Raw genomic sequence first — 72,089 nt, 5'->3', positions numbered from 1 at the left:
GGGGTTGAATTCATCCATGTTTTACAGGTTACACGACCTTAATTCTGGTTAGCCTTTTTCCAATTATTTAACAACCAATTAGCTATTTTGTGCTGTTTGGTGAACTTCCATTAGGCAACTACATAAGTGTGCATATATATATATGTACAAATTTATGTTTAAATGTTTAATTATGTGGAGCGGAGTATGTTACACCTTGTCATCGCTGCTCATGAATACATGGATGGATACATGAGAACTTTCGAATATTGAACTCAATATCCCTCTGACCTGCTTAAAACTTGCAGCGTTTGTTGACTTTTTGTGCATTACTATTAGTATTATATATTATATTATTGTTTTTGGAAGATCAGTGGGATAGTGCTTCCGATGAGTGCTCTTTTCATCTTTGCTGCATTAATTTCCTTCATGTTTCACAAAGTGTAGAGATGAAATTTTTTTTCTATAATTGTTGTACATTGCATTTGTAGGTTGATATTTGCTATAAGTGGACGAGCCTAAAAGTGTTTCAATTTACATCCGTAAATTTAATATACAATGAATGTGATTAGACATGTTGAGTAAAATAATTTGGTAGGGCGGCGTTTCTCATTTTTCTTTTTTAAGTTTTTTTTACCCAATTGTCCCATGATACCTATAGCAAAATCTAAATTGACCCATTTATAGGTTAAAATTGCAACTTTTTGCAGTTTCGTTTATCTAGCTAAGGAAATAGCGAAGGAGAAGGAAGAATTGTGGGACTGCATGAAGTGGAAGTGATAAATTAGATGGCACCAAAGCTCTACTTGGCAAAGCAAGAACTGATAGCAACTGGTAGCTGGGCACAACACCTATCTATTTTTTATATAACCAAGCAGCTACTTATTACTATAATTATTTAAAGTAGTGAATGATTTATATACGAAATATCGTATGTTGCTTATTTTTTTGTGTGATTCAATTTAGGAGTTAGGCAGTTAGCTATAACATTGATGAGGCTTTGAGCTTGGACGAGAAACCAAAGCGTGCTGTTCTACTTGGGGCGAGGTATGTTAACTTCTGACTTTTCTATCTTGTAATTTGCTATCAGTGATAATAAGATGTTCTAATGTGTTTGTTATTAACGTGTTAATATAGTGTGATGTGCTAATTTATAAATTATAGACGTATCTGTTGAAGAACAAATAACGGAGTTGGAACGAGATAAAGGAATCATGCTGTGATGAAGAAGATCAAAAAATGTTGCGAGTTTATACTTCAAAAGTATTAAGAGATTTCAGTTGTTGTAACAAAACCTCACAAAAATTTTTATTTAGTTAAAGATATGGGTTTGTGTTAAACACTATAATTCTAGTATTTATTGTATTTCTTTTGGATATGACGTATATGTTATTTCATATGGTTTTTATATATATATCTTTGGTATGTTTTGTATATTCATAGAAAATTGAATAAATTATTTACATGAAACAAATGGAATATATTTTAAAATAAAAAATTATTGGAAAAATATAGACAAAATTGGTGGCTAAATTCATAGCGAAAACATTTTGAATTTGAATTTAGAATCGTAGCAAAAATCTAACAAATTTGTAGCTATGTTTCATAGCAGAATTGGTAGCAATAATCATAGCAACTTTTCAAGCCAAACCATAGCAAATGTCGTAGCTAATGTAGCAAAATTCCGTAGCAAACTCTGTAGCTAGAAAACATAGCAAAATTTTGTAGCTAAAAATCCGTAGCAAACATTTTTGTAGCAAAATTTGTAGCTAACATAGCTAAAATAGTGACGTCCTTTTTTGTACCTAAAATCGTAGCAAAAACACAATTCCGTAGCTACAAAACGTAGCAAAAAAACTAGCTACGAGACTTGTAACTACGGACCAAATCCATAGCAAATCTGTAGCAAAATGGGATTTGCTATGGATTTGCTACGGATTTGGTCCATAGCAAATACCTGATTCTGTAGTAGTGACATCCTTGTCTTTCATTGGTTCGCCAATGTCGGCTATAGCATTAGCGTATTCCTGTGCACGGGTGAGGTATGCAACTATGCAAGTGAGGATTCGTCCCCTTTCATCTCAATTTTTAGAAGTTTCGTTTCATTGTGTGTTCACAAGAAGATGTATTTGGTGCATATGCTCGATCTAGTGGAAGCCAAAGATCTCTTGATGTTGTGCCTTGAACATGCTGGAAAGCGGCTTCGTAGATAGTTGATATGATTATCATCCGTACATGTGCATCGTTGGAGACCCATTTGCGATAACTAGGGTTATCAACAGCTGAGTTGTCGGCTCTAAGGATTTTTGGTGTAGGACATTGGATGGTGTCATCTACATAGCCGAATAGATTGTTAGTTATTAGAAAGGGTTAGACCATTGCCTTCCAATACCCATAGTTTGTGGGTGATAGGGTGAAGGCAAATATATGCAAGTTATGGGCTATCTTTTCTGCAGAGGCAAAGCAGCTATTCTTTATGTTCTTAACAAAATATGTATGTGTGTGTATATATTAATTTGTAAATGATAGTTTACTCACAAAAGGAGACTATTTATAAGATCAACCTCTTAGCTTCTAACATGCGTACAAAATATTAAGATTTCAAGATGATAGTTACTATTAGCAAAATTAATTGATACATCATTGATTTGCAAGTTAAAAGGATGAACATATTTTATAACTAATCTACAAATATTTTGTTTTATTCATATTTTATGTTATATCAACGAGAAATTATAAGGTAAATACTTACACATTAATATAACTTACGTCTATGCATTAACTCAAATTTCATTTACAACACAAAATAAAAAATAAATTGTCAAGACAGTCAATATATTATGGTCATAAACTTTTTCTTTTTTCACGTGGCTATACTTAATATTTGTATGGTTATGTTTTTAGGTCTATAAATATCCAAACGGAAACGGTATTTATATAAACCTTTTTATACGTGAGCTTTTACAAGGTGTAGTATCTTTTGCAATGTGCGACTTAACGCGTCCGAGCGTGTGTGCGTTTTAATGTATCCGTGTTTGTTTTTTTATGGTTTAGCGATTCCGTCGCAACGTGCAGTTTGTCCTAGTTATATTTATTTATTGTGATTGCTGTTAGTACATGATTTAACAAGAGTTGCAAGGTTATATTCTAAAAGAAAACATAGAAAAAGATTAAAACGGCCTCAAACAAAGTGTAGAGAAGAAAATAATAACCTTCTGAAAGTTAAATAATATGTTATTTAGGAGTAAATCAGTAAATGTTACTTCTATTATTTACATCAATATACTAACATAGCGAATTCTCTTTTCTCCAGATTTAAACATGGGACATGCTATGTAATAAACATGTGTATCTATGAAGTGTGCTAGTGATGAATTAAACGTTAAATAATGTGTTAATCGAACTAATTTTAAAAGTATGATTTTTAGTTAAATATTATGGTAGAATATAGTGGATGGGATTTGAATGCCCTAACAACATGAACTTATTTATTTGAAAGGTAGACGGTTACATCTTTTCAACCTTGGTTTATTCGGGTATGGATGGTTGACATCTCGTCTTAAGGAGGCTCGCTCGGGCATTAAGTGTAGTTTTAAACGTTTTTAAAAAATCAACCTTGGTTTGTCTTTAACATGAAGCCGCCTTGATTGGATTGAAATAGGATAACGAGAAGAAGTGTCTTACAAACAGTTATTCAAAAAACCTTCCTCATACTTTCCTAGTATAGCTTCTAACCTGTAACTCTAGCACTGAGAAAGTGAGAATCTCCTCAGGTCATGTGCAAGTACAAGTCCAAGTAAACAATTATTGGCATGTTAGTTATAACTTATAAATGCTACATTCCATCTCGAAAGTTAGTTTGCGTTGATTTTTATAATCAATCAAAGGCTCAATACTTGATAATCTGTTAACTGATATTAGAACTAAATAAAAGTTTAGTGTATTTATGTAATTATTCATCTCAATTCTCATGTATTTACATTGTAATATCGTTTCTCATGTATCCAAATTTTACAATCTTTTAAGATTTATTTGGCGTCGCCTTTTCCCACCCTCCAAGTTTTTCCAAACTTCAAATTCACAACTTACATATCCCGTATTCATATATGTTATAGGATGGTGTCCCCTCTTGAACTCAGATACAGTAGAAACTCGATTATTTAATAAACTCTCTAAGATAATATTTTTTGCCGCTCCCGACTCGGGGATAGGAAGTTAAATTAATAATTCGCTAAAATTATAAGATAATACATTTTTGATAATTTCTTTAGACCCCATATAAAATATAAATTAATAATTTCTTATATATAGCATATTACATTAATGATTTGTGAAAGTTTCTTGAAAAATGACTCAACTGTCTTTTGTTTTTTTTTTAAATCAATTTCCCCTTGAATCTCGTCTCTCATAATGCTCTTCGAATCTCGTCTATCATTGTTGTTTTTTTCACACCTTTAAGATGGGAAACCATGTTATGTGTATGATTTGTTTGTGTTAACCTATTTTGATCTTGTATTTATAAAGGAAATATTTTTAATGTCCATAAGTTGATACATTGAACACAAGAAGCATAATAAGGTGGGAGATTGAAAATTTCTTTCAAATTGGGTCGTTCATTTGATATACATGCATTGCATACAATAATTAAATGGAAGCTTGAAAGGTGTTTGTAAACTAAGTATTCTACTATAAATTAATAAAATATTAATTAATATATAAATTAATAATTATTAATTTATCGATTAATTAATAACTCTTTTAATTAATAATTTTTGATGGTCCAAAATGTATTATTTTATAAAGTTTCTACTCTACATACCTCATTTGAGAAATAGAATAAAGATGACTCATGTTTTAATTTGTTTGTGTTCCACCTAACTTATTTTCTCAATTTTTTACAGCTTTGAAACAAGGATTATATATATATCTCTTGAACATTATTCTGGTAAGAGTGAGATATATATTGTCTCAACCAATTCATGTGTCATCATTTATATTAGAGTAAATTATGGTTTTGTTTCTGTGGTTTGTCTAAATCTATAGTTTTAGTCCAATAGTTTTAAATTTGCGATTTTCGTTCATGTGGTTTCATTTCACTTGAAATTAAACCTGAATTCACTAATCACGTTAAGTCTGGTCGTTAAATCAATTAGTGTGTCCTTCACGTGAGGGCCAATTTGGTCCTTTTTTTTCCAAATACACCAGCCCCTCACATGAGTGGGCTTGCGAATTAAGACTGGAGTTTATTTGGAGAGAAAAAAAACAAAACTGCCCCTCACACTGATGGGTTTATTGACCAAACTTAATTTGGGTTTAATTGCAAATGAAATGAAACCACGGAAACAAAAATCGCAAATTTGAAACTATTTGACTAAAACCGCAGATTTAAACAAATCACAGAAACTAAAACCGCAGTTTACTCTTTATATCATGTTCATACACATTTAACTTTCACAATGTGACATTTATGACAAATATATAGTAGATTGCAAAATGATGTTTATGGTCTATCAATATATTCAGTAGTTCTGGATTTGGTACCGTATTCAAACTTCAAAGTTACATCAAATTCGTTACAAATATCAAAACTAAGGCTTAGTGTAGTGGAGCAACGATTTAGGCGAAAAGGGGCGATTTTTGTGGTGCACACCGCCCCCTGGGCGAAATTTGGGGCGAAAATGGGCAGGGGCGAGGTGAATTTGTCGCCTGGCATCACATTGATTTTATTATTATTATATTAATATGTGTTATATATATATATATATATATATATATATATATATATATATATATATTATTGTAGTCCCTACACCCTAAAAACAAAAAACTCACCCTTTGCTGACTGGGCGCCACATGACGCAAAAACGCCCCAATTTGTAGCTCCTCCGCTACACATGGCCTAACCGGCCATTCTTAAAAAAGGAATGTATAGCAAAGTTAAAGTAACGAATCTTGCATCGAGCGATACAAAACTTTTGAACTTGTTTGCTTTTAAAAGGTAAAGATCACGTGGCTATGATATATTATTATTTGAATTCTTACACAAGTAATTAAATACCTAATGTGAAAACTGCCAAGCTGATAATTTGTACATTTTGCAGAACATTTTTATATTTTTCTGAAGTAATGATTACTGTTTGTAGGTAGGAAATTTTGGAATGCAAGGTGTCATGAGTGTAGCTTCTTTATTCTAATAATTGTCTTTTCGAACGGTGACTTTCACAATTAAGCTAGCACTGCGCGATCAAGTCGCGCCCCACCACCCCACTCAGGCCAGCTATGTTGACATGATCGGGATCCACGCTGGCATCAAAGTTTGGCTTGCCGTTCCCGGTAAAACCCAGTTTGCTCACCCCGCCCGAAGGCACAACAAGTTTTAATGCTCTGGAAAAATCCGGTCGGAATCAGGATTTGAACCCGGGACACCCGGGTCATCCATCATGTTCCTGGCCATCGGTTGTTTGGATGAGATGTGCTTTATTTTAATTTCAACAAAACTTATTACCAAATTTACTTCCTAAAACAATTTATCACCTATTTTAAAAATCATGAGACAATCAACATGTATTTGTTCTTTTTGTTTTTGATATTTTTGGTTTCCTCATGTCTGAAGTTATAGACTTATTTACTCGAGTTCAACGGGTCATGCATGTAAGTATATTATGACTCCAAGATCAGCAAATGTAGTTTTCAAAAAATTTGATTTTGCAATTCAAAAAGGGGTTAGCCCGCTTGCCTTTTGTTTCGATATAATCACTACTTTTCATTTATAGTAAGTTTTATTTCTTAGGAAAAAAATTCTCATCCTTTATTTTTATTTTTTTCTTACTCACAAAGGTTTATTTTATTATTTTTCTCTTATTTATACACTCACATAAATTTGAAGAAGGATAAATAGTAGCTTTTCATATATGAATACTGTAACAATCTTTTATAATTTACAGTTAGAGAAGTAAAATGATAAAAAGGAACATGTGTGTTTTTATATTTGAAAAATGAGGAAGAGTTTGATGGATGGCTTATAAATGCTCTTAGTTTTTCATCCGGTGGAGCCATGGAGGCCAGGAGGCAGGGTTTTAAACTTTTAATGAAAGAGAGAATCCGAAGAAAATTGGATGTTTTAGAAGTCCAAATTCAAACTAACGGTTTAGAAAATGGAAAATCAAGTTGTTGAGTTCTTCCACCAATTTGGGAATATAATCTAACCATGTAAATCGAACATACTATATACTAACTCAATAGTTTCATATAACCAACACGTATTCAGTAAAAGGGTCCGACAAAATCCTATCTATGACACACATATATCTACACATAGCTAGTGTCTATTAGGCCGATCGTTGCAAAGCTAGTCAATCAATGTTATGGTTGAGGTGTTGCACCCTTAACGCTGGCTACATCACGCCGTGGGGTTAAGGGCCGACATTAAGGGGTGTATTTTAACATAGTAACGGACATTAAACATGAAAAGGGTAGGGCCATCAAACTAATTAACAACCAATCAAACTTTTTATTTGCTTGCTTTTTATTATTTCCCCCACCATCCGTAACTAGCTAGTTAAAATTTGTTAACTTACAACACTCTAGTTAACGGATGAATTAGTTAGGCACCACTGCATATGTGGTTGTGTCGTGGCTGAAGAGGTAGGTCCCAGCAGAGCCCAGTTGGACCCGCAAGACTCACCTTAAACAGGGACGTCTGCGCAGAAACCAACTGGATCCGCAGGACCAACCATGCTCAGAGACGTGACGTCCTTACGCGCAGTACGCAAGCTGGTCCCGCAGGAAATGCCTCCCAATGGTGAAGGACTCCGCCTGTCCCCGCAGCCTCGGATACAAGCCATTAGGGAAGGCCACCCGCGCAGCAAGGCTACACGCACAAGGCACTTAGCTCTCAATCATTCAGTGTCACCTGAAGGAATGAGCGAAGCCGGGAACAATCCCGCACAAGGGCGGGAGGGGGAATACTCCCGCCAAAATAAGCCAGTCCGTACAATACGGGAAGATCTTCTGTACTGTACCTGACGAGGTATGGGGAAAAGATCTGACTAAAGATACGACAGCTTATGGACAACAGTATGGCGAGCAGCATGCTCCTACACTGTATGTCACTATTAGCCGCTGCCTACTCACCAACTCTTGTCATACCACGTGCGTAGCCGGCAGTTGGTGGAAAAGGAATAGTATACAGCAGGCCTGGTCGCTATCAGCCGCTACCTACCCACCAACTACCAGCAGGGCACGTGCGTAGGCTACTGTTGGTGGAACAGGAACACTGTTGCAGCCGGCCATACCTCCCTGGAAACCTACCTTCGGCTATAAATACCACAAATGGTATGACCATCTGATCCGATCATATCTCATCTTATATCATCATATATACCTGATATCTGCTCTAGCAATCTCTTAATATACATTTATATTTAAAGAGCAATCTAGTCTGATTCTCACGCCGGAGGGTGGTCACAAGGAGGAACCCCCCCCTTCTCAGTGACAAGCTCACGGTGTCTGTTTTGCAGGTTATCAGAAGAACCATCTTCTAAGGGTCTAACCCCTCGTGGGAAACATCTATCTAACCCCCAGGTTACCAGTAATCTGCCCGGGGTCCGGTTAGTGTTTCTTCATTGGCGCCATCCGTGCATAAAGCTAGAACTACATTTTTCTCCAGTTTTTTCAAACTTCTACAAAAATGGTTAGAGAAATTCCGGTAACCACAACCCCAGCTACTGGGGGGAATACCGGCAACACAGTTTTTACAAACACTACCCCGGTTACCCAAGCCGGGGCAAGTGAAGTAAATTTTACGAACACTACCCCAGTTACTCATGCTGGGGCAAGTGCAGTAAATGATCGCCTACTTGGATCCACCGATACCCAGTTTGAGAAACAAAGACTCCCCCGCCAAACTCTCGATGAAGTTAAGGCATGGGCGGAGGCACGACAAAAGGAATTCCAGGCTGAGTTGGACGAACGCTTGCGTTTCGTACAACAGGCCGACGAATTCGAATACTTAGAGGATGACTCGGAGGAATCCGACTCCGACGTGAACCCTCGCCATAGGGCAAAAGGGAAGCGTAAGGAAACGGAATCCCAACCGAAAAGGTATTTTGGACAAGCCTTCAAACCAAAAAGCACAGGTGGATGTCCACGAGACTTCTCCAAAACGTTCAGACCAAACGTTGCAAATGCGGGAACGTCCAAATTTGCAAGGGACATTGCGGAAGCAATCGCCCCAAAAAGTGCCAAACAAATGTCAAGCATAGGCACATATGATGGTATATCTGACCCCGATGATCATTTGAACAGATTCATCGCGGGGGCAACCGTCAGTAGTTGGACGGAACCCACGTGGTGTTACATGTTCCAAATGACACTGGTTGGGGCTGCTAGAGCGTGGTTCGATCGTCTACCGGTCAACCACATCTACGACTGGGCAGACTTCCAACAGAAGTTTAGCCAGCACTTCAGCCAGCAAAGAAAGTATACGGAGGAGCAATGGACAATCCTCAAATGCGTTCGAGAGACAGACGAATCTTTGCTGGACTTCATCACTCGCTTCAACTCAAAGAAGCTTAGTCTGGGTAACATTAGCGAAGATCTTGTTCGCGCTGCTTTCATACAGGGCGCGAACGACCCAGAGCTCATCCGCACCTTAACAGGTAAAGATGGCATGCCATCCACATGGGATGCCATCATGACAGCAGCTAAACGCTTTGCGGAAACGGAGAAGCAACTGGGTAGAGATCTCCCACAGAGCACAAACCTCTACACCCAGAAAACAAGAGAGGACAACGTTCTCACCGCCCGATTAAACAAAAAGCGGAAGCTAGGCATTTGGCAGTCAAGGGTAAACTTTGACACCTCATCCGGCTTGCAGCATCGGTTAGGCGGAAGGGATAACGTACAGTCCAACAAGAACTCCAGATGGACGCCGCTCACCAAAAGCGTCACTGAGATATTCGCCACCGAGGCGCTCCCATGGCCAAAGCCTCAAATAATCCGACATCGTCACAATGCTGATCGGAGCAAGTACTGTGACTTTCACAGGACAAAAGGCCACACCACCGAAGAATGCATAGACGTGAAGGACACCACCGAGGCGCTCCCATGGCCTGAACTTCAACCTCAAGGGCCTTGAAGGCCTTCTCCTTCTCCGCAGCCGCTGCGGAGAGTTTTTGGTTCTCCTCCCGGATAGCCCGCGCCTGAGCTACTTCTTTAGCGCGAGCTGCTTTTAACTTGTCGTTTTCACGACAAAGCAGCTCGACGCGCGGCTGCATCCGGGCGAGGAGAACCCGAAGCTCATTGCTTAGCCTACCCTCCTGGTAGCTACCCATGGCTTCCCCCAACGCACCACTGGGAGCAGCGTGACGAGCCCATTCCACGCACTCCACAGGGGTACGAAGGGTTGTTCCTCGGCGTATGTTCCATCGCGGAACATACACTTCATTGGAATCCGACACTGCAGAAAACAAAAAGCAGTTAGGAAAAGATGATAAAAAATATATAAGTGAAAAAGGGCCAAAGGAACCCTACGCACCTGTAGGGTCTATAACAGGCCGATAGCCGCCGAACCCATCACCTGAACCCAAAGGAAACCCATCCAAAAGGTCAGGCAGATGGGAAGGTAGCAAAGATTGGCGAGAACCCCCACGCGTACCTGATGGACCGGCCGTCGTTGCCGATGGCGGGGGCATAGTAGCAGCCGCCGTGGCCGCCGCCGCGGTCGCTGCCGCAGATTCCGCAGCAATGGTAACCGCCGGCTCGGTGAAGGATGCTGTAAAAATCGCACTCACCGCCGGCGGAGACGTCAACTCGGCTGGAACAGTCGGCTCAGAGTGAGCAACTGGACCAGCGGAAGCAGGCGCAGGCGCCTGGGTCGTCGCCTCTGGTAGGCTGACCAAGCCTACCGTCATCGGCGGGGAGATACTACTCGGCACTCTACCCTGGAATGCGTCAACATCCACGCCTGCGTAAAGAAGAAAAGTGTTAGAATATTAAGCTATGAAGATAAAAACTGAAGGAAGTTGTACTTACGGGTTTTCTTGAGCCTGAAAGTACGGACGGGCGGGGATGAACCCGATGGAGCCGGCCTCTTTGCGCCGGTCACCGTCGTCTTCTTGGGCTCTCCGGAGGTGACAGTCGCAACCTCCGGAGCCGTGGTCTTATCACCACCGGGATTCCCCGCCACCTCTTCGCTCTCAGTCTCCGAGTCAGACAGAGGCACCGGATCGGCAGTGGAGGCCACCTTCTCCTTTCCCTTCCCGCCGGCAGCCTTCTTCTTCCGCACCAAAGGAGGACCATCTGCGGATTCCTCATCAGAACAGACGATTAGAGGAATTCCAGCAGAGGTTTCAACATTGAGGGGTCGAGGGTTGAAGAGCGCCTTACCTGGCCGCCTGGCGCTAAGGATCTCATGGCCTAGCGGATAGACCTCCACGAACCGATCCGCAGTTTGTTCGAGGATGGGCAACTCGTTCTCGTCAAGAGCGCGAGTACCCATCCGTACGGGATCGTCAGCCTCCCGCGGGTTGAGGAGCGACTTCAGATCATTCCCCTCTGAAATAAACAGGGAAAAAGTTAGAAGAAATTTAAAATCAACAAAAGGAAAGAAAGCATACCGTAAGGAACAGAGTTCGAACCGTATTCGAGGACGATCGGAACCTTCTGCGCGTCCGCCGCCTTCCAGACCCGGCTCATCCCCAACATGACCATCCCGGACTCCGCAAACCGGTAAACCGGAGATTGGATCCGAGATATCCTCGAAAACCATTCCGCCTCCTGGTAGTTGGAGGCGTGAAGACTTGGGAGAGCTTGCCCATTCTTAAACTTCATGGCAAGGGGAATGGCGCGGGCGGAGATAAAGAAGAACTCCCGCTTCCACGCGCGAAGACTGCGCTCTGTCGCGCAAATCTTCAAACCCTTGATACGGGTTGTCAGGGTATACCACCCCTGGATGCACCTCCAAGTGTAGAAGGTCATCAGGCGGTCAACATGGGGCTCGATGCCCAAAATCCGGCACACCCACTCGAAGTGGCGAATCTTGGCGATCGCTATGGGGTGCAACTCGGTCAGATGACAAACTTTGTCAATGGGAACCTAAGATTCCCATAGACAAAGAATGCTGCATAAACCCCGATCTTGCCTCTGGGGGCATCGTACACGGTCTGATGGGGTTCAGGAAACTCAGGCTCGAGAGGATCGAGCATGAACTTCCTGACAACATACCGGTACAGATCGCCGGGCAGAGCACACTGGCACTCGCCAGCAGTACTCTTGTCATCGGCCGAAGACTCGAGATCACGTGAAGACATCTTGCAGAAAGAAGAAAACAATTTCGGGAAAATGCTTGCCTGAAAAGGTGAGTATTTGCCGGAAATCGCTAAGAAGAAGAAGAGAAGGGTGAAAGTGTGGATTATAAAGAGGCCTCTTCCCCTTTATATACTAATCGCAATTAATGCGATGAATTTAATGCGGAGGAGAGAGAAATCGAAGGTGCAATGAAACTATGACACGTGGCAAAAAGCAAGCTGGCAACAGCTGTTGACAGGACGCGTACCATTAATTTCGCGGCCACGCGCCCGAAAAATCGCGCCCACGCGCCTGAAAAAGCGTGTGGAATGACCATGTACTGTCACGTCACCATAACTTCCTGCACGTCCTGACACAGTCAGAAGAAACCGTCGCACGACGTTTCAGAGGTTTGGACTGTTCCTATCTTTCCACCAACCTTTCGAATTTCAAAATTCAAAATTTAAAAATATTAAAAAGTAAGCGGGAAAATACCCCTTACCTTGGCAAACAAGTAACCATAAGACGGATGCGGGTACAGTGTAAAGGCAAAACCCTTCACATACCTAGCACCCGCAGGGAATTGAAGCCAAGTAAAACCTTGGCGAACAAGTAACCGTAAGACGGATGCGGGTACAGTGTAAAGGCAAAACCCTTCACAAACATAGCACCCGCAGGGAATTGAAACCAAGTAAAACCTTGGCGAACAAGTAACCGTAAGACGGATGCGGGTACAGTGTAAAGGCAAAACCCTTCACAAACCTAGCACCCGCAGGGAATTGAAGCCAAGTAAACCTTGGCGAACAAGTAACCGTAAGACGGATGCGGGTACAGTGTAAAGGCAAAACCCTTCACATACCTAGCACCCGCAGGGAATTGAAGCCAAATATTCCTCGGCAACCAAGTAACTATAAGACGGGTGAGGGTACAGTGTAAAGGCAAAACCCTTCACATACCTAGCACCCGCAGGGAATTGACGCCAGGAATACCTTGGAAGTAAAGTAACCGTAAGACGAGCGCTGGTACAGTGTTAAGGCAAAACCCTTCACATACCTAGCGCTCCGCTGGGAATTGAAACCAAGAAGGATCTTCTGGGCAATGCTTGCGGAAACGGAAATAACATCCCCGCATAGCGGGAACGTCGAGAACTACGTTGTTTGAAGCTCCAGGATGGAATTGGTGGTTTTAACATAATTGATCACTATGTTCAAAACTACCAAAACCTCATGGAGAATCCACACAAGTGGGACTCAACGCTCCTGACTTGCGAGGAGGTTACAGACCTACCCGCATCATACCCAAAGACCAAGCAGGAAACTCGGGAATTTCTGCAAGTGACAAGGACTTCCGCGGGAAGAATCCCCATGGAAAACCTTAAAAAACCCTTTTCAAAACCCTTTGCTTAAGTCCAAAAGTTCACCTCACTTTATTAAACACGCATGAGAAGAACATTGGACTGGGGGGACTTGAAGAGGTAGGTCCCAGCAGAGCCCAGTTGGACCCGCAAGACTCACCTTAAACAGGGACGTCTGCGCAGAAACCAACTGGATCCGCAGGACCAACCATGCTCAGAGACGTGACGTCCTTACGCGCAGTACGCAAGCTGGTCCCGCAGGAAATGCCTCCCAATGGTGAAGGACTCCGCCTGTCCCCGCAGCCTCGGATACAAGCCATTAGGGAAGGCCACCCGCGCAGCAAGGCTACACGCACAAGGCACTTAGCTCTCAATCATTCAGTGTCACCTGAAGGAATGAGCGAAGCCGGGAACAATCCCGCACAAGGGCGAGAGGGGGAATACTCCCGCCAAAATAAGCCAGTCCGTACGACACGGGAAGATCTTCTGTACTGTACCTGACGAGGTATGGGAAAAAGATCTGACTAAAGATACGACAGCTTATGGACAACAGTATGGCGAGCAGCATGCTCCTACACTGTATGTCACTATTAGCCGCTGCCTACTCACCAACTCTTGTCATACCACGTGCGTAGCCGGCAGTTGGTGGAAAAGGAATAGTATACAGCAGGCCTGGTCGCTATCAGCCGCTACCTACCCACCAACTACCAGCAGGGCACGTGCGTAGGCTACTGTTGGTGGAACAGGAACACTGTTGCAGCCGGCCATACCTCCCTGGAAACCTACCTTCGGCTATAAATACCACAAATGGTATGACCATCTGATCCGATCATATCTCATCTTATATCATCATATATACCTGATATCTGCTCTAGCAATCTCTTAATATACATTTATATTTAAAGAGCAATCTAGTCTGATTCTCACGCCGGAGGGTGGTCACAAGGAGGAACCCCCCCCCTTCTCAGTGACAAGCTCACGGTGTCTGTTTTGCAGGTTATCAGAAGAACCATCTTCTAAGGGTCTAACCCCTCGTGGGAAACATCTATCTAACCCCCAGGTTACCAGTAATCTGCCCGGGGTCCGGTTAGTGTTTCTTCAGTGGCACTTTGGGACTTTAACTAACCCTTGTAATCACAACAGACAATCTTAGTGTTTTCCTTTGAATATAGCAATTGGTGCTTTCACGAACTGTTGGACTTGAAACCGGGAAAGCAACCGTTCTTGTTAAGGTTGTTGCATGTTCTCATTTGAACCAGCTGGTTGCTCGCCGGACATGATTTCCACATATTTTACCACTCCAGATCATATATTGATTAATATTTACTCGAGGCTTTATATTTTATTTAATTTAATCTTAATATTTTGTTACATTTTTAAATCCGCATCAATAAGATATTTTCATATTTTGTTTTATATTTAATATATATATTATATATAACGTCATTTAGTAATTAATTCAGTTTGAGTGATCCAACCAACGGACTGATAAGATGACTAGTTCACTCAAATTATTTAAATAATAATAATAACAACATCTTACAAAGTAAATTACACGATGCTCTCTATAGTAAAGCTAAAATTCACATTTACTCATAGCTTTCAAAAATTGTCCATTTTGTTTTACTCACTCAAGGCCTTTGAGTTTTTAGGAATTCTCACGGACGGCCTATTCACAACTACAAGCCTTTTCCATCTCTATTTGTCGCAGAGGACATAGTTCAATCCTATAAGACTTTGAAAGAGTTTATTAAACAGGTACAGTATGTTGCTTCAATTACATAAAACTCAAATCATCTACACTCACATTCATGTTGCTACTTACGGTTTTTCTTGGTAATGACCTGAAATCCATAATCCTGTCAAGTTTTTGGTCTTCTAGTGAAGACACAATAATTCACAATATTCTCATTGCTGACTGATTCAAAGACAGTCTTTTATTAAACTCGATGAAGCAATGTAAACCTGTATATATCAATGAACAAACTTAAATCAATATTTGGCAGTAACAAATATTTTATGCTTACAACTATCACAAAACCAAACAAAATGTATAGTTTCAAGTTTTAACCTTATTATAAACAAAGTTGGGCACGTACCTAGATTTTTTTTGTTAACCCTACCAAACTAACTTATAAACAAACCCCTCTACACCTTTCTTTTGTCTTTTAAAACCCCAAACCTTTTACACATTAAAAAAAACAAAAACCACCTTCCTAGAACCCACCCTTTGTCCTCAACCCCTTTCATACGTACATGCACCCAGCCACCTATATATACACACACACACATATATACATTCAACTCACTATCCATAATCCATTATCCATCTTCACACTTATTCAATCAATGGAACAACCTTTGAACCACATAAACTGGCCTACTGCTTCATCTTCTTCCGATTCATCCTCATCTGAGTCTTCAAACTCCGGTCAAAACTAAAACATTTAAACCAGATAAAGGGTCCATGGACGGCTGAAGAAGACAAGATATTAACACGGTTTGTCGAACGTTATGGGGCCCGCAACTGGTCTCATATTAGTAAGTATATTAATGGTCGATCAGGCAAGTCGTGTAGGCTACGGTGGTGTAACCAGCTTAGTCCTGATGTGCATCACCGGCCGTTTTCCACGGCGGAAGATGCCACCATTTTGGCTGCTCATGCTAGGTATGGGAACAGGTGGGCCACCATTGCTAGGTTGTTACCTGGTCGGACTGATAATGCGGTTAAGAATCATTGGAATTCGACGTTGAAGAAACGGCGGGTGTCGGTGGTGGATGATGGTGGCGATGTTAAGATGAGTTATAACGTTGGGAATGATGTGTCGGACGAGGATGATCCGATGACAACGTTGTCGTTGGCGCCGCCGGGGAGTACTAGGTTGTCGGGAAATGTGTCGGAGAGTTTGCCGGTGGGGTTTTGGGATGTGATGAGGGGTGTGATTGCGAGAGAGGTTAAAGAGTATGTTTTGACGTCGTTTCCGGAGCATTAACTTTTGTTGACTTTTTTTGTTTTTGGGTTTATGAATATGTTATATGGCCATAGCCCATATGGGAATTAAATGATGATATTTTACTCAAGTGTGATTTTGACATTTTGTTGATATCTTTTTATTTAGTTTTACTTTTACTGGTTTATTTTACTCAAAACTGCAAGTGGACTGAATGATTGAATGAAGATGGGAATTTGTTCAAAACAAAAGAAGAATGTTTAAATGCATTTTGATGTTTGATTTTGAAATGTATGAATGTATGATTCAGTGATTAAACTTTGGAATCCTTGTGTTTCGGAAAACCCTGGTTCAATTATTAAACACAGAATTTCGACGTTTCAGAAAATGATTGGCTAAACGTTCTCAGTTTATAATTCTTTATCATACTTCTATCTGAAAATATTAAATCAAAAGGTTATTATTTTCTTTGCCTTTTAATGTAAAATTTGATAATATTTACTAATATAAAATGTTAAAGGAGTGACTCAAGTGAGAACAACGGGTAAAAAAGCGTGATGATGTTGCAAATTTAACACAATTTTTCTAGAATATATCTATTAGAAACACTTCCGTCAGTGATGTTTCGGTGATGTTTGTGGGTTAAGTGAAGCTCATTTGAAAGCGAGTGTTATATCTTAAGTGATCTATCCAAACTATTTTAAGGTTAAGAAATAAGAATGCTATAGTTGATTATCATAGTTTATATCTAAGTTACTTTTTGAATTAACAAATAATAAGAACAAAACATTATTAATTAATACACTTAATATGTATTACCAATGAAATCAACAATGGAACAGTAATCAAGTTATGTATATATTTTATTAGCCTAAAAATTCCTTTTGGAATTATGAAAGGGACTCTCACGTCTTATATAGTTATATATATTGACTACCATTAACAGACAATTCTCCTTTCGTTCTTGCTTAAATCAACATTCAAACATATTTATCGTGTTTTATTTCATATATTACTAATACAATTTAAAAAAACAAACATTAAAAAAGAAAACTTAAGACTTGACATCTTCGTTTGTCCCTACGTTGTTGTCAAATATAACCCTCTTCATACGCTAGCTTTTTGTCATTATACGTATTTGATCATTTTATGTATTGCTACCCATGCGCTATAACATGTTCATTTTCACCGTATTGAATACAAATTTTAGTAACTTTTATAACTTATAATATCGTATCATCGAATTTTAGTAACTTTTATAAATTATAATATGTTATCATCATTTTTGTGTGGAAGTAAACTTAGAATATTAGTTTTAACAAACACGCATGTTTCGATTTGTCTTATAATGTGTTCTTGCTGTCTTTGACTAGTTTTATATATAAAGATAAGAAAAAGGTAAACTCCAAAACATATTTAAAAAATGGTAAATAAAAGTGTACATAACCATGGGTAATTGAGCATGGACTATGAGGCCCACACGGTGTGTTCCCACTTGCCATTTATCGTTTTGTGCCTTATATTCAACACACTAGTTTGAGAGTTGGGACCTTGTGTTCTTTGCTCATGTCAAAAATTAAAAACGTGTTAGTTCATACTTTTCACACTTTAAAAGGCATTGTTTATTAATAAACAAGCCATAAAAGTAAGATATGTCTGTTTCTATTTAGGTATGCAACATGCAAGAATAATGATTTAATTAAAAGTATGATGTGAGAGGAAACTCTAGAAGAAAGATTAATTGTATATTGTGAACCAATTGTTTTCTTCTTAATTTTCTCTTCTAGAACTAGATTAAAAAAATAAAAAGGGTGTTTGATTTGCTGAAATTCCATAAAAATTGTAATCATTTACATGCCGAATCTGTTTGGTTACTCTACCTTGTTCTCTCTCAAAATAATCCTTTAGGCTTTAATTTACTATTTGCAACTTCTTTGCTCGTTTTAATCTAGTTATTGTTTTAATCTTGAAATGTTGAACGCACTTGTTTTATAGATATTTACTTGTTCTAAAAAGTTGTACTTATTTTTACGATACTGTAGAAATTATTCGGACAATGAATCCTCTCTATTAAATGATTAAATGTGTTTTCTCGGAACAACGTATGTAAAAAAAATATGTAGAGAGACCAGGAAATCAAGTACAAGGAAAAACACCAATCAACTATCAAAATTAACTCTACCTCGCAACCAATTAAAGGAATCAATATTTCGGTCCACAAACGTGCTGCCTGGCGTAAAATTTTCCCACCTGAAAACCAAGTGTTTCAAGCCGACCAAATTCTTCAAAAATATTTCTTTCACCACCCCGAGCTGCTGAAAAATCCAAACAGCTAAGAGTAGAAACCCAAGAAATACCACACCAAGATCAAAACCATTCCCGAATCATAACCGGTCAACCGCAAAATCGCACCTACAGAACATATAATCCACCTCCACCTCCACCTCCACCTCCAACTCCAACTCCACCTCCTTCTCAACTTTCTCACAAAATGAACAAATCATAGAAACCAAATCAACCCCCAATCTTTCAAGTAACCTATGAACAGGATTTTGTTCATACATGTTTAGTATATTACATAAACACCAAACAATTAACAAAACAGTTTACCTTTAAAGAAACCCAAGTAACCCATTTAAAATTTTGGATTTGGGCTTCCATTGAGCCCAGCCCATTTAAATGTCTCATGTTCGTCATTGTCAAATTATCAATTGCAATCAGTAATCAAATTCGAAGCAATTCGAAGTGAATGGGTGGTAATAATACTCCTCCAAAACATCCTCTGTTCTGCTTAAAATGGCCATGGGATCAAACTAATAATAATAATAATAACAATAATAATAATCCCTATAATAAACCCCTAAACTCATGCTCTTCAGAAACTCCATGGATATTCAAATCCATCCAAACCCTAACCTCTCTGGCCTCCACACTCGTTGACTCCGTTTCAAAACCCCTAACCATAAACCCACCTCAATTTTCACCAGGGGTATTAAAATCAAAGATGGGTTTGAGTGTGGAAGATCAAGGGGAGTTGGAACAGAGAGCATTGGCTTGTGCGTTGGCTAATGGGAAAGAAGCTACGGTGATTGAATTCTATTCTCCGAAGTGTAGTCTTTGTAATTCGATGGTGGAGTTTGTTGGGCATGTGGAGAGTAAGAATGATGATTGGTTGAATATTGTTATGGCGGATGCGGAGAATGATAAGTGGTTGCCTGAGGTAATGCACGCCAACTGTTCGATGAAATGTCGATGAGACTCGGTCTGCGGGATTAGTTGTTTTTTTGAAGGTGTTAGCGGGTTAATTAAGTGCTGAAGTTAGGGAAGTTCGTTTATGTTTGTTTGTTTGATAAATGAACGAACACGAACAAAGGCCATGTTCGCTCAATTGTGTTCGTGAACATTCGATAATGTGTTCGTTTACGTTTGTTAATTTTGTTTTTTATGTTGAATGTTTACAAAAACACCAACACAAACTTGGTAGTCGGACCGAACCAGACCGTTGACACTGGCCATTCTCGGTTAGCCAAATCAAATAAAACATTATTTGTGTTCATGAAATGATTACGAACAAGTTCATTTTCTTAATGAACGAATACAGACAATAAATTTCGTTAGGTTAGCTATTCTTGGTCTGTTCGCTTGTTTGACAAAAGCTTAACAGGCGAACAAGAACAAGGCCTTGTTAGGTTCGGTTTGGTTTGTTTACAGCCCTAGCTGAAATGTTGTATTGTGCCTTGTATTAATATATGATCAAACTGGTTTTGTTGTTTTTGTTATGTTATGTGTCTTCTGATGTGGTTTCACAATTTGGTTGCAGCTTCTACATTATGACATAAAATATGTTCCATGTTTTGTGTTGTTGGACAAAGATGGAAATGCTCTTGGGAAAACAGGTGTTCCAAACAGCCGGCTTCATGTCGTTGCAGGTGTTTCTCATCTTCTTAAACTGAAGCGTCCATATTGAAGATAAATTGTTGCGATGCCGTTGTGAATGATCGGGTTCTCTTCATCTATTGGTTTCTTTCTTGTTAACAGTATCTGCCTTATCTCCAATGCATTATTTAGTTTATATAAAATGTATGGACTTAATCTGGTTATATTATTTTGAATATGCACCATATTAAATATAAGCTATGTATTTTATATACCCTTGTATAATTTTTGCAAAATGATTTTGACGTATGGTAATGGTCTTTATCTCTTATTCATTGGAGTTAGAATCTAAATTCAAGTATAATATGTTTGGTCGGAAAACGAAAATAGTTAAAAATAGGATAAATTTCAAAAGGGGTTTTGCAGCAGCTTGTTGCCAGCCACTTCATTGTAATTTGTTTGGATATTTTTTAATGAAAAATCTCATCCAAGTAAATAAAACTAAACATTCATGAAATACTTCAACCAAAATTACTGAAATCTCTCACTCTGGTACCATTGTCAGTTTCGTTATCGACAATTCTGCCACCATCACATCGCCACACGTTCATGTCAACGTCGCCGCCTGCCTTATTGTCCCTTTATTAAAAATATTTACAAGCCAGACATAGCTTTTAAAGTCAAACTCATTACAAATTTCACTTCATTCACTTCATTTCATGGTTTCAAATTCTGGATCTGATACTTTTATAACTTAAAATTTATTTAGCACACCTTGTTTTAATGTTAAATGTAAAAAAAAAGATCAAACACCCCATAAGTGTTCATCATCATCATTTGTTTAGATGCTTTTGCTGCATTCTTTAACTATTTATATCATGTCTTAAAACTTTTTTAACATGAATAGTTCTACTTGCACAATTATAGGTTTGAATCCCAAACAATTTTTGTTAATAATTAATCTTTTGAAAAGTGCAATTATCATGCTTTTTTCTTTCATAAACTCTCTGATACCCAATATTTTAGCCTTACAAAGAATCACCAATTTTTATATACATTGCCTATTTTTCAAGATTTCAACCTTTTTCGAGTCAGTCATTCGGATTTCAGTAGTTCTTGAAGAATGCTTCTTCCTTCATTCAAATTATCCAAATATGAAACTTCAGAAGCCCATATGTTTACAAGTGGCAGCTTCATCATCATGTCTACCCTTTGTAACTCTTCCACTATCTGATTCAGACCTTCTGAATCCATCACACTACCAACCACATTCTGCAAAACAAAATTTAATAATAATGTCAAAACAACTATTCACTATAAATATTATAAAAGTAACAAACTTTATCATGTTTGTCTTACCCAACTGTTACTGGAGCTTACTTGCAGTATTAGACCCTTAAGAAACTGTTCATCTGATTCTTTAATCACACACTCGGAATCCACCGAAATTACAGCATCTAGACACGAAGAATCAGATACCGACCCATTGTTTTTAATTACAACTCTGCCATTCTGGTTTAAAATATCACTCAGCCGAGACATAGTGTCACCGCACGCCTCAAGTTTCTTCCGTTTTGCTTTATGTAAGCTTGTTCTAGATCGCTTATGTGGCGACCATTCACGAGAACCCAATAAAGTCAAAACCGTCTTCGTATCAGTCCAGCAACAGCAAGAAGACGATCCATCATCTGTGCATATGACAGATTAGATAACCTTAAACTTAAACTTCCTTAAACAAATCAAATACGGCCAAAGTAACAAAAAAACACATACCCATTATGAAACCAGCAAATGGAAAGTCAACACGAGAGTCGCTGTTCTTTTCCATCACCAAAACATAAACCGAGATAACCTTGCAATGGAGCCGCACCTTTTTATGGACCGAGAAACGTGCCATTTCAGAAATTAAAACCGTAGGGCCTGTTAATAACGAGGTTGTGGTCCCCTCAACTGATGTAACAGATGTAATATCGCTCTCGTTGTTACATTGGTTGTTGTCAATGATTATTGACTCGATTTCAATGACAGATGCGGGTGTCAACTTAAGCGTTCCCCCTTCACTAATATAACATGAATAAATATTTTAAATATTATATAAGTACACAAAAAACGGTTAAAAGATGCATACGCTGTTAACAGAACACGATGAAAGTTAGCTTTGACGCCAGGTCCAAATCCTGTTGGATAACTGTGTTCACTTAAGCTGCTGTAAATCTTCACCTGAAATGATCAAACTTATGAGAAAATAATTTAAGGAAAAATAAAAAATAATAAATGATAACTAGCAATTACCATGTTACGGTCAACTAAAACATGTATACAGACACTAGTGGTTGTTACTCTATGACCAATACAAGGATGGGCCCGGGCCAAAGGACGGCTTTGGCCAGACGTATGAACAGCCATCACGCGTCCTTGCACGAATAATAAATTCCCGGTTGGCAAATTTACATTAAAGGCCCCCGATGGCGGTGATGCACTCGTCACTTTGATTGAGTTAGTTGGCTTGATAAAATCTTGTTTTAGTTCTTTGAGTTTGATTTCTAAAAAGCTTAAATGCTCAACTGACAGATGTAAGTAAATGGATCGAGCAGTGGCGGGACCCGCTAAGTCAGCAGAGAATGAGACGTTCCAGAAATGTGATTTGGAATCCATGGATACTTTGTTGAAGTCTTTTGTGGTGCACACAAGACCTTTGTGGTGATGCTTTATTAAGTAATAACCGCCAATTCTCAATGTCTGCAATAACCATCATATTGTAAGAAATAAAATTTTCTACGTTTGACTAGTCAAAGTTGATGCCTTGATGGATATTTATGGCTAACCTCGAATTTCCAGAAGCTATCAGATTTGAACTCTAGAAGCACCTTCTTTGCAGCTCTTGTGCAATATAACAAGTCACCCAAGTTGACCGATGGCTTTTCACCATAAAAGTCAACAGTACATGGAAATTCATGTTGAAAGCTTAGATCACACCGCTTATCATCACGAGACGAATCAATCATAACTACATCATTATGAAGGACTAAATTCCAAGGAAGAATTATGACCTCAGCATAAAAACTTGAATTGTTTGAAACCGCATAATCACCAGGAAACTGAAATTAATATAATACTCGTATTAATAAAAGAACCTACAAGGAGTATTTGTTATTGGTTTGATTATAAATTTTTAATACATTAAAACATACCTTTTGTTGTATGGGAAATTTGTGCGCTAATAAAATTAGGTGGAATAATCCGCTTTCAAACTCCTTCAGATTCTCCTCCATATCGACACTAGGATGTAAAATATGATTTATTGATTTTGCATCTTTCATATAGCAATTAATATAAATATTAATCTTTTTTCTCTCCGATAAACGAAAATGATTGAAAATATTTCCACACGTAAAAGGCTCATGATCGAGTAATTCCAAATGCTTTAAATCTCGAGAAAATCCTTCAATTACAACGCTAAACTCGTTAATCTGAAAGAATACATTACAACAATGTAATTAATCAACGTCTTCTAGAGTAGTTGAACTAGCACAATATAAGAATACAGTTACCTCATATATGTCCTTAATGCTCCAAACGGATGGAAGATCAGGTATAACAACATCAATGCAGCCAGTCGCATCAACTAACTGTAATTTTCCTGAGTATTCGGAAATCTACATGCACGAAATAAAAAAATATCTAAAAAAAACTCATAAAGACATATTACAAGAGATTGAAAAACTGACTAACCTTTAAATTTCCAAGCAAAACAATGTTCATATCTTCACTTTTTATTATTTTCCTAATCGATTGTTCATGAGACTTCCCTCCACAAACTATACTACTGTATTTATGGTTCGTGTCATATAATTTTTTTATAAACAAGTCTTCACACTGACTGATGAAATTTGATATTGGCGCAACCAGTTTTGGAGCATCATAATCAATTTCTTTCCCGCATCCACATAAGTCATGCAAACAATATTCCGAGAGAACTCCATGCTGCAAAACCAACACATGTTTTTTAAAGTTTATACAAAGAACAAATTAATTACAAATTTATTGTTCCCTTTGATAATATTTAATAAGATTATACCCGAAACCGAAAGACCGATAAAGGTAAACATGAACTGCAATATTTCTGAACTAATCCCTCCATCTGCAAAATTCATGAATATATGTTTCAGCTTAAAACAAAGCGTGTTACATCATTTATAACTATGTTAAATCAAATATTATTAATTACATGTTTTGATCCTAAGATCTCCATCTCGGATAAAACTCCAGCAAACTTTTTCCTCATGGATGAAATTACAAGTAACACCCTGCGATAAAAGCTTATAAGCACAGCATACTAAATACCAAAAATGGAGGATATATATTAATATTAAATTCACATGTTACCACTACCATAATCTAGCTGAAAATTGAAGTGATTCGATAAACTTCCTAAGAAGGCTTCGTGATTGTAAAACCTGGTAACATCTGCAGCCAAAAAAACATATATTTTTTAAAAATTATGAGATTCGTAATTACTTGTCACAACAAATTAAACTAACTGAAAGTTACTAACCCGCTTTCAATCGGAGAAAAAACATTAACACGGATGCTAGTCTTATAGCACAATCCAAATATTATTACTTTCGTCCATGTAAATTTGGGATCCTCAATATGGAAGTTTCTCACGGTAACCTAAAGTTATGAAACATTCGTATATTAAGAAACTGAAACAACCTCAGCTATGTAAAATAAGAAGTTGCATCACACTTCACATACAATCGCACCAATTCTTAAACCATGCGGCATCGAGAGCTGATTATCTGTAAGCAAAACCAACACTTTTTGATCCAATTCAACAACCATCCCCTGCATGTATGTTGCAGTGATACTTCCAGTGTACACATTCAAAGTATTCGTAGTATTAGCATTCCTTCCATTAATGGCGGTTTTACTCGTACACATCGGAAGATGAATAACAGCTTTTTCCGTGGTCACATACATCATCAAAGACTTCCCTTCACCAAGAAAAACCATCTTCTTCTTCATACCCGAAACCGACACCGTCCTTCCCACCATTCTCGAAACCACAGGGTACCAAACCGACGCATCCCCGCAAAAATAAACAATCTTGGATTTTGTAAAAATATGATCTTTATCTTTAATTCCTGTTAAACCTTGCGGTAATGTTAACGGGTCTTTCGAACTACACAACTCACACTCGCAAACCGTAACCTCCGCAACAAACCCAGTAAGCGTTTTCGTACCTGTTTTCGTGACGGTACACGGGACACTAGTAACGGGACTAACCGAAATTAATAACCCGAAAAGTAAACAACGAGGGATAATGGTGTGTTGGTATGTAGGAACTACAGAGTTTAAATAAAACCCATTAAAATTATTGGGTTTATTATCAATTGGTTTATTGTTTATATCACTCGGGTCAAATTCAAGATGCCACTTGATGATTTCAAGATACCCGCAATTGGGTTTAACGGGTATGAAATTAAAAGCAAGGATTTTGATTCTTTGGCCGATAATTTGAAGATCAAAGTTGTTTATAATGTCGCAGCAGACGGTGGCTGTGTGATCGGTGAATTTGAGGCAGGATGAATTGAGGCAAGAGGATGAAGGTGTTGTTAGTGTTAGGGTTCCGATTAGTGGTTTGGAGCGAATGGGTTTAAGGATTTTGGGAGTGTTTGGGTTTTGTGGATTGGAACATGGTTGATGGGTTTGGTTATGTGGGTTTGGGTTTGGGTTAGGGTTCTGGTAGCCGGACGGGAGGGAGGATGCGGCGGAGAAAGGGCGGCAACGGCGGAGTAAGTCGGAGAGTGAAGTGGGTTCGTCTCCCATGGATGAAAATGGGGTCTAATTTGAAATTTTGAACACAGTAGAATAGAGTAACACAAATCGGTTTAAAACTTAAAACTGGTTCGGTTTGGTCAATAAAAGTCAAAATTTATGATCAGTTTTGGTTCGGGTTAAAACCGGCTTCTTGACTGGGTTAAAATGACTCGTTTAACAATTGACTTTGATGGTTTAAGCATAACAATTATACGTTTTATGTACCAAGAAAGTGAAATGATGTTCTTTAGTGTCTGAATTTTAATTATTTTTAAAAAAGTACAAAATTGCATAGTGCATGTTTTTGCTAAACAGGTCTTATCGTGTCTAAACAGGTGCCCATTATGATGGCCCTAATGATCGGTTTTGGCTCGATTTAATCAGTTTCGGTTCAGGTTTTGATCGGTTTTTGCACGGTTTTGGTTCGGTTAACCGGTTTGGAACCGGTTTTAGTAAAGAAAATTACAAACTGGTTCTGAACTTACGGTCTCAATCGGTTCCAAACAAGTTCGGTTACGGTTCGATTTCCGGGTCATTTCGATTAACCGATTTATTTGTCCACCTCTAGAGGAGAAGTAACATTTGTTGTAAAAAACGTTAAATTAACCCCTCGTATGGAACACTTGTTTCCTTCATGAATCTTTAAGCACGCACATAAACGCATTTGTAAAAAATAAAAAGAATGCTAAAAAGCACACGCCTCGAATTAAATCTGGGAATAGAATACGTTTATTATTGATGATTATAGAATGAATACAAGGCCCTATATATAGATAAACTAATTACAATTTGATACCCTCAATAATAATAAACTTGTCTATCTAAAATAACTTAGTCTAACATTCCCCCGCAATTGAGGGCGGGGAACGACCTGCAACTTGGACCGTAGAAACTCAAATCTTTGTGAAGACAAGGGCTTTGTAAATACATCAGCGACTTGATCATCGGTGGAGATAAACTTGACATTCAGCTTTCCTTGAGTAACCTGTTCGCTTACAAAGTGGTAATCTACTTCAACGTGTTTCGTGCATGCATGAAATAGTGGATTAGCAGAGAGATAGACTGCACCAAGATTATCACACCAAAGCGTTGGTGCCTTGCTAACTAGACCGAGCTCATGAAGGAGAGATTTTAACCAAATCAGTTCTGCTACAGTATCAGCAATAGCCTTATATTCAGATTCTGTTGAAGACCGAGAGACAGTTCGTTGTTTACGAGCGGACCATGAAATAAGATTGGAACCCAAATAGATAGCAAATCCTCCCATTGATCGACGATCGACAGGGCAACCAGCCCAATCAGAATATGAGAATGCTCTAAGATTAGTACCCCAATGAGAGTCAGAAAAGGCGTGTAGCCTAGACCCTGTGTCGTGACGAAATAATAAGCCAAGATTAACGGTGCCCTTCAAATAACGTAGTCTGTGTTTCACACCAGCCCAATGATTCTCAGTAGGAGCATGCATAAATTGACATACTTTATTAGCCGCAAAAGCTATGTCCGGACGAGATAAGGTTGCATATTGAAGAGCACCTACTATCCGCCTGTATCTGGAAGAATCATCAAGTAATGGACTGTTATCAGGTAATAAGACATGAGAAGTGCTCATAGGAGAGGATACAGGTTTGCAGTCCGCAAGACCTGCTCGGTGAAGAATATCAAGAATATATTTGCGTTGAGAGAGCACCAAATCTGAACCACGATGCACCACTTCAATGCCCAAAAAATAATGTAATTGGCCCAGATCTTTAATTACAAACATAGAACTAAGACGATCAATAACAGTAGTAATAGCCCCTGGGTGATTACCTGTGATGATAATATCGTCTACATACACAAGAAGATAAACGAGTGTTCCACACGAGTTAAGAATGAATAGAGACGGGTCAGTTTTAGACCCGTAAAAACCCAGCTGACAAAGAGCCATAGACAGTTTTGTAAACCAAGCACGAGGGGCTTGTTTGAGCCCATATAAAGACTTGTGTAATAAGCACACATGGCCTGGCCTGGCCTGGCTGGATCAACAAAACCAGGAGGTTGCCTCATATAAACTGTCTCTTGAAGATCACCATGTAGGAAAGCGTTCTGGACATCCAACTGTCGTAGAGACCACTTGTTGGTGACAGCAAGTGATAAGACAGTCCGAATAGTGGTAGGTTTGATTACTGGGCTGAAGGTTTCATGATAATCAACCCCATGTTATGCTCACTCTTTCAGGGCTTCGTGAAGAATACAATGGCCTTAAGACCACTCTATTAACTCGTTCTCCTCCTGTTACTTTTATCGAACTACACGGTATACTAGGTGACCATGATCACATGATCACGAAGATCTTGGCCACAAATCAACAGGTTCCTCAGACCTTTTTTGGCAGCTTCCACACCATCACCACAGCCTTTTACGGCTGCTGTCACACCTACACAGCAGCCCAATCTTGATTCCATTCAGCAGCAACTTCATATCCTTCACCTCATGGCCTCTCAGTTGGGATATCAACTCAATCCTTCACCTTCAACACAACCACATGCCTACTTTGGATCTCGGTCTTTTAACAACAACCGAGGCAACCGTGGTTCTCGAGGTTCCTCACGTGGCAACTCCCGTGCAAATTCAAATTATCACAATCGGGACAATAGTGGCACACGACAATTCTCTTGGGCTTCAACTCAAAACACTGTTTATGGCCATTGTAACCGTTGTGGCATAGCTAATCTACCCTCTCAGTGTCCTAATCAGCCTAACCAATCTCGTGCAGTGCCACAGGCTAACTATGCTACCCACTCGAATGCTGGCTCACAGTCAGTTTTTTCTTGGAAGCCCGATACGGGAGCTAATGGGCATGCTACTCCAGACCTATCAAGCATTGACAACTCTGAGGCCTACTTTGGTAATGATTCTTTACTTGTTGGTAACGGTAACTCACTACCCATCTTTCACATTGGATCCTCAAAAATTACGCACCTAATAAAACTTTTAGCTTGTCCAATATACTTCATGTCCCCGACCTAAAACAAAACCTTTTGTCTGTTCAAAAATTTTGTGTAGATAATGATGTTTTCTTTGAATTTCACTCATCTTATTTTGTTGTGAAGGACGAGTCTACACGCACTACCCTCCTAACGGGTCCCAGTGAACATGGTTTGTACTCCATTCGTCTTCCTCAGCTCAAGTCTCTTCCCAAGGTTGCATTCACTGCTGTCAAAGCATCTTCCAATACTTGGCAATGCTTGGGACACCCTCATGCTCAAGTTTTTCGTTCTATTGTTTCATATTATTCTTACCTGTTTCAGACAAGTTATCTAATAATTTATGTACTTCTTGTCAATTAGGCAAGTCTTCAAAATTATCTTTATCAGACTCAAACTTTCGTAGCACAAATTTTTTGGACCTTGTTTATTGTGATGTTTGGGGCCTTTCGCCCACTTTATCTTTCAATGGTTGTCGTTTCTTTTTATTGTGTGTAGATCATCATTCAAGATACATGTGGTTTTATCCTTTAGTTCACAAATCTGATGACACAGTGCTTACAAACTTTATTAAAATGGCAGAACGACAATTTAAACCAAACTAAAAAGCATTCAGTCCGATTGGGGTGGGGAGTTTCGTAATCTTACCTCATTTTGTACTAGTCTTGGTATAATTCATCGACGCTCTTGTCCTCATACAAGTGAGCAAAATGGGATCGTAGAGCGTCGTCATCGCCATGTTGTGGAAACAGGACTTGCCCTTCTGGCACAGTCCAATCTTCCTCAACATTTCTGGCAATTTGCTTTGATACCAAATTAAATCTGGGAATAGAACACGTTTATTATTATTGATGATTATAGAATGAATACAAGGCCCTATATATAGATAAACTAATTACAATTTGATACCCTCAATAATAATAAACTTGTCTATCTAAAATAACTTAGTCTAACACCTCGCATACACCTTGCAGGTTTTTGTCCCGAATATCTGGTCGCGATAGATGCATTGTGACAACTTACGTAAACCTCACGTTGATTTGTTATGTTCTAGAGGAGAAATTTAATCAAGTGTTATAAGTACCAATAGGGTGTTTGTGATATATAACAAGAGATTTGATATATAAATAAGATTGAGGTTTTAAATCAAAGATTTATAATTCTCAATTAAAATAAATAAATCTAAGGTTACTAATCTAAGATTCTTTTTATCGCAATTAGTAGAGAGTTTGTGCTTTGTGATGGGTGTGAAAAATGACCGGATTACTGTTGTTTATAGAAATCAAGTGCTACAGAATTCGTCTATGTTTTATGAGTTAAGTCATTATCAACTTGATGGTTTCATTATATGTGTATATACAAATTGTATTTATAAAAAGTAAATGAAATTCTGTAATTCGCAAAGAGTAAAAATTAAAAAGCCTTTTAAAAAAAATACAAAAATCACATTTTGTAATTAGTGCAATAATTATATCAGTTTCTGTTCTATACAGGGGTGTCCAAAAATATCCGAACCCGATTAACCCGTCCCGAATTGGGTTAGGTTAAATAAGGTCAAAAAGTATTAATTGGTGGTTAACCCGAATTGTTAATAGGGTCGAGATTCGGGTTTATTTTTGGAAAAAAATCTGGTTTCAGGTTAACCGAATAACTCGATTAGTGATGATACTTGACTTTAAATACAATGATTAAAAGGTCAAATAAGCACTATAAAGGCAATACTGTAAGCTTTATAGATGAGTTAATTATTATATTTGTTCATGTCCCGTTCGGTGGAAAATTTATTTATGTTGTGTTTATTTAATTATACAAACGAACATGATCACATGTTTCACTCGTTCATCTATGTTCGCGAACGTTCGTTTATGATCGTTCATTTAGGTTAGTTACGTTCGTTTACATATTAATAGAAAATCATTAAATAATACTTGCATTTAGAAATTATATCACCCTAATATGTTTTATATTTGTTTGTTTGTGTTTATTTAAATGCGTTCATTTATGTTCGTTTATGTATATTTGTGTTCGCTAATGTATGTACATATATGTTCGTTTATCTTTGTTTAAATATGTTCATGTATGTTCGTGGATTGTTTGTTTAGATTTTAAATGAACGAACATAAACGAACACGAACATGTTTAGTTTTTAATTAACGAACATGAACACAAATATTTGTTCGATTAAGTGTTCATGTTCGTTAAAAGTTAAATGAAATAACACGTACATGCCTTTGTTCATGTCCATTCGGTTCGTTTACAGGCCTATATATGTAATTTAAGATAATTACTTGTAAAAGAAATTGAAAATTGAGTGGAATGAGAAATTTTGCAACCTACAAGTTACAAACACAAAAACAACTTAAAATTATAAAGTAACATGGTTAACCCGAAACCCAAATAAACTGAACCCGACAAACCCGAACCTTAATAGAGTCGGGTTGCGGGTTAGATATTTTTTAAGGAAAACCAAACTAACCTAGAAATTAATTAGATAGTCAAACTTCTATAAAAATATATCAGACATCAATTTAAAATGAAAATAGTAATAATAATACAAAGTAGTTAGTAGTTAAGATTATAGATGAAAGAAAGAGAAAGAAATAATAAAAAAAAAGAATATAAAGATAGAAATGGAGAATGGATTGGAGGAGATTTTAAAAAAAATGATGTATAAATTTAAGAAATTGTGGTTTTTGGTTAAATTTTAAAGATAGAGACAGAGAGTCCATTGAGAATGCTTTTAAATGCATATCTATTTGTTGTATATATAAAACTTTAATAAAAATGTTTTTAACATGCCTATGCTACAAATTAGATGCAAGAGGAGCAATGAAGTTAAAAAGTCTTCCATCAACATCAACTATAATAATCTAAAATAATGAAATGTTCAATCTGATCATTTATAATAAGTTATGAAATGAACATGATACATTTTTGTTTACACAAATTCATAACCTGTAAATCATAACAGTAAGTTTGGTAAAACAAGTCTCTATTTGGTACATTATTTGATTTAAATATCAAATGAAATGTCAAGGATCACAATATATACACTAAAGGTGCTCCTCATATATTAAGCACATACAACATTATCCTTGTGCAAGCTTGATACACCTACATCTTTTATGAATTTCTAAACACAACCCATTCAATATCTACTCAATCCTTACTAACCTAAATCCTACTTTGTTAATTTACAACCGCTCATTCTCCCTGCTCGGGGTCGCTGGAAGAGAATATGTTCTCCTACCCTCACCTTTAATAGGAACATGAGCCGGGACACCAATCTTTTGCGTACAAAAGTTGAACTCACATGGAACAACTTCAGGGGAAGACACGGGAGAATGACGGGTAGCAGCCGGTGAAGGGTCCCTTTTTGTCTCGGAATTCGTACTTTTTTGTGTCCCGCTGCACAAAATTAAGAATTTCAGTTGCATGATTACAGGGTTAAAAGAGTTTTGATCTTTTTTTTTACTTACAAGTGAAACTGCAGTCTTCCATGTTTAGCCCATTTGCATGGTGAGTGTTGCATCACATCTTTTGGATTGTATGGCATTTGCTTACAAAGTGATACATGTTGGTCAAATGAAAGACGAACAAACGGATGTTCAAGTAACATAGCAGCCGATGCTCGCTTTTCTGGATTTCTTTGCAAACACCGGTTGAGAAAATCCTTCCCTTCTGGTGATAATGTTTCGGGTATAGTTGGGGACCTCTTCAATACATTAAACATTGGTTGCACCTAAAACATGTAATGGAATAATTAATTAAACATTCACTTTCATTCTTATATTTCAAATGGCAAATTACTAAATTACCCCGTCAAACTCGCTCCATGGAGGTTTACCGGTCACCATCTCAATCACTGTACACCCCAAGCTCCATATATCCATGGTATATGTATGTTCGGGATTCGTATCTTTTCGCATTGCAGCTTGGAAAACCTGAAACAAAAATATGCTTATTAAGTTACCATTTTAATTATTATAATTTCTAAACATGTTGCTTAAATTTGTGATGAAATACCTCTGGAGCCATCCAATGTGGACTACCCTTTAAAGAAAGATCAGTCACATGTGCAGAAAGCTACCAAAAAAAAAATCAAAATACAAAAAATAAAAAATAAAAAAATAAATACTAGAGGTAATTAAGGAACTATAAATTAATATTCACAATTTTTCAGCTCACATGTTTTGCCAAACCAAAGTCTGCAAGCTTGACAACACCAGATGAATTAACAAGCAAGTTTGCTCCTTTGATGTCCCTATGTAAATGTAAAACACACATAATAATCATCAAAATTTAAGTGTACATAAGTTTAGCTTATCTGATTCTGTTTTAGCAGAAAATATGATACCTATGAACTGTGTTCTTGCTGTGCAAGTAAGCCAATCCCGAGAGAATGTGGCGTGTAAAGTTTCGAACGACAGATTCAGTCATCGCTCCACAGTGTTCTCGGACATATTTATTTATGGGCCCAGGGTGAACGTATTCCAAAAATATGCATAATCGGTTCTCAACCTGAAAAGATGACATAATTATGTAAATAAATTCTTTTAAATATATTGGAATTTGGAAGAAAACAACATAAAACAAGCCTGAAGATACTCACCACTTCAGAACCCAAATACTGTACTATGTTTGGATGCTCTAAAGTTTGAAGAACTCTTATTTCCTAAACAAGATAAAATGTTTGAAAAAAAAAATTAATATCATTTCATACTACAATAATCCACACCTTCATGTTAATGGAAGATATGACAATGAACAACAAAATTATATACACTTAAAAGATTTAAAAAATAACCTGCTCCAACTGCCTTATACATTCAGACGATTTCGGGTCATCCGGAATAACATCTACTTCTTTCATAGCACACAAACTCCCAGTTTCACTACAACAAAACATATACTCATTGTACCAAATAACCAAAAATAAATTCAAATTTAGCTCATGGTGTATGAATATATGATATACCGATTTGCTGCTTCATATACGGTACCATAAGTACCGCGTCCCAAAAGCTTCCCTTTCAGCCATTTACCTTTGACAGACTGCCCCTCTGTTTTATCCAAACTCGTATGCCTGGAGATCGGTTTTGAAGGCGGTAACGGAAGGGGATGAACCTTATTATTTCTGCTATCAGGTCTGTTATTAATATAAGGACTCTGCAATGGTGGTGATAAATGAAAGTCTTGAATGCCTGCAACTGCAGTATCGAATATATCGACTGTACTGAATCGTTTTGCGCTAAGTATGGGGCTAGTGAAGGTGGTTGCTGGGGCACTTCTAGCTGGAACATCTACACTAATATCATTATGAACCTTTTCACCATTCATGTCTTGAGGATAACCTTTCCGGCGATGGTAAGTTGAAGGTTTTGATGAAATTGGAGCGCCATGATTCTTCGTGTTTAATCCGGTTATATCAGATTTACAACTGGTTACACAGATTTTGTATGTTTAATCATTAATGTACATAATCACGCAAATTATGACAAACTAGCCTAATAATACAAATCAGTTTAACAGTCCTAACTTTTACTTTCATCAATCCCAATAACATAATTGTCATTAATTTACATTTGATTTTGACTCGATTTGCGCAATGATTATTTTGAGTTAAATAGAGAAATTAAATAGTTACTAAGATATCAGGATTGCCCTAAGCAACAAAAATGAAAGTTAAAACTGCGAGCGGCTAAATTTATAATATTAAGTATTATTGACCAACAGGTAATAATATGAATTATTAAAATCCAGTTTTTCTTACCGGTTATTTAATACTTCAGCTGGAAACCGCAATTCCTCATTAGGAAGCGGCAACGGTTGCGGGACGGCAGAAAAGGACCAGTGCTGCGGCGATCGGTGCGGCGACTTCAAATCGAAATTTGGAGAATCCGGCAACGATTTCGATTTCGAAATGTCGCCGTCGTCATGTGACCTTCCGCCGACACGCGGCGGAACTTACGCTGCCGGGTGAGCTGCTTCTTCTTCTTCGGCTGCGGCGAAAAAAATCCGCCGTTCATCGAATTCCCACAAGGTGATGATGAAGTTGAATTGTTGGATATAGAAACTTGAAACCTCCTTTTACTAAAGAATTTACTCATGTTTTATTATTATTATTATTATTATTATTATTATTATGAGAAGATGGTGAGAGGAATAAATGTTTTGAAGATCAAGTATAAATAAATATTTGGAAACATTTGACATGTCGGTTTCATACTCCATGGTGGTGTCAAGAAGTAAGGAACACGACGATCATAATATTATTACTATGATCGTAATGGTTCCGGTGTGTATAAATTAGTCAAAAGTCAATGCTCATGTGTTATGTGCAATGCATACTCGGTCGTATATTATTTTTGTAATTTGTATGGAAGACAATATCTTCCATTGAATTTTCAATTATCAAATCATCAACAAAATACATTGAGAGGGACAAAAGGTATTTTAATTTATGTTTACTTTTTGTATTTCATCATAATAGCCCTTCAAGTCCCTCTAGATTTACAAAAGTATTCTTGTTGTCATTTTTAGAAGGTGAGTCTAACTAGGATGAGCCTATGAAAGTACTTGTATCCGTACTTGTAGCTGTACCCGATTATACTCGTATTAAAAATCAATAAAAACACGTATCGATACTCATACCAAATTTTTCGGTATGGTACGAGCATTTCGGTACAATACCTGTTTTTGTACCACTTTTGCTTTTTTTTATTTCCAAATCTTCGACGATCTTGAAACCGATACCGGTACGAGTAACAAACAACATGAATTAGTTCGGGTATCAGTACTTGCACAGGTACGTGATAGGTACCAATTTAGTACATGTACAAAATTGGTCGTCGATTTGATGATAAGATAGTATTGAAGAACCCTAATTTGGTTCCCGACTTTAAGTGATTTGTTTGTTGGTTTGAGCCCGGATGTTATATTATTTAATTTTGAAGAAACGTTTGGTACTTGTTCAATAATAACATGGTTGGAGAATTTATATTATATATTAAGTATGAAGAATCCCAATTAAACCCTTATATACTCTAAACAGGTACAAAATATCAAATGTACTCGTGTCGTACCCATACATGTACCCGATTGTACATGTATCAAAATTCAACAAAAATGAGTACCAATACATATACCGAATAGGCTAAATCGGTACGGGTACAGGTATGTGTTCAGGTACGATACGAGTACAGGTATTTGAGACAAAATGCTCATCCCTAAGTCTAACTATTCGTGTCATGACCAACTCGAGATTTAGTTGTTTAGAACTTAGAAATGAATCGTGTCAAGAATTAGCGAGCTTGATTCAAGCTTAAACAAAGTTGAGTTGAGATAAATCATAAATGAGGGGTTTCTAATACAAATGTTTGAACTCGGTCTTCATATCCTTACTAGACTCGTGAGACGAAAAGAGTCTAGTAATAAAAAGTTAAATAGTGTGGCAAATCATAATTAATAAGTTGTATAAAAATGTACTGTAATAATAAATTAGCTTGAGAATGAGCCAAGTTAAAGTTCGGAACATTACTCACGAGCCAAACTAGAGGCTTACAAATAAAGCCTGAGACGAGCTAAGCTATAGGTCGAGCCCTCTTTAACTCAAAAGAACCAAGATATAGATTAGTCTAGTTTAGCTCAACTCATTTACATCCTTACTTGTATTGATTAAATTTTAGGGTAAACTCGAGATTTACCAAGTTATTAAAACATTAAAAAAATTTGATCAGCTTAGTTTGGAAGGTTATGGATCTATTAAGAGTAAGTGTATCAACTTCTTGATCAAGTAATTTGACTAGTCTAAGAAAGATCATCTTTTCCGAAGTATAGATTATTGTAGTTTGAAAGTAACAACAATGTCAATTAATAAATGAAAAGGTTGAAAGGATAATTCTTGTTTGACATATTAAGTCGTTAGAAAAATTTACTTTAGTATTAAATACGTGGTAAGCGTTGATTTATTTTTGCACTTTTAGTTTGAAATAGTTATATAGAAATGAAAAACAGTTAGTGTAGTGGTTATGGGATCATTAACTTGGAGCAAAGTCAAGTTTTATTGTTTGATTTTGAGATGTAACTTGACTTTTAAAGCTATTTTTATGGTTGATTGAAAAGAATTAAAAAAAAAATGTTTTAGTGGGTCTTGCTTACTATTGAGATTGAAAAGTCTTGGTTATATGTTGTTCACCTTATTTTCCTTTTAAATAGCTTGCTCATGTGTCATGATGAAGTGTGGACTTATCTTTCTATAGCCCTGGGGTTGTAAACGAACTGAACATTCAACAAATAGTTTCGCGGGAATTTCGTTTATATTTGCTTGTTTAGTAAATGAATGAACATGAACTAGGAATTTTGTTCGATTAGCTGAATGAATGAATAACACGAACAAAGGCCATGTTCGTTCAACTATGTTTGTGAACGCTCGATAAGGTGTTCGTTAACGTCTGTTTATGTTTGCTAATGTTTGTTTAAACAAAAGTATATTATATAAAATAGATGAGTAATGTGATTACTTTTTATGCAAATTAACTTATGAACATGAACGTTAAAAAAACATCAACACAAACTTGGAAGTCGGGACCAATTTGTTGACACTGACCATTCTCAGTTAGCAAAATCAAACAAAACAGTGTTTATGTTCATGAACCGTTCACAAACAAGTTCATTTCCTTAATAAGCGAACACGAAAAAGAAACTTCGTTCGGTTAGTTGTTCATGAATTGTTATTCTCAGATAAAAGCTTAATGGACGAACATGAACAAGACCATGTCTGGTTTGGTTCATTTACAACCCTATCCTTGATCAAAAGATTTGTTCGGGGTAAGTTTTAACAACTTGAAGAAACTATAGGGGGTTAAGTGGGCAGTTCAATTTTATTTTAGATGGGTGTGATCTGAGAAACACAAAAGAATGGGGTTTGAATACCTATATGTGTGAAGGGTTGTTGTCATCATTTATATCACCATTTATGTCATCAATATGTGAATGGGGTTAAAGTTGTTGTGACTTGAGTTGTAAGGAGCATCAAAGCCGACTGCCGTCATCGCCTGTCACAAGGTGACGGTAAGATTGGATCGTTGTGTGTACGTCTATATTAAAACACGTATATATCATTTTAAATTTTAAACATAATAATAATATACTATTTTATTTTTTAAGTTATAGTTTGTGTGTAAAACTGAGACTAAATGACTAATTGACAAATATGTGTAAACCTATAGGCTCGTCATGGAATTGAACAAGAGAAAGATTTACATTTTAACCAAGATAATCATAATTTCATTTTTTTCCTTATATTTATAAAGTTACTTTTTAGGCTAACCCCAAATATCTCTATTGGCATACTGTTTAGAAGGGCTAACATATATCAATTTTGGACCAAACGTTGCCAAAGCGTATCACCCTGAACCAAGCATTGTCGGTGCATACTAGCTAGAGTACCACACCAAAAGTTCTACTACTACTACTACTACTACTCCTCTCATTACTCGGCCTTGAACCACCTCGCATTTAATATACTAATCTCATTTTACTCTAAACATATGATATTCACACTCTCACATATATAATATACTTGTCACGTGAGATCTTCCATCTCATATAGTGATGAGACTCATATTGCTTATTTGCACATATCCACCAAAGAGAGAGTGCCATGCATGATGTCCAACATTATACATGCTTGTTACCAAAACTCTATGTATAGATTTATATGCAGAAAAACATAATGATTCTTTATATTATTAAGTTTTAATTCATGGGAATAACGTGAATATGTAAAATATAAACAGTCAGCTTATTCTATTCACATATAAGTAAAATGTTCAAACTCCATTAGCTTAGAAGTTCAAGCTATATTGCCAGCAAAACTCATCACGTTAGGAGATTCGATCCAGACGTAAGGGATGCAAATTGCAAAGTTCAAAAGGTGCGAGTCAATAAAACATATAATGAACGGCTAATCTGCTAAGCCTATATGTACTAAGCATTTCAATCAAATCAAATATTAAACCTATATGTGCTAAACCTATATGTTCTACAACGTGTGCTTTGAGAGGTGGCACACATATACATGAGAGATACACGACTTCATACAAGATATAATTCGATTTATTAACGTTACCGAAATTAGCTTGAACCTATCAACGTTGGTAGTCGGTAGTTGGTGGTTGTCGATGGTTTGCCAAAATTAGCTTGAACCTATCAACGTTGGTAGTTGGTGGTTGTCGATGGTTAAGCAAATTAAGAGATCCATGTTTCTCAAAAACCGAATTAACATAACCGTTTAAACCCAAAACTATTAAGTGTTTGCCAACAGCCAAACAAATTCATGCTCATCTCTAGACCTGTCCCCTAAAACACAGAACACACCCAAATCACCGACTTTCATCGCAGACCATATGTGTTCTACAGTCACCCATCCATAACAAAGCGTAACCTTAATCCGCACATGGTTCTCAAAACCCACATCAATCGATTTAACTAGTTTTAGTTTCCAAAAGCCAAACCCAAACCAATATGAAACCTTAATTGGTTTTCAAAACTAATTTTTAACTTCAAACACACTAATCAATTAAAAAAGGATATAAGTGATAGTGATGGCTTGTAGGGAAGGATGAAGGGAAAGATTAAGTGTATATAAGCTACTAAAACTAGAAAGTATACTAATGCTAAAATAGAAATTAATTAAAGAATGATATAAAAAGAGTTGTTAGGTTCATAAATGATCATAGGCAAGTACTATGAATGTTTCTTGTGATAACACCTACTATTTTAATGTTTTGAAAAAATATAAAGAAAGAATAATAAGTACTTGACACAAAAGTTAAAAGTCATGATTTTTATTCAACCTACCATTTGCTCACACATGTCGACACTCTTTTCGCCATAATTGGTACATACGTTATTTTCATGTCATGTCAATGTGTCATCATGTGTACAATGTCAAATGAAACCTATCATGCACTTCAAATCGTTTTTAAATTCAATAATTCATCTTATCATATTAACTCATAAATCTTTTCACTAATTGAAAACTGATTACAAGAAGGTTTATATATGTTCTACTAGTTACAATAAACATCCTCCAACTTATGATAATTAACATTATGTTTAACATTCCCCCGCAAGTTGAAGGCGGGTAACGACCTGCAACATTGACCTTAAGAATTCAAATCTTTGAGTTGATAACGGCTTCGTAAATATGTCGGCAATTTGATCATCCGTTTTAATAAATTGAACCTTCAGATTTCCTTGACTGACTTGCTCACTAACGAATGAAAATCTACCTCCACATGTTTAGTTCTAGCGTGAAACACAGGATTCGCTGAAAGATACGTGGCTCCCAGATTGTCACACCAAAGAGTGGGTTTATTCATCTTTACTCCCAGTTCTTGTAAAAGTGATTTTAGCCAGATTAGCTCCGCAACTGTATCAGCAATGGCTTTGTATTCGGATTCAGTAGACGACCTTGAGACAGTTTTCTGCTTACGCGCTGACCATGATACTAAGTTGGAACCCAAGAAGATAGCATAGCCCCCGGTGGATCGACGGTCGATCGGGCAACCAGCCCAGTTAAAATCCGAATACGCGTTAATAGGTACTACGCGACCATCCCAATGTGAATCTGTAAAAGCATGCAGGGTTGATGTGGAGTTCGAACGGAACTGAAGACCCAAGTTAGACGTACCCTTGAGGTAACGAATGATGCGTTTAACAGCCGTCCAATGGGACTCGTGAGGTTCATACATGAATCGACACACCCGATTCACTGAGAAGGAGATGTCTGGCCGAGATAATGTCGCATATTGAAGCGCGCCCACACAATGCCGACAGCGAGCGGGATCGGACATCAGGGGGTCATTGGTTTTTATCGCCTCGGCCTTTATATTTGCAGGGGTTGCTAGCGGTTTTGACTCTTTTAAACCGGCACGTTCAATCAGATCTTGAATATACTTCTGTTGAGAGAGTATAAGCCCGGAAGAAGTGTGAAGCACCTCAATACCAAGAAAATATGTGAGGCGTCCCATGTCAGTGAGAGACACTTGTTGGCCAAGAGACGCGATGATGCGGTTAACAACTGTCGGATTGCTTCCGGTTATGATGATGTCGTCCACGTAGACAAGAAGATAAACAGTGGCTCCTGAGTTTCTAAGAATAAACAATGATGGATCGGTTTTAGAACCTCGAAAACCGAGATTTTGTAAGACTGTTGAGAGTTTTGTGAACCAAGCCCCGGGCGACTGTTTCAATCCATAAAGAGATTTGTGTAACCGGCAAACATGATTTGGATATTTAGGATCCTCAAAACCCGGTGGCTGGCGCATGTAAACTTTTTCGTGTAAATCCCCGTGCAAAAAGGCATTTTGCACATCAAGTTGTTTGAGTAACCAATTGTTTGAGACGGCAAGTGAGAGAACTGTGCGGATGGTGGCCGGTTTGACCACAGGGCTAAACGTCTCATGATAGTCAATGCCAGATTGTTGTAAAAAACCCTTGGCAACCAAGTGAGCTTTGTGACGAGTAAGGTTACCATGCTGATCGGTCTTCAACCTGTAAACCCATTTGCAATCAATGACGTTATAAGTAGGATCAGGTGGAACTAAAGACCATGTCCTGTTCCGGTGCAGTGCGTTCAACTCGGCAGCCATGGCTTGGCGCCAAGGAGCGGACTTGTTAGCAACGGTAAAAGAAGTCGGTTGAGACTCAGGGGCAACAGTGGTGGCAATATTAGCGGAAGGATCAAAAATTTTTCTCGGTTTCGGGTGTTGCCGAAGATGGGGTGGACGGTACCGAGAGGAGGTGGTAGAGGGTGTAGGTTGTGGAACAGTAGAGGTGGTGGTGGGTTGTGTGGTGGTGGCGGCAGTGGCCGGGGCGGAGGTAGAAGTTCCGCCGGGCGGTATTACGGTTGGTGTTACAGGTGGGGATTGTGATGTCGGTTCATCAAATATATTAATAGGCGGGTCGGGGAGGGACGAAAAAGAAGTAGGAGTGGCGGAGGAGGGTAGGTCTTTTTCCGTAAGAGAGGGAAAAACTTGTTCATTGAAACGAACATGAAGAGCAATGTAAATCCGATGAGTTACGTGATCAAGGCATTGATACCCATGATGGGACGGGCTATAACCAAGAAAGATGCATGGAGTTGAACGAAAATCAATTTTGTGTTGGTTATAAGGACGTAGATAAGGAAAACAAAGGCATCCAAAAACTCGAAGGAATGAGTAATCGGGTGGACGGTGAGAAATCAGTTGATAAGGGGATTTATTTGAAGAGAGACGCGATGGTAGACGATTGATAAGATAAACGGCGGTTTGGAAGGCAAAGGACCAAAAAGTTTGAGAAAGGTTGGATTGGGCTAGTAAGGTGAGACCGGTTTCCACGATGTGACGATGACGACGCTCAACGATGCCATTCTGTTCACTCGTATGAGGGCACGAGCGACGATGTGAGATGCCTTGTGAGGTGAAGAAGTTTGTAAGGTTTCGAAATTCGCCACCCCAATCGGTTTGAACACTTTTTAGTTTAGTGTTAAATTGTCGTTCAACAAGGCGAATAAAATTGGTAAGCGTGGTAAAAACATCTGATTTTTGCATGAGTGGAAAATACCACATGTAACGGGTATGATGATCAACACATAACAAGAAGTAACGATATCCATCAAATGATGTGGTAGTATGCCCCCAAACATCACAATAAACTAAATCCAACATGTTTTTACTACGAAAAGATGAAACAGGTAAAGTAAGTTTGGACATTTTTTCCAACTGACAAGAAGTACATAAAGTTGAACAAGGTTTATCTAAAACAGGTAAGGAAAAAGATTTAACAATATGTTGAAAAACTTGAAAGTGAGGATGCCCGAGTCGTTGATGCCACGTGCTAGATGGAGCTCAAAAAGCGGTGAACGTCACGTTGGAAACCGGTTGAAAGGAGGGTAAGCGAAGAGTATAGAGTCCCTCTTCACTGGGGCCCGTGAGGAGGGTAGCCTTGGTAGCTTCGTCCTTCACAACAAAAAAAGAAGTGTGAAATTCAAAGAAAACGTTATTATCTTTGCAAAATTTGTGAACGGAAAGTAGGTTACGTTGTAAGGCTGGAACATGAAGAATATGGTTAAGTTGTAAGTTGTTATTTGAGGTGTAAAAAGATTTTGAACCGACATGAAGAATTGGGAGTGAGTTACCGTTACCAACATAGAGAGAGTCGTTACCATAATAGATGTCCGAGTTGTCCATACTGGCGAGATCAGGAGAACCATGGGAATTAGCTCCTGTATCTGGATTCCAAGTAGTGTATGAGGCAGCTTCCGAATTTGCATAGTGTGCTTGAGGTGATCCGCGAGACGGTCCGGAGTGATTCGGGCATAGTGAAGGAATGTGAGCAATACCACATCTATTGCAATGCCCGTAAACAGTGTTTTGCGTGGACGCCCAAGCGAATTGACGAGAGCCTTGGGACATGGAACCACCACGTCCACGAACCCCGCGAGAAAAACCGCGTGAACATCGACCATATCCGCCGCGAGTATTACGTGATGAATTTGACCTTGTGGCGATGTTTGCTTGTGGACCCGACGAAGAACCGGTTGGTGAAGTTACGGTGGCGAGTTGGTTGGCCAGAATCTGCAAGTTTGCAATCTGTTGCTGGATGTAAGCCAAATCAGGAGCCGGAGGTGAAGTTGTGGTCACCGCGGCGGTGGCGTTGAAAGCCTGTGGAGACGCCGGTGATGGAGTAAAAGTGGATCGAGTTAAAAATTCATAATCACCAATGAGTCCGTGAAGTTCGTTAAAGTGAATCGGTGGTGATCGGTTAAGCAAGTTACTTTTTAAGCCATTATATTCCTCACGTAAACCGGCTATGGTTAATAGAACGAGATCTTTGTCTTTGAAGGGTTCACCAATATTGGCAAGGGCGGTTGCATCTTCTTGAGCACGGCTGAAATAATCAATACCTTTTTCACCATCTTTCTTGAAATCTTTAGAAGCTGCGTTTTTAGGATAAACTCATGAGATGCATTCAACGGAGCGTATGCACGGGCTAGGCTTGACCATACATCCCTAGCGGTGTTGCCTTGGATGTGTTGAAACGAAGACTCGGAAACAGTGGATATGATAACCATAAGAACATGTGCATCGTTGGCGACCCAGTTTGTAAAATTAGGATTTGTGGTAATAGCGTCTCCGGTTGTAATTTTCTCTTCCGGGCACGCTAAGGTTTCATCAACATAGCAATATAAACCGTTTGCTTTCAAAAACGGTTCCATCATGGCCTTCCAATAGCCATAGTTATTTGATGTAAGGTTGAAAGCAAACTTGTGAGAGTTATGGGATGTGCGTTCTTGAAGACTAAAAACATTGATCGTTGTCATGGTGATAAACGACAGATTTAATACCTGAAGTTTGAAGAGAAATGGTGTTGTTGATTATGTTGTTGATTACGCGGCAGGTTGTTGGATTGAGGGCTGCCGATTTGTTGATTGTAGTTGTTGTGGTTGATAGCCGAGTGGATGACCGCCGAACAGTTTGGGACGGCGACAAAAGATTGGTGACGGCGGCGTACGGTGTTAGGGTTTACAAGTTGATTGGCTGTGATACCATATTAACTCATAAATCTTTTCATTAATTGAAAACTGATTACAAGAAGGTTTATATATGTTCTACTAGTTACAATAAACATCCTCCAACTTATGATAATTAACATTATGTTTAACATATCATTTCATACATTCTTCATGTTGAAAGTTAATCTTGAAAGAATTTAAAAAGAAAGTTGAAGAGGTTAAGTGCAAGTTTAGTTTAATTAATTAGTATTTTAATGTTTAAAGTTATCTAGTTCGATTTAATCAATAGAGATAATGTTAGTATTAGATTATAATTGAAAGAAGTATTTAACTAGGATTAGTATAGTTGTTTAAGAAGTATTTGACTAGGATTAGTATAGTAACAACTATACTAATCCTAGTCAAATACTTCTTTCAATTATACACAAACAATTATAGTTGTTCAAATAACATGTTTTAGTATAAATAGACGGCAAGTAATTGTAAAGTGTGGTTTTTTCCTTTTTAATAATATTAAAAGAGTCGTGATGAGCTACTACTAAGTTACGAGTGTTCGTTTTGCTCGATCCAATTAATTCCAACAATGAGCACCTATAGTGACGGAATTTGTATATAACTAATCATCTTGTTCAAATTGTCAAACACGAACTCTCAAACCCACATCCGGAAATAAGTTTTGATCAGGAATTTTCATTCCCCGGTTGGGTTCTAGATAATATTAAATTTTGTTTTAACAATTATACAAAGTTGTTTCAAGTATAGAGTTTACTATATACTAATCAAATGACAAAAGGCTCAAAAAAGAACTACAAAACGAGCAAAACGAACCAACAAACACAATTATCAACGAGTTCAAATCCGGACGAGTTTGTGACATTAAACAAAAGTCATGTCTAAAGAAACCTAGTAGGAACATACTCGTTAATCCTAAGAGGAAAGCTATAAAATTCTTCATTTCTACTATCGCCTTTCTTGTGTTGAAACGGACCCCACCATGGCACCCCTCTCTCGTCACGTGCATGGTGCGGGTCTAATGTATTATCTAATATCATCCCCACTATCAACGCCACCATAGGAGCCGAAGCAAATATTGTGTTCAATGCATCATCAAACTGCCCATACATCCGTTTCAAGTTGGATAAACAATAATAAAAAAAGTTCAAAATACGTTTAAAGATAACCGTTGTGGTCATAATCCATACCCATCCACCACCCGAGTGCACGGGCCCATGACCCGTGTTGCCATTCGTGTTAGCCACGAAATATTGAGGTATTGATATTCCAAGAAATAGAGATAGTCCCATTATGTAGATGTTCCTCATTGAATTATTGTTTGTAAATTGAATAAAAGTAACCCCAACAGCAGCTGTAAAAAAGACAAAGTTAAGAAACGCCGAAACGGTAAAAAGGTAAAAAAGTTAAAAAGGTCAAAAACTCACCTACGAGACCGTACAAGACACAATAAACGGCCGCAAATATTGGGAGAGGAATTGATGCAAAGAAAGCTCCAAACTTTCCTGAAACGGTATAACTTGTTTTTCGTGTAAGACATGAAAAAAGAAAAGATTATTGAAGAATAGTGCAAACCGAATATGGAGAAGAAGAACATAAAGATTGTTGATATTTGAACCACTCTTCGACTACCCACATGTGTTAATGCAAGAAGGCCAACATTTTCACTGATTACAAGAATTAAGCGTGCCACAAAGTAAGCATCTTGATTCTTGACGATTGGTAAAATAAAGACGCAAATTCTTACACTGATGCATTTGTGCCAGCGATTGAACCAAATATTCCATCAAGAAGCTGGCCAACGCCCTGCAAGATTATTAAGTAAAACAAAAACAAGCTATTATGTTTTTGTAGGTCCAAGGGGACAAATAATAACCAACAAAGAAATAATGAATGGGTGTGAACCTGTAGACCGATGCTTCGACTGAGAACGTGTGCTGGAGGAGGTGTGGCACCCGCGAAACGTGATGCAGCAATAAAAGTTCCAGTCGACTGCACGAAAAACAACATTAATATGTAAATATAAAAACCAAATATAAAGTAAACATTATGATGTCTATATATAACATTATAACGGAAAAAAAGAACATGGACGTGGCAAAAGGGACGTCGGGTAACGAGTTAAAATGGGTCTGTTTCAAAATGAATATTTTCTTAGTAAAACCCTTTTCCATTTTTAAAATATTAAATAAATCCTTAATGCAAAAAATATAAAACATACCTCTACTGTTGTTACAAGAGCAGCTCCCATCATTCCGAAAACATGGCTTGCTCTGAATATAGGTGTGCCCCATTGAAAAGGATACGGGATCTTAATCCTATATACAATTAACACAAGTTTATTAGAGTTTAAAAAAGGTCAACCAGTTGACTTTTTGGAATACAAAACTGTAAGCTGTTCTTGGGATATGTAACTTTTACCATGGAGCAGATGACATAAGGTAAGAACGGTCGGTCCTGCAACTGCGTTTTGTAGCATCCCCGACATTATTATACGCACCAGCTGCAGTGAGTATGGCTGCGAATGCCCAAATGAGCGCGATACACACGAGCAATGCAAATCTTTCAAGAATTGGATGTGCAGCTGGATGTAGGCGTTTCATGTACTACAACATATAGATGTGTTAGTCGAAAGAATTTTGACTTTGGAAAGTCAAAGTTAAAGGCAAACTTTTGCAATTTCTTTCGGTTCATAAATGTAGTACCTGTTGAAGGACAACCAAAAACACAAGCATAGGCAAGCCAATTTCGACACATGTTGCCAGCTGTATATAGTAAAAAAGATTAAATTAGTTCACTTATTTAAAAGGATAACTTTATGAATAAAATGTTTAGTAAAAGAATAACATATACCTGTGGGAAACCCCTTCCAAATAGCCCGAGGCCAACTACACATACATAAGGAACAACAATAAGCGGGCTAAGTAGCCTGCACAAGCATGAAAACAATTAAAATTGGTAACACTTCAACTTTTAAGAATAAAATAATATTAATAAAAAGAGAGATTGATTATATTACTTTGTGAATTCTCCCCACGCTCGGCTAAATCCAAGAAGCATGTTAATAAACGATGAAATTATCAGGGATCCTTGAATAGCTCTCATAGTGTGCAGAAACCTCTATCATTTACATAACAAAATCACCACTCGTTAAAATAAATAAAACACAACCCGACCAGAAATAGTTATATACCTCGTGCTCAGATGAGAAGTCTTCGTCTCTAAAATCATTTATGATTGACAAAATGGCTAAAATATAAGCAAACGATGGTCCCATGACCGTAGGAAGCCTAGTACCAAATAACGCTTGCAAAAGAGTATTCAATCCTGACATGAATAGAACTGCCTGAATTACACGGGCCTTATCACCCTTTATTGCCCAAAAGAAACAAACTTTAGTTAAAAATATGATGCAATTTGATCTTTTTGTAAGTGTTCTAAATTTTATAAGATATATTATTAAAGACTCACAGGGTCACCGCCCATTCGAGGAACAAGAATGGAAGCGATCATCACTATGCTTCCAAGCATTACTATGTAGTGTTGGAATCCCAGTATAGCAGTTTGTGCTGCATAATTTTAAACAACCGGATAAAATATACGAGTAATTACAAGAAATACAAATAAAAAAAATACCGAATTCCTGAAGTTAGACAGTTTGCATATGATCATTGATATAATTCTTATGTGACATCCTCTATTTAGAACTATTTTAGTACCTACGGAAGGTCTTGTATCATCAAAGCTATGCACTTTATAGCATCCATTAATGAACACTAAAGTGCAATTTTAAAAGTAGTTTTTTTTTAATATTTTTATTAACTAAAAGATTAAAAAAATTCATACTGATCTGAAGGTTAAAATTAGTTTGGCATAATCTAAAAGTCAAACAGGTCAACATCAAACTGTATCTTCATCTTTTCTTCTTTAAGCTGCAATAGCTTGCCAAGACTAACAAAAGTTGCAAATTATAGAATTTCACACAAACTATCAGAATAAAAATCCATTCTTTTTAAAGAAAAAAAAGAGGGTTCATAAAAAGATCCATAAAGGGTAAAAGAAGCACACCTTTCAAATCCAAAAAAGGCAAAAAAATCAAAACTTTAATGAACTTTTTCAAGAAAACTTTTTTTCAAGAAAACCCATAAACTAAAGATTAAAGATACAAGATTCATAAAGACTATGCATATATAACTTATTATATAACTTGTTAAAGAGTTTAAACAAACCCCATGAAGGATTGGAATGGATGCAGTAGTTAAGCTGCAGAAGCTGTTCAGCAGGTGGATAAGCTGGACCTCTGGCGGCACCCAGCGGTGGCTGGAAGGCGGGTGGCGGTGGTGCCGGAGCTGGTGGCTGTGGGTGGTCGTTTTCCACCATGATCTAGTGAATTTGGAAGTGAAATGAATCTTGAAAGTGTAAGAAGTGTTCAAAGGTTTACTTGGAAAGAAGAGATGAGTAGAGTAAATTGGAAGTGATTAATAATAATAATAATAATAATAAGTGAATGTTGGGCGGTGAGGAAAACCAGATCATTAGCATGTTCAAACAATAAATATAATGTGTCCTGGTAGAGAAATGAGGCATTGTCTGTGGGGCTCATGACCATACTGCCATGGTCTTCATATTAATGGGTCATGGTCTATTATTACTTTTATTATTCTTATACATGATTGGGACAAAGATAGTAGCAAATAAGGAAACTTGGGCTCACATATAATAATTATATTAAAAACACATTTATCTTTAATATTTAATGTTTTATAACTGGACATGAACAGGACATGAGACTGTTTACTGGTTAGAACGGTTGAATATTATGGGAGGCGTCTAGGGTTGGCCATGCCAACTCGACGGGGCACTAAAACGGTTACGCGTTCGCCATTGACGGACGCCAACCATCTATTCGCCTAGCTTCTTGACAGGAGAAATGGATGCTTTTAACCGTTGTGATTGACGTTTTCAAGTATGTAGTCGTTGCTACATTAGAAAAAATAATTTAACCTTGAATAAAACCCATTTATTTTAGGTATATTGGTTTTTATTAATCTCAACTATCGCCTTTTGGTTATTGCAGACCCCAACTAACGAATTGGCTGCTAACGGTCCCAACTTTTAACTTAATTGTTCATAACGGTCCGCGACTAACAGAATCTTAACGTCGTTAGCTGTAGGTCTCCGAAAAAAACGTTTTTGCCCGAAAAACTCATTCCCCCCCCCCCCCCCGAAAACTCAACATTTTCGTCCCAAACATCTTGGTAAATATGTGTTGGACTTTTAGGAACATTTTTCTAGTAAAGACCCCAAACATTGAGGTCACCGGAACCCAAGAACCATCGTCGGAATCTGTTGGTGGTGCTCAAGTAGTGGTGGTTGGTTGGTGGTGGTGGCAGTGTTCAAGTGGTGTTTTCCGGCAAAAAAGGTGACTTTTCAGGGGAAAAACGTTTTTCTACCGACCTGCAACTAACGACTTAGGATTCTGTTAGTCGTGGCCCGCTAGGAATAAATACGTTAAAAGTTAAGACCGTCAGCAGTCAATTCGTTAGTTAAAACCGACAATAACCAAAAGATAATAGTTAGAATTAATAAAAATCAATATACCTTTATTTTATAATTTTCACCACATAAACTTTCTATTAGCTCTCACCATAATTTTCATTCCCTAGTCTTATTTTCTTATTTATAACATGAACCTAAAAATCAACAACATAAAATTTAATCTTTATGAAAACCCATTTATTTTATAATTTTCATCACACAAACTTTCTACCAACTCTCTCTCTCTCTATTTATTCTCTAATCTTATTTTCTTATTTAAAACATGAACCTAAAAAACAACAATATAAATGCATTTGATCTAAACAACCCATTTTTAATAAACCTTCTCATAAGCAACTAGGACCTAGGACTGGAATGCAACACCCCAATTAGTGACGGATTTTGCACCCAGACAGTATATTGATTCTTCATAGCTTGTAAACGCTTTTAATGTGGCAATACTATTTAACTTATTTTATCAAATCATCATAATACACAAACATTATTATTACTAATAACCTAGAACACGTTTAAAATAATATATTGTCACCAATTATATTGGTGAGAATTCATAAGTTTGTATATATATAATATGAAAAGAAAACAATTAACTTGTCATGATGTTCCATTTCAAGATAATGTAAATGGAAAATTAATAGATGAAAATTCATGTTATCTATTATGCAAAGCTAAATTACTAAATAAATGAATTATACCGTCATTCGTTTCAACATAAAGTCAAATTATTAGGAGACGCAACCTGTAAGTACGTCCCGTCAGACCCTCTTACTTAGCATATGTGTAGTCTCTTTCACCAAAAAGTAATAAACACATAGCATATGATTCATATAGTTCATAAATAAACATGAAGAAAAGTAACATGCAAGACGATGGTTTGAATTGGTTTACAAACATGAGGTAATGAAATAACAATGGAAATTGTAACATGCTACACCCCATAATGTTGTAAAATATAGAAAAGGGGTTATCAAGGCTAGCTCACTTGATATGAAGCGCGTGAAAAAAAAAAGTAAAACGACTTTATGCGAGCGAACCAAATGGGGTCGTTTCGATGAGTGACCCTAGATGAGATAAGTATTTTAGGTTCAAGATAAAGATAATGGAAATGAAAAGACGAGTAGAGGAAACACGGGTTGGCTCTTAGTTCGACTAACAAGATGTGATTAAGTACTAAAAACAATATATAAATTACCCGGAGTTTGACTAACGAGAAAAAAGGACTTGCAACAGTTGACTTTTAAGGTCAAACTTTAGTGACAATCGGGTTGTGGTAACTAACGAGCAGAGGTCGAGGATTTTTTATGTAGTAACAAAATCATTAACAAGGCTAGACGGATTAACTGAAAGGATTAGTCAAAAGGCTACTTTTAGGGATAGAATAATGAATTTGAAGTTTTTAACAAAATTGTTGACCATGCATACATGTTAGAAAAGAGTCTAGGTATATATCAGTGAAGAAACATGGTTCTACTCCCCACTAATGGGTCCTAGATCCAATTACTCAACAGGGTAGGATATGGTTAACTGCTAATACGATATGAACTCAATTGCCCAAAGTCCAGTGACGAAGACCTGCAAAACAGACACCGTGAGCTCGTTACAGGAAGGACAAGGGGGGGGGGGTCTTCCCGTAACCACCCTCCGGCGTGAGAATAAGTACAATTTTGAAGAAGATAAAGTACTCAAGTAAATTGAGAGAGTACAGTGGGAGTGAACGAATACTTCATGATGATCGAGAGGGTATTTATAGCCGAAGGGTGTGGGAAGGTGATTGGGCCAGATGTCCTTTCCAGAAGATGCTCTCGTAACCTTCTGGACACGTGTCCTCATATGATATGTTCAGCTTATTCGTTGCATGTTCATGTATAACAACCTAGACACGTGTCTCTCTGATATTGGTTAAAGAAATAATATTAGCCATGTGCATGGTTATAACAGCCTTGCCAGGTGTCCCTTGTTAATTGGCTGAGAGATCATGTATTGTTCAAGAAATCATCTTAGTAAACCTTCTGGAAAGTACTTGGTTGCTGACAGCTGTCCCGAGGCATTATCCTCGTAGTTGCTTTACGCGGAAGGGTATTCCTTCTTGCGGATGACTTTTGAGGGTGCCAGGATGCTTCCGCTTGTGCTATGAGAGTGTTTCTTCCTCAAATGATTTATGCGGATGGTTCATATGTCCCGCGGGTGCCTTATGGGGAACTTCAGTCTAGTGTTTCTTCCGTGTGAAGTATTTTATGCGGGTGAAATTCTGGACTTAATGTGGATTTGGGGGTTTTTGGCTTTGCAAGTTGGTGAGAAATATATATTGTTGTTGTGGATAATTATGAAAAAAGGACAAGTTGACCACTCGCAGGCGCGTGTGCAGGTGATAGGACGTTTATGACGGCTGTCACTGTACCCGACTATACAACTTTTTCTCTTTTTCGAATTTTCCACGTGACGTGGCGATCATTTACTAGACGGTTTTTTCTCTTTCTTTTGTTCGCATCCCATCGCATTAATTGCAGTGAGTATAAATAGAGGGAGTTAACTTCTTTTTGAAGTTTTATCGCCTTTGAATTCTGAATACTAACTTGCTTATTTTTTCTAAAACTTTCAATCTTTCTTTGAAATATCCCAATTTTTTGCTAAGTGTTTTCTATAATGGCAGCTGTTCAATCTAAGGTTGATGAGATAGAGGTTCACTGGGATCGAGAGGAATACCAAAAACTCATTACAACTTATGGTATTCCGCCGGAGTGGGAACCGGAGTTCCCATCTGCCGGCTCTATTGCCAGTTTCCCACCTCCCGGGAAGATGGCTTTATATGCCGACTATTTTGACCGTGGGAACTTCCGTCTTCCCATCACAAAGTTTTTTCAACGAGTGGTCAAGGCGTTTGGGATTCACTTATCTCAACTACATCCTCGTGCCGTCATGCGAATTCGTTACTTCGAGTTTGTGTGTATGGCACATGAGATAGTGCCCTGGTTAGACCGGTTCGTTGTTTTCTACAAGATGGCCAACCGGAATGGATGGTTTACTTGCCATAGCTTGCCGGATAGAGTTATTGGCAATGTGACCGAGGATACTTCCAAGGATTGGAAGAAAAAGTTCTTTTGGATCTCCGAGGACGTGGTGCCTGAGACCATGGTCCGTCGTGCTGTTAATGACGCTCTCATTGACGTTACTCCTGCTGCACACGAGAAGCGCGACTGGTTCCGCAAGCTAACTTCTTCACCCACACCGATGCGGGCACTTCCTGAGGAAGCCCTTGTATGGGTGGGTATGAGCCTCTTGTGGCCTTCTCCTTTCATGGAGTCTGTTTTTGTTAAGATAGATAGCCGTGAGTTTTACTACCTTGTTCCTCTTCTTTCTGTTTTTGAGTTTTTAACGTTTTTGCTTGTTTTCAGGTTTTGGATCAATGCTGAACGCCCTAGATGATGGCAAGGGCTGTGTGGGTAAGACTGTTCGTGACGCAAAGGATACGCCTATCCTTGAAAGGACTGCTAAATACTTCCTCTTCCCAGTCAAAATGCGTGCCGAACCAGTTGTCTCGGAGACTATCTTCGAATCAGGTGCGTACATCCTGAACCCTCTACCTCTTAATGTGTTGACCTACGACGGGACAATCGTCATTCTAAGTGACGATTCTGCCATCCTTGAGAAGGAAAGCTCAGATGATGCTTCTGAAATTTCATCTGTCTCTCATTTGCTGGCAGAACTTTACTGGAAGAGGCCCTTCAACGTATCTCAGGCGAGTGACGCAGGTACTAGTTCCGCGGACGCCGGGAAGGGTCCGAAGACGAAGAAACGCCGGACACATCGTCTGAGGAAACCACCGCCACCCAGCCTTGCGGAGCGTCTGGGGACGGTGACTGGTGAGTTATTACTTGTTAACTTTGTTGTTTTCCGATAATGAGATATGACTATGATTTTCTTATGCAGATCCATCCATTGCTGAAGGTCATGCGATTGGTAGGCTACCGACGCCAACACCAAATCTTGAAAAACAACCATCGCCTCCTCAGGAGAAGGAGGCGGATAATCCTGTTACGCCTCCTATTGAAACGACTGTGGAGGGGTTCAACGTTCAGCCGGTGACTACCGGATCCCTGGATTATCTTTTCCAGGGTGGGGATGCCACCGATTCTCAAAATGATAACCCTGAAGTCACTGCAGAGGGCTTCAGGGTTAATGAATCTCCTCCGCGCACCGCTCCTCAGTTTTACTCTATTTCTTCACCTTTTACGACGGGCGGGGGAGGTGAATTCTTATTTGAACCCTCTATCCATGAGGCTGGAGGGGGTTTCTCACAGGGTGCCCCACAACAGTCTTCCTCCTCCTCTGTTCGTCTTGGAACATCAAGTTCTCAATTTTTTGGGAACGTACAGTTGGGAGGGGACTATGACTTGTTTGTCCCGCCTTGGGACATTGTCAACGGGTCTCGGGTTTCTAATCCCAAGACCTGCATGATTTTTGTTGAGCACTGCATGCCGCCTGCTGAAATGACATACCAACAAACTCGCTCCCGCCAAGATCTCCATACCGATTTATCTATTTCTTTGACTAACAGCTTAGTTTGTAGTCAAGAAATTTTGCGGGGGTGGCGAACAATGGGCGGGAAGCTGGGTGCAGCTTCCGAGGCCGTGAAGGTTGCGGAGAGGGAAGCTGAGGAGCAGCGGAAAGCGGCGGTCGCGGCTAATGGAAACAAGTCGATGCCGAAGCTGCACTTAAACCGGAAAAAGACCGAAGTGCCGCTGCTGCTAAGAGTTGGAAAGAGGCATGTGAAAGTTCTGGCGCCACTCTAGAAGCTTCTCGAGTTGAAACTCAAAGGAAGAAGGATGAGTTGGCGAAGGCACGGGACGAGGTGTCTCATCAGAACACCCGGATCCAGGAGCTTGAGGAAGCATTAAGATTTCAAAGGGAGCAATCCGAACTTAAAGATAAGACTGCTGTTGAAATGCAGTCTGCATATGATTCCCTTTTGCAATCTCAAACTGAAGCAGGCAACCGCGCCTCCGCCTTCTTACAAGAACTTCGTGATAGGGCGGAGCGTGCTGAGCTGCAAAGGTAGTACTTCCTCAACCGTGGCTTAGACTCAGTAAGATTTTCTCGTATATTGCTTTATCTGTATACTTCAAGTTTTGTGCTCTAATATGTCCCTTCTGTTTTGTTGTTAGGTCATCCGTCATGTCAAAAAGTGTACGGAGCTTACTGACTGCTTCGTGAACTTAACAACTGCTTCGGAAGGCGTTGGCCGGGTAAAGGGTTTTAATGAAGGATTGGCGTTTGCGCAATCCGGGACAGTCTATTGAGAGCCATCCGCTTCATGGCCTAGACGCGAAGCAGGAATTGGACATGCGGATAAAAGAGTATGACGATCTGACCTTCCCGCTGCAACATATGCTTCCAGAGTTCGCCTTGTCTAAAGATGGCATGAAGCAGTTGCGGGTCTATATCGATGATGAGTCTGATGATGACGTGTCTGATGATGACAAGTCTGGGGGTTTCCCTCAATGCTCCGGAGGATACTTCGGCCCCTAACCCATAGGATAGATGTAGGAGATAGAACTGAACTTGTAATTTCTTTTCATGTTTTTGTAATCATCATTTTTGAATATTAATGAAAAGAACTTCATGTTGATAATATATTTGTGAAATATCTTTCTTTGTATAAATTGGATAGATAGTACTGGTGACGTGGCAGAGAGAGAATTTTAGGCGGTGGCTGACAAGACGTGTAAAACGCCTGTTTGACAGCCTGTAAGCACTTTTTCGAATCTCCCGCCTGACGTGTCAGTCATCCTGTGGCCTGCATTTTCTCTTTCCTCTGTCAGTCAGACGGCCGCATTAATTGCGATGGGTATAAATAGGCCTTGATGTTTTCAACTCATTCTTATCACTTACATATTTTCTCCTTCAGTTTTTCTAGAGAACCTTTGCTTTCTTACATTCATCTTTTATATTCGATTCTAATGGCTGCCCAGAAGAAAAATCCACCCGCGATTCATGAAGTCAGGTGTGACATAAAAGACAAAGATTTTCAAGATGTTAAAAACGTATACGGCTTTCCATCGGAATGGGAAGTCGAACGTCCATCTAGAGGGGCAATTGCAACGGTACCTCCGGCAAAATAGATTAACGTTTATGTGGACCATTTTACTACGGGTAACTTCCGGTTACCTGTGACGAAATTCGTCCGGTCTGTAATGAGGGCCTATAGGCTTCATTCATCCCAGATTCATCCATTTGGGATGCTGAAAATTCGCCACTTCGAATTCTGTTGTCAATCGCATAACTATGACCCATCCGTCAATATGTTTGCTATTTTTTATAAAATTACATATCGTGACAGATGGTATGGTTTCGCCACCACCGGGAAAGGTCCGATTGGCTTCGAATGGCTCCGGAGCCTCCATGGGTGGAAATGCAAGTTCTTTTGGATTCGAGAGGACGCCATTCCATTTACAATTACTTGGCGAAAACCGGAAGATGCGGCCCCTGAGATCTCGGCCATTGAGTATGCGGGTCATAAGTGGTTTGACACTTTGACCAAAACACCGATGCCCATGCGCCCTATTCACGAATGTAACAACTCGGGTCTTCCGGACTTATATATTTTATTAAAATACCCGACCCATTTCGATACTCGGGAAATTTCTCCACAACTATTTAGTAAATTAACCATTATTATATTAATATTTAATTAATTATTTATAACTTTCATGTTTTGACAGTTTTGGCCCATAATTAAACTATTATCTTATTATGTTTCCACCTCATTAGTGTAGGGGCTAAACTGTAATATCTATTATATTGTAACCCTTTTAACCCAAATACCTATCTATCAGACCCGAATACCCAAACCCGTATACCCGTTTTGATTTCTTGAGGCTTAATTCTCGTTCTATTATTGGAATTGAATTCTGTGAATCATTCCTTATGCATAAACTATCATCACCGACTCTTTTATTTAGGAAAACACAATATATATTATATATATTAACTTATATACGAAGCCGCCATTACTCGTTTCTTATTATACATGTAAATGTCCATGGTAATTCAATTAAACGTACCCTTACAATCCTCATGGCATCGCAAACAAAACCCCCTTGAGTAATTAAGATATAAAAGTCTACAATTATCTCGTTCGTCATCGGGTTGGCCGGCATTGTTCTTAAGCAGTTAACCATCGTTACCAGATCGTTTGAGGTAATTAAACACATTTTTAGAATCTCGTTTACGTGCTGATCAAAAGCCCCAATAATGATTTGGTTAATATCAACGGGATTAATCAAGTGGATTGTTAGGGTTCTTGATCCGAAACTGTTAAGATATGTTTGTGTATTTAATCAATGGAAACCAAATCTGTTTGAAAGTCGTTGATAGCCCAGCTGGTTAATACTCTTGGTTAATAGGGATGAGGTCGCAGGTTCGACCCCTGCACCTGATATTTTTGGTATTTTTCATGTTTTATTTATTTTACATCCTTTAACAATTATATTAATAATAATAACTAATAAAGATTAATTTAATAAAATCCGGTTTGTAATACTCGTTTAACACTCGTTTCGTTCTCGTATATATACATAAAGGCATGTATATAATATAAAGAATATTATAACATAAAACTAATGTTTAATAGATATATTAATCAAGTAAACTATTTTTTTTACAAACTATTTATAAAACAACAAATAATAAATTTGTATTAAGTTATGTTTATAGAATATTTATTAAGTATGTTTTCATAAATTGAAATAATGGTTTATGTAATAAATCTTTATATAAATATAATATTTTTATAATATCTTTTGATTATTAATTAACTAGTTGTTATAATTAGATCCTATACTTAGCTAGTCCGTTTACTCTCATTTTCTCTTAGGCTTAAATTTCGTGAGTGATTTCCCGCATTCTCATTATTTTAATCACTTTTGTTCATCTTTGAGGTGAGTACCATATTCCTCTCTTTTTACCTGTTTTTCCGTTTTCTGGGGACATATGCGTAAATATATTTCTCATATATACTTATACACAAAACTGCAACTTTGTCTTATGTGTTAACAACTTATATCTTATTTGTTTATGTGCTTATTTGCTTTGTATGTTTTCACATTCGGAGAGGTTCAACATAATCTCAGTCTAGTATGATCATACGCCAGTCGTTAGTCTTTGTGCTTCTCGACATCTCAGTTATACTTTTTCATTTGGTTAATTTGTTATTCTCATATGACTTGTTGCAAATACTTATTTTTATACTATACTATATGTACACTTAAACTGGTGTGTTGCTCACTCAACATGTGTTGTTGACAAAATTCTATTTTATACGAATATGCAGGTTGGTGAAGACTTTAGTTAGAAGAATATTTTAATCAAAAAGTATAAAATTTGTATTGTTGTATAAATTATGTACTTGTTTGTAATTTGATTTATTTGATAATTGAATTCAATTAATAGATATTGTCATTTAAATATTGCATGATAGTACCTTGAGAGCTGTGACAATCAGTTCGCGCTCCGGCATTTCCGCCGTAGGTTGGGGTGTGACAACGAAGGGGCGGTGGTTTATGCAAAGATGAGTCGGTTGTGGCCATTTCCTGCTTTGGAACCCTACTATGAGAACACTGACGTAGGTAAATTGTGACTTGTACCAATCCGGACTTTCCATCCTGTTATTTTAACTTTTACTGATTGTAGGTGAATGTACAGTTTTTTCTACTCTGCTGGACAAGGTGGGGGCATGATGGTACGGCGCCTCATTACTCAGCATGACGTGCCGTTTTTGGAGTGCACACGGAATAACTTCCTGTTTTCCATTACCCTCACGCCGGAGCCTGTTGTCTCCGAGGTGACGTACGCACAAGGTGAGGAGTTTGTCAAAAGTGTGAAGGTATTCCCCAACCCCGCCCTATAACTGCCGTTACTTCGAGCGGAGTGATAGTACTTCTTTCATCCAGTGAGGAGTCGCACTCTGTGAAGAAGGATTATCAAGTGGTGCTATTAATCCTTCACCTTCGACTGTAGGTTTGACCCGCAAGCAAGATTTGAAGGCCACCACCGATCCATCAACAGGTGAGGAAGGTGGTCCTCAATCCGTTGAGAGCGAACCTCAGGTTACGAAAGCGGGTGCTTGAAAGGTTGCTGGAAAGCAGAAAGCACAGCCTTCCGATGCTGCCCCTTCCGAGAAGAAGAAGAAGAAGAAGAAGAAGAAGAAGAAGAAGAAGAAGAAGAAGAAGAAGAAGAAGAAGAAGAAGAAGAAGGAGAAGGTTAAGGTTCTGGACTTGGGTGCTCGCCTTCGAGAGCTTTCCGCCCAAGACGTTTCTAAGGGTAAGATGTGGACCCTTATGATTATATTTGAACTTGTCGCTTCTTGGTAACTTAAAAAATTTTGGAAATTTTACAGGTCTCAAGAGTTCAGTTGCTGCACAACTTTCGACTCCACCAACCTCACCATTAAACGTTGTTCAAGAACCGATCAATTTATCGGACACTTCTCCTATTAGGTAAAAAGAGGTTGGTGGGGCCGATCAGTTCCGCACATCTCCACCCCGTCACGAGCATTTCTTCCGGAATCAAGGTGGGGTCAGTGTCTTCACTTATGGGGGGCATGCTTCCTCATCTCAAGTGGAGGAGGATATTGCTCCGCATACTCCTCATTGGTCACTGCGCCGGAACTCAGTGTTAAGTGATGCGGACGTCTGTCATGAATATCTTCAAGAAAGTCTTCCTCCTGCCGAGAGGGAACGACAACGTCGCCACATCCTCCAGGAGCTTTTAGACTCAAACTCTTATCACATGGCGAACATTGTTTCCACCAATCAAGAGATTCGTCGTGATTGGTTGGCCATGAACGGAGAACTAGAAGAAACTGAGCGCAACTTGTTAGACGCCAAGAAAGAAGCTTTTAAAGCGTTAACTGACGCCCAGGATAGTCATCGGACCATGGAGGCGGAGAAAGCCGAACGCCTTGTCGCTGAGGAAGCTAAGGTTGTTCTCCAGAAACAGTTGGATGAACAAGCTGAGCTGATAAAGACCCTTCAGGCTGACTCAGCGGCCAAGGACAAGCGCTTATCCGACCTCAATGCCAAGAATCGAGACCAAGCCTTGGAGTGTGCTGGTCATAAGATAGATCTTATCCGGGCTCAGGCGGATAAGAAGTGGCTTCTAACGGTAGCAATTCCCAAGGTATTAAGTCTTTTTGTTAACATAACTAATTTGGACTTTTCTGTGCTTACACAAGTTTATTTGACTTAACAGGTTATCACTGACGTCCGGAATAGTGACGATCTTTGGAACTGTGTTGCGGTGCTCCTCCGTGCTTCCGAGCATGCAGGCCGACAAATGGGCTTTGAAGAAGGATATAAGTTTGGTGCTGAGGGTCAGCTTGCCGAGGAGTATGTTTTGGCTGGCATGGATACTGCTTCTATCCTTATTGAGAAGACTAAAGCTTATGATGCTCTGAAATTTTCCCTTTCCGACCATATATCAAATCTTGCGGACAAGGATGATGCAATAGAGCAATTAAAGGAGCTATTGGATCTTGACGAGAAATAAGAAGAAGATGAAGCCGATAATACTGCGGAAGACGAGAATATCGTCCCGTAGATGTATATATGTTTTCTTTTGTAAATTTCTCCCTTTTGTAATCTCTTTTGACTATTAATAAGAAGTCTTGTTTTCTTCCGGTGCACTTTGTCTTATGTACTATAATATAAGTGTCTGTCCAGAACTTCGTTTTTGTCAATAAAAGATTACAACTTGTCGAAATAACATGAATTATCTCAAGATTTTTCATACATTGGGCATAAGCCTTCTTACAATAAAGGAAATATCATAACTTGCTAGTCTATGTGGGCACGCAGGCCAAAATAAAAGAGTAAATAAAACTGCTACATATAGCATTTCTTTAACCGTGCTGCGTTCCAAGTTCGAGGGATCTCAGTCCCGTCCAACTTCTCCAACTTGTAGGCACCTTTAGATAATACTTGTTTGATCTTATAAGGTCCTTCCCAAGTTGGGGCCAACTTGACCGGAGGCTCCTGGGCGGAAGCCTCGTTGTTGCGGAAGACAAAGTCTCCCGCATCAAATTCGCATGCCTGGACCCGCTAGTTGTAATACTTCTGAAGCGGTTGTTTATAATTGTGCTCGCGGATCGACGCTAATTCTCTTCTCTCTTCAAGTAAATCAAGATTCATCCTGAGTTCGTGATCGTTATCATCGATTAACAAAACCCTCGCGGATGGAATCCCGATCTCTGCCGGGATCATGGCTTCAGTACCATAGGTTAGACTAAACGGCGTCTCCGAATTGCTAGAATTTTTCTGGGTGCGGAAGGCCCAGAGTACATGGGGCAGTTCGTCAACCCAACCTGTCCGTTTAGTTCCTAACCTTGCTTTAATCCCCTCCTTGATAGTTCGGTTAGTCCTTTCGACCTGACCATTTGCTTGCTGGTGAGCTACAGATGTGAAAACTGAATGACTTGAAGTTCTTTCAACCATTCCTGTAGTCCGTTGTCGGCAAATTGGGTCCCATTGTCACTTACCAATTCTTGCGGGAGACCAAACCGGCAAATGATGAATTCCCAAAGGAATTTTTTCACGCTTGAAGCCGTTATTGATGCAAACGGTTTGGCTTCTACCCACTTGGTGAAGTAATCAATGGCCACTATCAAGAATTTGACTCGTCCCGGGGCTTCTGGGAAAGGTCCCATAATATCAATAGCCCATTTTTGGAACGGCCAGGAGGATGTTACCGGAATCAGCTCGTTTTTTGGACGTAGGGTGTTAGGGGCATGTCGCCGGCATGAATCACACTTTTTGATTCCTGCACAGCGTCCAAATGCATGCCGGGCCAGTATTACCTTGCATTCATGATATTTGCTACTGTCATTCTTGGTCCCGCGTGTAACTCGCAAATGCCTTCGTGAATTTCTCGAATTAGGTAATTTGCGTCTTCCGCGTCTACACAACGTAACAGCGGGCCAAGGAATGATCTTCGGTATAAGATACCATCAGTCATCTGGTAATTCAAAGCTTTATGTTTGATCTTCCGAGCCTCAGCTTTTCTTGCTGGAACTGCTCCAGAAGATAAGTAAGCTTTGATGGGTGTCATCCAAGATTCAACGCCAGTTTGAATTACCAGGACTTGGTTTTGTGGAACAGATGAATGATCTAGAACTTCTACACGAATATATTTGGCAAAATGCTCAAAATTCGTTGAAGCTAGCTTGCTAAGAGCATCCGCCGATTTGTTCTCACTCCTCTTAATGTGAACAACATTTAAAGAGGCGAATTGGCGAATCAAGACCCTTGCTTGCGACAAATAAGAAGCCCTGACATCATTCTTGGCTTCATATGTTCCATTTATTTGTCACGCAATTAGCATGGAATCCACCCGTGCTTCCAAGTGTTTCACCCCAAGCTTTTTCGCTATCCGCAGTCCTACCAGGAAGGCTTCATATTCCGCCTCATTGTTGGTACTTTTAAAGTCTAACTTGATGGCATATGTAAATTCATTCCCCTCGGGGTTGACTAGCCTTAAGTTTGCACCACATCCTTCGCTGCTTGACGCTCCGTCTGTGAACAATGACCAAACTTGCCCTTGTTCCGGAGGTGCTTGGGGTTGTTGTTCGATCATACATTCTTGTTCTTTGTGTTGCGGGACTTCTGTGACAAAGTCCGCCAACACTTGCCATTTGATTGTCGGTCTTGGTTTATACTCTATCGAGTGTTCTCCCAATTCGATAGCCCATTTTGCCAATCGTCCAGACAATTCGGGCTTACTCAACACGTTCTTGAGTTTGTATCCGGTTAACACATTGACGGGGTGACCCTGAAAATATATGCGGAGTCGTCTGGCGGCATACACCAGTGTCAAAACCAACTTCTCCAACATCGAATATCTTGTCTCCGGGTCTGATAGTGTTCTACTGACGTAATAGATTGGAGTTTGAACATTTTTCCTATCCGTCAGTAGTACAGCCCCCACGGCAATGTCAGATGCCAACAAATACAGTGTTAATGGTTCACCCGCGTGAGGAGCTGTTAGCGTGGGTAATTCCATTAAACACTTCTTGACTTCCTGGAATACCTGTTCGGCTTCTGGAGTCCATCTGAACTGTGCTTTTTTGAGGCAGTTCCTAAATGTTGAAATAAACGGATAAGAGTTAGCAGCGTGATTTGCCAAAAATCGGTTTAACGCTACTAATCTACCGTTGAGTGTTTGAACTTATTTGAGGGATGCGGAGGATGGCATTTGGGATACCGCCTGGACCTTGTCAGGATTGGCCTTGAAACCCGTACCTGTCACAATTACACCGAGGAACTTTCCTTCCTCCATCCCGAAGGAACACTTTACTGGATTCAGCTTCATGTTGATGCGCCTCAAAGTTTCAAAAGTTTCCTCAATGTCCCTCTGCATTTGATCCTCTTCGGTGCTTTTGATCACCAAATCATCCATATAAACTTAAAGATTTCGACTTATCTGACCCTTGAAGGCCTGATCCATCAAACGTTGGTATGTGGCCCCCACATTTTTTAACACGGAAGGCATCATTATGTAACAAAATGTTCCTTGGTCAGTGCGGAACGCTGTCTTGTCCTCATCACCAGCTGCCATATGGATCTGATGATAACCTTTGTAGGCATCGAGGAAGCACTTGAACTTGAATGGGGCTACAACGTCTACTTTCAAGTCGATCTCCGGAAGTGGGTAACAATCTTTCGGACATGCCTTGTTTAGATCTTTATAATCTATACACATCCTCCACGTTCCGTTGCTTTTCGGGACAATCACTGGGTTGGCCACCCACGTTTGGTATTTGATTTCCTGAATGATCCCAGCGTGAAGAAGATCTTGCACTTGCTCATTAATGGCCTTCGTTTGCTCGGGGCCCAATTTTCGTTTCTTTTGGACAATTGGGGTGATTAATGGATTCACCTTCAATTTGTGTTCCAAAATGCTCCGCGGGACACCTGTCATGTCCGCGAGCTGCCATGCGAAAATGTCAATGTTCTTCGTCAATAATTGCTTCAAGAAGGTTCGGACGATTTCAGAAATAGTTGGGCCAATTACTACGGTTTGATCAGGAAATTTCTTGTTAAGAATCCATCTCTCTGGTTTAGTCCTTTGATTTTGCTTTGAAACTTTGCTTGGCCTTGAACTTTCAGTTGCGAAGCAATGTCGATTAACATGAATTATTGCTACACTAATGCGGGTCGGAACCCCTACTGCTCCGTGAGCTGTGGACGGATGGGCATTGAAGTCACCGATTGCCTCTCGTCCTAGAATAATATCATGTTTGGAAGTTGCTGGTAAGACTAAAAATTCGACTTCCTTAGTTCTTGAGTGGACCCCGTCACTGAGTGTGACTGAGAATGTAATGATACCCCGCGGGTGCATTATTTCCCCACCAAACCCAGAAACGGGTGCATGAATAGGTCGCAATCTTTCTTTATCATCTTCCTCAAGCTGCTCGAAGCACTGTTCGTACATAATGTCAGATGTACTACCAGTGTCGAAGAACACATATTGCGACCGATAATGGCCGAATAAAGCAGTGATTATCAGAGGATTCTTGTTGCACGGTCCTCCTCTGATACGTGGAAAAATAACTGGCTCGTTTTTCCACTCCTCATCCGCAAACTCTTTCCTTTTGCCATTGATCTGCTGGCCTCCCTGAATCATGTGGACTTTCAGATCTTTTATCTGCCTTTTGGCCGGGCCCTGGTTATCCTTTGCGGGAGGTTTACTAGTCCCTGGTCTTACACTTTTGACCAAGTGATCCAACTTTCCATTCTTCACAGCTGCTTCAATCTCGTTTTTTAGGGCCACACACTCATTTGTATTGTGCCCTGCCTCATTGTGGTACGTGCATCGCTTTTTGTTATCAAGGAACGACTTCCTTGGTAACGGTTGAGGCTTGCGAAAGGTCAAATTCTCAGTTGTGAGGATTTCTGAAGGAGTTTTTGATAGATGAGTCCAGCTGTTGTTGGAAGATCGTGCCGGAAAGTTGCGTTTGTTCTTGTTACCGATTAACGATCTTGCATCGAACTGTTTCGGTTGCTCTGTGGTCAGTTGCAGCCTTGACCAGATTGTTCCTTTAGCTTGTTTATTCGGTCTTGGGGTCTGGAAATCAACTCTTGGTAATTGCCTCTGGCTGCTGGACCCTAGTGTTTTTTCAGTTCGTGCAAACAACTTGGCTGCTGTCATGATTTCATCCCAGGACTCGGGCATTCTGTCTTTTCCGGTTAGTGTGCGGATCAGGGCATCACTATGGACATTCTTGCGAAACGCCCCCCGCAGCATGTCTTCACTAACCCCTCCGATGTTAAGGCTCTCGTTGTTAAAACGAGTAATGAAGTCCTCAATGGATTCATTATTCCGCCTTTCTACATCCAATATTTCCGAAGGGTCACGCGTGTGTTTTCTTTGCTGGCTAAAGTGTTGAGAAAACTTTGCCACAAAATCTTTCCAACTTTTAATCTGTCCGCACGGTAATTTTTCGAACCATTCTCGCGCTGCCCTAGTGAATGTTAGTGCAAACATGTGACACCAATACGGAAGAGTCAAACCATTGACTCCTCCTACTGCTTCAAACCTCAACAGATGATCACTAGGATCCGTCATTCCACTATATGTTCCAACAGATGTTGAAATTTTTGCGTTTATCGGGAATGGGGCCGTCGCGATGGCTGAAATGAACTTCGATTTTTATGCGAATGATTCCGGACGGTATGGTTTAAGAAAATCATGCTCAGCACTACTAGTCTACTATAGTATTCCGCATGGCGAACCACCGGTCGCGGGTAACTAGCCCCTCTGCATGAAGGGAGACAGCTATCCCCGCTATAATAGCTATCGTCCGGAAGATAAGTTGAATCATGTCCATCTAGTTCGTTCTCATAGGATGGTATCCGCATATCTATGCGGGGACAAGAACGTAACCTTGGGATTTCTCCCCGGTTTTGCTCCACTGGTTGATTGTACTGGATATGACTTCCCCTTATGGGAAGAGAAATGGATCTCCTGGGAGAGTCATCGTACGTCAGGATACGAGCATGGAAACGCTCATTTCGTACTTTACGTTCGTACTCAGCGATCAGACTTTCTTGTGAATTCGGAGCCATTCATCTGGAGACAAGAGCCCTCAAGATCTAGAATTATGCTGCCGAACTCTCCTTTGAGCAGAGTCACCGGAATTTTCATCCAGGCCTAACTCTGAGTGAGTTAGATTAGCATCTCTCATAATTCGATCTAGATCTCCGAGATCAGAACCTCTTGGTGCTGTAACGTGCCCCAAATCAGTAGCTGGTGTAACAACATTTCCTGTGTCTACTGGAGTAACACCTTGTTGAGCAAACAACCCCCGAGCCGTCGTACCACCCAAGGAAAAACTTCCCGGGTTGACGGCATTGGTTCCTGTGACAGGAGTCGAAATTCGAGCAAACACCGACGTTGCTCCTTCACGTGTTTCAAGATTGGGACCACGTGAAGATTGTGTTGGGTTCTCCGTCGGCCCTTTAGGTAACTGATTTATATCGTAAAGAGGACGGATTTTTTTTTGCTGTTCTAACAAAAACACGGATGGCGTCAATGAAGAAACACGGATCTACTCCCCACTAATGGGTCCTAGCTAGATCCATTGAGTCAACAGGGTAGGATATGGTTAACTGCTAATACGATATGAACTCAATTGCCCAAATTCCAGTGACGAAGACCTGCAAAACAGACACCGTGAGCTCGTTACAGGAAGGACAGGGGGGGGGGGGTTCTTCCCGTAACCACCCTCCGGCGTGAGAATAAGTACAATTTTGAAGAAGATAAAGTACTTAAGTAAATTGAGAGAGTACAGTGGGAGTGAATGAATACCTCATGATGATCGAGAGGGTATTTATAGCCGAAGGGTGTGGGAAGGTGATTGGGCCAGATGTTCTTTCCAGAAGATGCTCTCGTAACCGTCTGGACACGTGTCCTCATATGATATGTTCAGCTTATTCGTTGCATGTGCATGTATAACAACCTAGACACGTGTCTCCCTGATATTGGTTAAAGGAATAATATTAGCCATGTGCATGGTTATAACGGCCTTGCCAGGTGTCCCTTGTTAATTGGCTGAGAGATCACGTATTGTTCAAGAAATCATTTTAGTAAACCTTCTGGAAAGTACTTGGTTGCTGACAGCTGTCCCGTGGAATTATCCTCGTAGTTGCTTTACGCGGAAGGGTATTCCTTCTTGCGGATGACTTTTGAGGGTGTCAGGATGCTTCCGCATGTGCTATGAGAGTGTTTCTTCCTCAAATGATTTATGCAGATGGTTCATATGTCCCGCGGGTGCCTTATGGGGAACTTCTAGTTAACCCGCGAGTATTAGTTAAAGGTATTTGGGCCTTTTTGGTACCCTACCTCTATAATTACAACGTTCATATCGAGTTAAAGGGCGAGAAATTGGTCAAGCTTAATGCTAGCCGTGAAACAAGCTCGTTTTAACGATATTGGACATGTGTCGCATATCACGACGATTGAAAAAGGGATCTCGCAGTGCGGCCCAAATGATTTCTGAGATGAACCCTATGATCGTCGCGCTACTCGAAGGGCACATCTTGTGTCCTTCGCAATGAGCGACACGTTTGAATTTCCAGTATTTTGTGATTTGATACTTTTGGACCTTGGACTTTGGTATAATGAAATTTGAGTAATAAATACATTAAATTAAGTTTGCAAATGATCAGTTCATAGCATCGTAAACATCAAACAAAAAATTGTAACAAACAAATTATAAGACCATGAGTAGTCATAAAGCCTCAACCCCAAACATTTTGCGACACGTGACGCCTAGTCAGAGTTATGATTTTATGCAAAAACATGGTGTAGTCATAAAGCCCCACCCCCAGACGTTATGCACCACGTGGCGTCCAATCACCATTAATTGTTTTTGTTTTTTTTAAATAATAATTCATCCAAATAATAGATATAAAATTAAAAAACTACATTAAAATTAAAAAAAAATTACATTAAACGAATGTAGAAGTTTTAAAATTCATTCTTATATCAACTTTGGCATATGACATCTTATTATCGTAAATACATTTTGTTCCAAATGATTTCTATATATAAATCTCTTAAACAAAGTACCAAGTTGCAAGGACTTCTATGCAAATACTATTAAAAACAAGGTTCAAACTACATACATAAATAGTACCATATGGACTAAATAAAAACACTCAACTATTTATAAAACAGCCAACCGTAACACTTTTACAATCTCAGTCTCTCTTCTTCTTGCTACCTCTACAGATGCTCTGAAAACCCTCGAACCATCTCTGGTCTATGGTTTTTTGCAATTAAGGTTTTGTTCTTTATCTATTTTTAATCTATACTGAAGATATAATGAAATCTTTAACTGATATATTTTTGATATTTGAGCCCCTTTCTCACGTTATACACAAAACGCTTCAAAAAAAACCCCAAAAAGCGGGAAGGGGGGGGGGTGATGCAGCGTGGTGATAAAGTTTGGAAGTCAAACACGTTGATTCTAAGAATACCCGTGAAGTACTTCCCAAAATTCTCTAAAAAATACGTAGATCGTAAATAAGATACATAATTGAACCTGTTGATTCACACGAATACCAGGATCAATTCTTCCAACTATCGTTGATTCATAAAGAATACCGACAATCAGGTCATTCACACACTAACACACACTGTGATAGAGAGGAAATGATTTTTTATATTTTCCAAAACTTATTTCTTTACATCACAAAATCTCAACTATTTAAAATAAATAGAAAACTATTGGGCTTCTAATAATTAAAACAAAAGACATGAAATATTAATTATAAACTCTTGTAATTTCATAACTCATGTCGTCATTAATTGGTAAACTTTTGATCTCCCCACCTCATTCTCTCCACCTTTGAAAAAAACTCGCCCTCGAGTTTTTGTCTTTAAACCGTAGCCACCTGGGTCAAAGGGACCATTCATCCGATTCATGCTAAATACTATCACCACACCTTCACCTTTAGGAGTTACGTGTAAGTGCTCATCACAAATAATTACCACTTCATGCAATTCTTTTATATTCATGTAATCATCATTCACTTTGGGGCCCACCATATCAAGCTCAAACATAAAATATTTTTCTTTGACCTTCGAATGTGGGAAATAGTTGATAATTACGGTAGGCAATTTCTTAAAATTTGCATCTTCATTTAACTCATTAATATGAAGTTTCAAAATAGTGGGAGATACCATGTATATGGAAGATAAATTCGAATCACTATTAACCACAATATCACCACCATTTTCTACCGTATCATCCCTTAAAATTTCATCAAAAATACCTGAATAAATTGAAGACCACTTATATTTTCTTTTTAAACTTTCAAGAACATCGCCGGTTGCCCAAACATACCATTCCCCGTCCTCGTATTCATCAAACACGGGCCAGGAATCATAGATATTATCCCCCTCACAAGCCATATTGAGCCAGGAATTCGGCTCTGATACCAACTGATGCAGCGGTAAAATGATAAATTGGAAGTCAAACACGTTGATTCTAAGAATACCCGTGAAGAACTTCCCAAAACTTCCAGAAAAGACGTAGATCGTAAACGGAAGCATTCAAATGGCTCATGACACATTAGTTAATCAAAGACCGATAACCGAACCATAGGTTCAAAGAACAATGTTCTTTAATATCAAACTTAATAAAAAACTAATAACCCGAAAGACCTAACAACTTTATTTATAAATAAAAATAAACATTTGGGCCGGGCCGGGCCGACTTAATGGACCGGATGCTCCTGCATCATACTCTCCCTCTTTGAGAAAAACTCTTCCTCGTGTTTTGTTTTCTGAAAAAGCCACCTGGATCGAAAGGGTTACCGGGTCTCTTCACATCCCTCTCTTTGTCTTTGAAAAAGGCTCATCCTCGAGTCTTGGGAATGCCGAAAAAATCATTGAAAACCCGAGATAAAAGGCCGGCTACTTTGTTCTTGTTACTAGACAACTTGAAAATCTTTAAAAACAAACTTGAAAACTTCAAAGGAAAGCCACCAAATTCAAAAGGAAAATCAACCCGATTCTTATTCAACGACATCACGACCCGCCACAGATAATATGTTCCATCTTCTTTTAATGCATTGAAACTGTTCAAATGCCTTGAACTTATATCACTATGCATGTCTAGAGTATTGAATTTGATTCCACAATTAATGGGACCTACAACCTCCCCACTAACATGGTTTATTTTTAAGATTTTTTCACCTTCCTTATCATTATTCAAACTGTTAAGTTCAATTGACCCATTAAATTCGTCAGTTTCTGAATTAATTGGACTTCCACCACCATCATCATACCCAAAAGTTTGATCAGCTTCATCCATATATTCAATGTGAATAACACTATATTTAAAATTCAAATTGTTTTGACTTACCAAAATACCCGACTGACCTTCCTTGTTCCTCATGTTTTGACCATCAACCACAACCGATCCTATGCCACCCGCAGCCACTCGAGAACCACACGTAGCAACCACATCGTCTGCAATATTAATTACAACACCATTATCGGCAGATGCACCCCTTAGTATTTCATCAAAAAAAGGGCAAATGTTTTCGCGTATTTCGTCATCTTCTGATCCAAAGATTCACCATACATCCAAGAATACCAATCCTCGTCCCGGTAATCGTCATACACAGGCGAAGAATTATAGATAGTATCACCACTGGGAGGATCGGTTAACTCGTCCCCGACAGGTTCTTCTGGTTTCGTTTCCTTCCAAGTCGATGATGCCTTAAGATCTTGGATCCGTTTCTTGAGTCGCCGAATCTCGTGTCGTAACTCGAGGTCGCGTACTTATTGTCGGAGTCTTTTAATCTTAAGATCACGTGGGTTGGAACAGACTCCACCGCTGCCTCGGTCGGCGAATCTGCGAATAGGGCGTCGATGTTCTCCACGAGCACATGAATAGAAAACCCTCCTTTCGTTGCCTCTGTCGGCGATTCTACGAGCAAGAAAGTATTCATCTTCATGTCGAGCCATTTGAGAACCAAAAGCTTTGATACCAACTGATGCAGCGTGGTGATAAAGTTGGAAGTCAAACAAGTTGATTCTAAGAATACCCGTGAAGTACTTCCCAAAACTCTCAAAAAAGACGTAGAATGTAAATAAGATAAATAATTGAACCTGTTGATTCACACGAATACCAGGATCAATTCTTCCAACTATCGTTGATTCATAAAGAATACCGGCAGTCAGGTCCTTCGCACACTAACACACGCTGTGATAGAAAGGAAATGATTTTTTATATTTTCCAAAACTTATTTCTTTACATCATAAAATCTCAACTATTTAAAAGAAATAGAAAACTATTGGGCTTCTAATAATTAAACCAAAAGACATGAAATATTAATTATAAACTCTTGTAATTCCATAACTCATGTCGTCATTAATTGGTAAACTTTTGATCTCCCCACATCAGGGGTTCCCCGGCGTTTTGGGCCAAAACGCGCTCCCAAGACGCTCGAGTACAGATGGTCTAAACATGGATCATAAATGACATGAAAATCAATATTTTCACTAATAAATGTGGAATTGGATTATGTCGAAATTTTAAAAGGGTTTTGGGTTTGAAAAATTGAAGAATGTCACAATTAACGGGTTTAGATGTTTGTTTAAAATATTTATTACTAAAAAAAACTTTAAATTTTTCATAATTAACGAGT

The 72,089-nt window shown here is 38.8% G+C and overlaps 3 protein-coding genes and 1 pseudogene across 4 annotated transcripts; 1 reads left to right on the top strand and 3 right to left on the bottom strand.

Annotated features, from left to right (window-relative positions):
* Positions 1 to 19,284: 19,284 nt before the first annotated feature.
* On the top strand, positions 19,285 to 20,719 carry LOC143560078 (uncharacterized). The gene is made up of 2 exons (XM_077048463.1): positions 19,285 to 19,792; positions 20,393 to 20,719. Exons 1-2 carry the CDS (start codon positions 19,322 to 19,324, stop codon positions 20,537 to 20,539), a joined length of 618 nt encoding a protein of 205 aa, XP_076904578.1. The 5' UTR covers positions 19,285 to 19,321; the 3' UTR covers positions 20,540 to 20,719.
* Positions 20,720 to 21,458: 739 nt separating this feature from the next.
* On the bottom strand, positions 21,459 to 26,280 carry LOC143560086 (CST complex subunit CTC1-like). Its single transcript, XM_077048472.1, has 14 exons — positions 25,207 to 26,280; positions 25,004 to 25,122; positions 24,841 to 24,915; positions 24,677 to 24,755; positions 24,527 to 24,589; positions 24,181 to 24,432; positions 24,000 to 24,104; positions 23,640 to 23,918; positions 23,274 to 23,546; positions 22,741 to 23,187; positions 22,577 to 22,668; positions 22,222 to 22,508; positions 21,808 to 22,136; positions 21,459 to 21,720 (listed from the first exon to the last, which is right to left on the bottom strand). Exons 1-14 carry the CDS (start codon positions 26,278 to 26,280, stop codon positions 21,544 to 21,546), a joined length of 3,651 nt encoding a protein of 1,216 aa, XP_076904587.1. The 3' UTR covers positions 21,459 to 21,543.
* A 5,880-nt stretch (positions 26,281 to 32,160) lies between these two features.
* On the bottom strand, positions 32,161 to 35,347 carry LOC143560077 (mitogen-activated protein kinase kinase kinase 5-like; annotated as a pseudogene). Its single transcript, XR_013140051.1, has 10 exons — positions 35,011 to 35,347; positions 34,216 to 34,677; positions 34,045 to 34,132; positions 33,850 to 33,912; positions 33,595 to 33,758; positions 33,426 to 33,501; positions 33,264 to 33,323; positions 33,056 to 33,181; positions 32,717 to 32,979; positions 32,161 to 32,645 (listed from the first exon to the last, which is right to left on the bottom strand). The product of XR_013140051.1 is annotated as a mitogen-activated protein kinase kinase kinase 5-like (transcript).
* Positions 35,348 to 45,589: 10,242 nt separating this feature from the next.
* LOC143560094 (nucleobase-ascorbate transporter 3-like) lies at positions 45,590 to 49,325 on the bottom strand. The gene is made up of 14 exons (XM_077048477.1): positions 49,044 to 49,325; positions 48,286 to 48,383; positions 48,008 to 48,184; positions 47,834 to 47,934; positions 47,668 to 47,743; positions 47,520 to 47,579; positions 47,236 to 47,420; positions 47,036 to 47,132; positions 46,720 to 46,806; positions 46,562 to 46,620; positions 46,390 to 46,481; positions 46,242 to 46,319; positions 46,005 to 46,168; positions 45,590 to 45,914 (listed from the first exon to the last, which is right to left on the bottom strand). Exons 1-14 carry the CDS (start codon positions 49,192 to 49,194, stop codon positions 45,696 to 45,698), a joined length of 1,644 nt encoding a protein of 547 aa, XP_076904592.1. The 5' UTR covers positions 49,195 to 49,325; the 3' UTR covers positions 45,590 to 45,695.
* Between the last annotated feature and the right edge of the window lie 22,764 nt (positions 49,326 to 72,089).

This window comes from Bidens hawaiensis, unplaced genomic scaffold (genome assembly GCF_021521415.1).
Source record: "Bidens hawaiensis isolate Kalapana, Puna unplaced genomic scaffold, B.hawaiensis_p1.1 tig00020220_1, whole genome shotgun sequence".
In the NCBI taxonomy this organism is placed as follows: Eukaryota; Viridiplantae; Streptophyta; class Magnoliopsida; order Asterales; family Asteraceae; genus Bidens; species Bidens hawaiensis.
The sequence above is the reverse complement of the archived record's forward strand: the minus strand, read 5'-3'. Positions and strand labels throughout refer to the sequence as shown.

Excerpts from the sequence above, each read along its gene's own strand:
- LOC143560078 (XM_077048463.1), top strand. The coding sequence starts at position 19,322 with ATGGGTGGTAATAATACTCCTCCAAAACATCCTCTGTTCTGCTTAAAA. Across the intron at positions 19,793-20,392 it reads ATGATAAGTGGTTGCCTGAG|CTTCTACATTATGACATAAA; the intron begins GTAATGCACGCC and ends ATTTGGTTGCAG.
- LOC143560094 (XM_077048477.1), bottom strand. The coding sequence starts at position 49,194 with ATGGTGGAAAACGACCACCCACAGCCACCAGCTCCGGCACCACCGCCA. Across the intron at positions 46,482-46,561 it reads GCTGGCACAAATGCATCAGT|TGAAAATGTTGGCCTTCTTG; the intron begins GTAAGAATTTGC and ends TCTTGTAATCAG. Across the intron at positions 45,915-46,004 it reads TGCACTCGGGTGGTGGATGG|TTTGATGATGCATTGAACAC; the intron begins GTATGGATTATG and ends ATGTATGGGCAG.
- LOC143560086 (XM_077048472.1), bottom strand. The coding sequence starts at position 26,280 with ATGGGAGACGAACCCACTTCACTCTCCGACTTACTCCGCCGTTGCCGC. Across the intron at positions 25,123-25,206 it reads GTTTAAGAATTGGTGCGATT|GTTACCGTGAGAAACTTCCA; the intron begins GTATGTGAAGTG and ends TCATAACTTTAG. Across the intron at positions 24,590-24,676 it reads AGATCTTAGGATCAAAACAT|ATGGAGGGATTAGTTCAGAA; the intron begins GTAATTAATAAT and ends TGAATTTTGCAG.